The following is a 72,089-nucleotide window of genomic DNA, read 5'->3' on the forward strand; positions in this document are numbered from 1 at the left end:
AGACATCAAACTATATAAAGTCCAAGACCTGGGTGCAAAACCAAGTTTTTCTTACTGGGTTAAAGTCTACATTTCACTTGTCTGAGCTAGAGCTAGTAGGGATACACTTAGAACCATTTCCTTATTATCTTTTGATCCTATCTTTAATGCTAATATCTGCTGGTGGAGGCCTTGGCTTATATACTGGAATCAACCACTGGGGATCTTTCTAAATATGTTCACAGTCCCTTTTGTAACCTCTTAAATTGATGCTTTTTGGGTTTTTTTGATAGTACCACAACCATTACCAAAATATCTCTTCATCCCTTAGAATCCTGCCTTGTAACAAAAATGGTTAAGCAAAAACAACTGTGTTTGGCAGTATATGCAGCATTCTTATCCCGTAGCTCCTCACCTTTTCTGAGAACGTGTTTTGTCATCTGTTCTTAGGAACAGAATTGGTCCACTGTAACCTTGAGTTCTGCCTGTTAGTGTTACTTTCATTTGCCTTGTTGTAGTCATTGTGTATATTGTGCTAATGTTGCCTATTTTGTTCTGTCAGTTTGTATAAGTCTGTACTTTTTGTCTTTTACAGTGCAACAGTATTCCATTACATTCCTGTGCAATAATTTTTCCAGCTGTCCCCAATCAATGAGCACCCACTCTATTTCCATTTTTTTGCCATCACAAAAAACACAAGTTTCTTAAGTAAACTATAAACTTACACGTATAAAACCATGTTAACAAAAATTCCTTACAAAATCACATCTTGAATACTTGTTAGAGGCACAAATAAAATCACTCTTCATATTTTAAAGGGAAAATTCCATCAACAAGAATTCAAAATAATTTGTTTTAATAGGACAGATATTGATATTTGTTATTGGCTGTTGAAACTGCTATGCTATTGATCTTCAGATAAGGGATAATGTCACCAATCCAAATTTCTGTCTTGTCCATTCACTATTTTTAACACTCTAGATTTTCATCTGGAAACAGGAAATTCAATCCCGAAATAGAGCCAGTGGAGTAGGGGACATAACCTAGCAAAATTTGTGACTGAGTTAATGCCATTGGATTCACTGGCTCTCTGGATATTGCCTAAGTACTGTTACTAGACCCTCCTTCCAGATGAAGGTAACTGCAGCTTGTTTGCTCATGTGAGTGACCCAAAGGAGGGCTCAGATATCCTGTTACCCAAAATAATCATCATCAAACAGCTCTGTGCCAAGCTCTTGAGGTTCCAGTGACTTTTAAGTCATCTCATGGTACATAGACAAACTCCAAAAGGTAGACCCACGTGATTTGTTGCTGTAATTTTATTTCCCTCCAGCTAAAAGCATTATGGCAACTCAGTCCAGTTCTTTATGACCTTGTCAGTTGTTAGCGCTGCCTGTGTGGAGCCCCAGACCTGAATCTTTTCTAGCCTTTTAGAGTGGAAACGTGCAAAACAGGCCAGTCAGATCTTTTTCATCGATACTCAAACTGGTCCCAAATGTTTCTAAGTTACACATAGATTGTTTGGGGAAGGAACCTCATTATAGAGTTTGCATTGCCTAGGAGTAATTTACCTGGCTGAAGTAATCATGAGGCTATGAACTGGCCAAGCAGACTAAATGTTTTATAATCTGACTGCATTCCACATCATAATGTGAGCTTCCCTCTCAAGCTCATGGAGATCAGTGTCTTTAATTTTGATTACAGTTCTTTCCTCAAGCTGAATTTGAGCTTTTAAGTTGCTCTTGATGGTCTAAAATATAGAAAGACTATAGCCTGCATCACCTAGATAGCTGAAAACAGTAAATGGAGGGCAGTAGCTGAAAGGCCTTACAAAAAATAAGCCCTGAAAGGAAGTCTAGAGCCAAATCAAGAAGTACTTTAATTACCAAGAATTTGCATTTTATATTTGAGGCAACAAGAAGTCTCTAAGGTTTCTTGAGCAGGGAAATGAGGCCAAGTTGTGGAGGATGGATTAAAGGGAGAGGGGGACAAGACCATCCTGAGATTTTAACACTTCCTGACGTGATTACTAAAGTAGTTTGAGAACTGTGAATGGTAACTGGTAAATATGAAATTATAAATGAACTTAAGTCTTACAGACTCTCAGGCTGATCCATTACATCAGCCATCGTTTTAATTCATTTGGCTTTTGTTTATAAAAGGTAAGGAAATATTTTTTAATTTGTTAAATTTGATTTGTTCATATAAAGAATCAAGCTATTTACAGTGACCAAACCTCCTCTTCAGTAAGCACCTGGTGGCTATGATTTCAAGAGAACACAGCAATATGTTTAGTTTGTCTTAAAGAAGCTCATTTGAGAATGACTATTCATCCCCTAAACAAAAAGTGCTTTGTAGCTATGACTTCCTTTCTTCAAGCAGGTATACAGTTTTTTTCTTCTGTATTTTCCACGTCTCTGACTCCTAAAGGTATAAATACAGTTTAAAACACTATGAAAATTATCTGTCAGAGTTGGATAGCATTATAGAGTGAGAAAGTTTTCCTTAAATACTGCATCAGCTATCTCTCCAGTTTCTTAAATTCGAGTTTGTAAGTGAACTCAGCAAACTTTGAGGGCTTATTATGTGCCAGACATTGTACCAAGAACAAGCTTTGTTGTTTGTCCTTCATTAAGACCACCATGATGCCATGACATGCAAGTGCACTGGATTTAAGTGAGGGAGGGACCTGTGCCTCATTTTCCCTCCAGAGTCATCTGGGTCCGGTGGCCAGATATAGATCAGGATGTCTGGAGATGGCCCTGGACACAGCCATAGACCTTGGCCTTTTTAAGCTAAGGTCTTCAGTGGGTCTCAGTTTGACTGAAGAAACCACTCATTCAATTAAGACTGATAGATAGGAAAAAAATAAGGCAAAGTGCCCTTTTCATGAGAGAAAGCCAGTGTGTGCATGAGCTAGCCCTAACAGACCTAGTTGAGTAGATTAGACATATTCTTTGATCCCCATAACCTCTCCAAAATGGAAATTATGCACTAAGCAACTGTTTGCTTTATTTAGATCACAGAGAATTTGCCACAGCAGATAGATCAAATTTTGAGAGAGTTTAGTAATTAAGAGGTTTGGGGGAGCTTTAAATACTGAAAATTTAGGCTTTAGTTAGCAAGCTAACAGCTTACTTGGGGAAAGCAAAATACAGATAAGGAAGGAGACAGGATGTCTTTTAGCAAGGTGTTGTTATTTAGGGAAGGAGACAAGTAAGAAATTAAAATTTGGCTTTTACAAAAAGACATTTTCAGGATGGGGCTTTTATATGAGACATAAGGAGCAACAGATAAGAGGTTTTATTGTTCAACATTCCTTAGGTAGATAGAAGGTTTTAAATAGCCCTGAGCTCTGATCTATCAGTTGAACATGACTGAAACAACTGAACAAGCCACAAAAATTTTGCACCTACTACAAAAAAGGAGGAAGGAATGAAATAATATTCCAAAGAGCAATGGAGGTCAGGATGCCCCTTGGGATTACTTATTCTTCAATCTGAGCCTCACTGTACAGGACCAAAGATATTCATCTCTGGTAACAAAGAAAAATTTGAAACATTTTTAGAAAGAAAACCAGAACTGAAGAGAGTATTTGCCTTTTGAATACCCCAAATAACAGCAATGCAGGAGGTGAATAAGTGCAGCAGACAATAACAGTAACAGTAAGACACTTAAGAGACATTTCTTCTAAACAAGAGAGAAGTGAAGAAGGAAATCTGATAGAGCTAACAGTGAAAAAGTAGATAGCATTGATAGAACCTGACAACACCCTGACTAAGGTGAATACTGCTTTTGTGGAACTATATTACAACATGGAAGGATCCATAAAAGTAGGTGAATGGAAAAGCAAAAAGAATGAGTGATACACTGGAGTCAAATCTAGGGCTAGCAATAAGAGTGTGAACCTTGTGGTCTCAGAAAGAGAATAACTTAGAGAAGAATATGTGAAAAGGAATGTGGGGGGAGGCAAGGTTGAAAAGAGGAGAGGAAGGAGGCCTTACTGTGAAGGTAAGATGAGGTTCAAATGATGAATGCTTCTGTTAGTGAAGAGAGTGTGTCAATGAGAAAGATGAGGACCTCACATTAGGAGAACTGGGAGATTTGGTGCTTAAAAAGTCCTGTGTGAAATCTGAAAACAAATGACCAAAAAGTCACAGAGGTTATGCAATGGCTGTTAACTCTAAAAATACCAAAAAGTTCCCACAAGTTCCCACAACCACCATTAACTCTCAGATATAAAATAAAAACAAAATAAACATAGGGGCAGCTAGGTGGTACAGTAGATAGAGCACCAGCCCTGAAGTCCTGAGTTCAAATCTAACCTCAGATACTTAATACTTCCTAGCTGTGTGATCCTGGGCAAGTCACTTAATGCCAATTGCCTCTGCAAATAAAATAACACAATAGCTAACTGTGGTCATAAATAAAAAGTCAGTTAAAGGAGAGAATCTAGACATATATCAGGGCCTCCTCTAAGAGGATCAGTTTTAGTGAGGTCAAATCTTAACATATAGCAACGGCTCTGCAGTGAACTGTAGTCCTGCAATGAGGTCTCTCAACAATGAGGCAAGTTTGATTCATAGCAGTCGGGTGCAGGGGGTACCCAAAATATTTTGAGGTTCCATGCCATTGTGGCTGCTGTCCCAAAGAAGCTTAAAAAATTTCTAAGTCAAGAGGTAAAGTTTTATTATAATTGTAATGCTAATTAAAAAGGACCAAATTCAGAAAGGAAAATTGCAAAGAACATGGAGCAAGCAGATAAATTTATTTTTTATTAATAGCTTTTTATTTACAAGTTATCTGCATGGATAATTTTACAGCATTGACAATTGCCAAACCTTTTGTTCCAATTTTTCCCCTCCTTCCCCCCACCCCCTCTCCTAGATGGCAGGATGACCACTATATGTTAAATATATTAGAATATAAATTAAATACAAAATAAGTATACATGACCAAACCGTTATTTTGCTGTACAAAAAGAATCGGACTCTGAAATATTGTACAATTAGCCCAAGCAGGTAAATTTATAGGGATGTGGGGAGCACAGAACAAAGAACAGAGCAGGGTAAATGATATCATGGGACTGGGGTTCACATTATTGGTGAGAAGTTTGATAATGGAGGCTGACAATGACCTCCTTTCTTCTGTGAAACTAAGAAGTGCTCATTGTTTGAGTCCAGGTGCAGGACAACAACCCAGACTTTTAGAAGACATATCAGACATCCTTGAAGTATACCTTGCTGGAATAAAGCTATCAGGCTCCCTTTCTTTCACACATTCTCCAAGGTTCTACCATATCATTCCCAATAGCAAGATTCTTAAGGTGACTACATCATTCCCAAGGCTGAGTGACCTGAGATTTCTTGAAAAGTATTGGGTTCTCTACTACTATTGGGCTTTCTATGTCAGCAGGTTTCCTGACCTGAACATGGATCCTGTAAGTACGTCTGAACTTGGGGACTACCTGCTGCTGGTGCAAAATAATTCTGGGATTTTGCTGTGGCTGAATTCTTCCAGAGGATAAACACAAAGGATGTTATTAAGCTCAGGGTACCGCTCGCTTGCTGGGTCTTAGCTCTGGAAAACAGGGTAGCTCCTAATAGTTTAAAAAAAGTAAAATTAAAGGATAGTTGTGGCATGGGGAATCTGACATCTAGGAGTAGGGTTGAGATGAAAGGTTGGAAACCCTGGAGGCAACTGGTTCCTGGAGGAATGGGATGACATTTCCAGGCAAACAGAAGGGGGGAAAAAAGTCAACAAGGGAGGATATACATCGGGAATGGTCTGCATTATCAGGGACATGGCTGGAGAAGGGCTCTGTGGGCTAATGTCTGATACCTGTAATAATTGGCATCGGTTCTAGGAAGTGAAGCACAATGGAAAAGGGGAATACATGGAGCAAGCTCTCTAGTGACAGAAAATGCCTAAAAGGGAGGGCCTAGCAGGAATATATTTAAAGCTTTGACTTCATGAAGTATACAAAAAAAAGAGAGAAACCAGACCAGAATCAGAGATGGAAATCTAGAGCAAACAGAAAGCAAGATGGATAATGAAGCAAATGAGAGAAATCCTTTTTGGAAAGGGGTACAAAAAACTTAAAAATTAAAGACTAGGACTAGCTGAAAGGGAGAAAGAAAAGGAATACCAAATGACAAGAAGGGATCAGAAGAGAAGAAAGCTGAAGGAACAGGGGTACCTTTAAAAAATTAAGTAGTAAAGGATAATATACTATATAGCAAAAGAAGGAATCTGAAACCGAAAAGTTCCTGTACAGACATTAATGTAACTAGGATAAGAAGAAAAGTGGTTGAATGGGTAAAAACAATTTCAGATTTCTCTAAAAAAAGGTTTGGTATCCAATAAACAATTAAATATAGATAACTAATAGCCATTTCCCAATAGATTAATAGTCAATGGACAGTTCTCAAAAGAACTGCAAAATATTCACAGCCACATGAAAAAAAAATGCTCCACACATCACTAATAATGAGGGTTTGTGTCCCCAAATGATGAGGTCAGTGCAGGGTCCCCTCGATTCCCCTAGGATTCATCACAGGGCAGGGAACCCCTTGTGGGAACCCCTTTGGTCGGCTCAGAGCTGCTTTGTAAAGGAATTTATAAACCCAAAAAGCTAGACTGGCAAAAAAATGTTTATTATTGGCATTGGGAAGTCAGCCTTTGCTATGCATGAATAGAAAGACTGAATTCCTTGGTGACAAGGTCCCAACAGAGAGACATAAAGATTTTAGCAGAAAAATCTTATCCTAGAAAAGAAAGTGAATAAGGTCTTGTTAGGGGAATAGGAAAGAGAGATTAAAGAGGGGGTAACACTGAAAGAGAATGCCTTTCAGCAGGGAAAGAGTCCCTCACAAGTAACTATGCCAAGGGAGGTCGTTTGGCCTGGCATGATTCCTGCTTTGAGGTCCTCTGCTGCAAAGAGCATTGAGCCCAGCTGCTCCCTTTTATAACTGAAGCCTTGGCTAGAAGCTGGGAGCAGTTTGAGCTGGAATCAAAATAGAAAATCTTAGAATTGAATGAGTGTCTCTGGGCTAATCTCCAACTCAACAGAGAGAGAGAGAGAGAGTTTCAGGGCTCCCCTCATCATTAGGAATACATAAAAGAATGGAAAGATCTATATGGACTGATGCAGACAAAGTAAGCAGAGTCAAGAAAACGATATATATAATAACTACATCAATGTAAATGGAAAGAACTGCAAAAAAAAAAAAAGTAAAATGAACAAAATTATAAAGATCAAATGGGACTCAAATTAAGAGTACCAATTTACTGCTTCATGGAGGTAGGAAAATCTAAAATATTACACAATGCATATGTTTCTAACTCTTTCAATGTATTGGAGTTTTTTTTGCCTTTTCCCCTAAAAAAAAATACTATTTGTCATAAGAAATGGCTTTCAGACAGGAGTAGAGAAAGGACACATGGGATACTATCATGAAATGGTATAAGAAACAGAAAATATCAATAAAAATTTATTTTAAAAAATCAAAATACAGAAAAGGCACAAGGAGGGAAAGGACTTTGAGACCTGGCAATATTGGAGGAGGTGAATTGTCTTGGCCATGTGTTCCCTACAAGTGTCATTGGCATTGTATAGTTTGTTCCCACAATTCACAAATACTGAATGTGTTTATGGGAAAGTACATATTCTGGGTTTATAGAGGAAATGTTTTTTTATAGATATTTTAGTACCCCTTTTTGGTAAATGTCTTTACTAAGAGCTAACTATCTATTGGTTGATTGTTAAGGGGAAGAACACCTATAAGCGAAAGTAGGACCACAGCTTCACAGAGTAGCTAAAATATCAGCCATCAGTGTGAATACAAATGGGGGAAATCTGAAAATCTATTTTTCATTCTTTCCAATCTGCTTTGCCATATAACAAACTACTTCTCAATCGCTGTAAAACTACTAGCTAGATTATTACCATGTAAAACTAGAGATTAGAAGTGATTTAAAAAATAATCTGCAATAACATTTTATGAGAATTTACACATAGTTATTATTGGAGAAATGGTGCCTATATATTATTCACTATTCCCTAGATTTTTTGGGAGATAAGGAAAGAAATAAGAAATTCCAGAATTACACGAGGATCACTAAGCAAGATTATAGCAGAACTAGGATCATGGATAGCCAAGTAGAAAATACTGAAATGGAAGAGGCTTACCTTTTTTTCAAATTAAATATTTTTCAAATTGTGAAATTAACAAATCTATATATAAACATAATATACAAAGAAAGAAAACAGGATTGCATATTACACAATGAATCTTTACCATATATAGCTTATTTTTAAAATTTTTAATAAACTTTTTATTTTCAAGTTATATGCAAAGATAGTTTTCAACATTCACCCTTGAAAACCTTGTGTTCCATATTTTTCTTCCAAACTTCTCCCTATTCTCTTCTGCTAGATAGCAAGTAATCCAATATAGTTTAAACATGTAGTTCTTCTAAACATATTTCCACATTTATCATGCTACACAAGAAAAAATCAGATCAAAAAGGAAAAAAAATGAGGAAAAAAAAAAAGCAAATAACCAAAAAAAGATGAAAATACTATGTTGTGATCCACATTCAGTCCTCATAATCCTCTTTTTGGATGCTGATATAAAAACACCTCTAGCTGTTTCAGCCAACGACATTGCTAATAAAACTAAGGCAAAAGTGCTGGTAAAAATAGCCAACAGAGATGTTCCAAAGGAAGCTTTGAGGAGAAATGTCATTCTAGCAGGGATCAATCATGGGGAAGAAAATGCTTTGTGCAAGGGAGAAAAATATTACTAGACCATGGATGCTAGGTTTATCATGGGCTACAAGAAAAAAACCATGTCTGCAAACCTTCAAAGAACTTCCTGTCACCAAAGTCACCATGAAAAATGTCAGCTTGGCCTTTGTTTCAATGGTTGACTCTACCTATAGATTTTCCTTTTTTTTTGTTTTTGGACTCACATCAAAGGCCACTTATGCTCCAGATTGACCAAAGGCAAACTGGGAGGCAGAGGGAGTGGCAGGAAAAGTATCAGACTGAGCCCGGAAATTGGAAGTTTAGTCCCTGCTCCACCATTTAGCAACCCTCTAACCTTAGGCATATCACATGACTTCTGAGGAAATTACCTTATCTATAATTCTTAAAGTAGAGTGGGAAGGAGAGAAGGGGTACCCAATGAGAAATACACATAAAGCATTTTTAAAACATAAAGTACCTGTAAAATATATTTTTTGTTATTAAGACAGAGTTTGATCAGTAATGAGGTTAATGTCTGAAAAATGAGAAAATTTGTTTGAGCTGGTAAGAGATCCAGGGTTAGGACATCAGTCTCTGAAAAGACTGGGGGGTGGGAGAAGGCACACTAATACTGAAGAAAATGGGATACCAGCTTGTTGTTGGGGGTGTTTGTGTAATGGGCTGAGGCTTGAGTTGATGCACTGAGGTCCCAAGCACATGAGGCTAAATAGTAATTGGACCATACTCTATTAATATATAAGCTTGGAGAAAGAATGGCCCCTGCCCACTTTTTGTGCAAGTCCTGATGTGTTGTATAGGAAATGACGATTTTGGTGGGTGGAGGCAGGGGAGTGGAAAAGGAAGGGGAGGAGAGCTCAGGCCCCACTTTCTCTGCTAGCTGTTTGTTTCTCTTCTTCTTTCTGCTTTTTGCGAGGAGAGATGGCTCAGTGGGTAGAGCGCCAGCCTTGAAGTCAAGAGTACCTGAGTTCAAATCCAGCCTTAGACACTTAACAATTCCTGGTTGTATGACCATGGGCAAGTCACTTAACCCCGACTGTCTCAGCAAAAAGCAGAAGAAGAGAAACAAACAGCTAGCAGAGAAAGTGGGGCCTGAGCTCTCCTCCTCTTCCTTTTCCACTCCCCTGCCTCCACCCACCAAAATCGTCATTTCCTATACAACACACATCAGGACTTGCACAAAGAGTGGGCAGGGGCCATTCTTTCTCCAAGCTTATATATTAATAGAGTATGGTCCAATTACTATTTAGCCTCATGTGCTTGGGACCTCAGTGCATCAACTCAAGCCTCAGCCCATTACATGTTTGTCCTTTGTTTTGAAGGGGACTATGGCATCAGAGAAGTGATGCTATGACATGCAAATGAGTTGGATTGAAGTGAGGGAGGGCTGTGCAAAGTCATCTGTCTCACTTTCCCCTCTAGCGTCATCTGGGGCCAGTGACCAGATAGAGATCAAATGATTGGAGAGGGCCCTGGGTGCAGTAGGAAACCTTGGTCTTTTTAATCTAACATCTTCAACAGGTCTCAGTTTGACCCATTCAGTGATTAAGGCTAGGTAGGCAACTGAGGCAAAGACCTTCCTGGAATGCCCCAAGAGGAGCTGGGAAGGTGTGAAGTGGGGAAACCTGACTCACTTTCTATGCACCTTGGAGTCCACAGAACATCATTACAACTCAGTTCTTGAAGCTAGGATATGGCTACCAAGGCTGACTTGATGCTTTGTTGGTGGATTACTGGTTTGTGGCTTTTTACAAATTCCCCATAAGATTAAGGGAAATTAAGCAAGATACATTCTGGGACCAAACTCCTATGAGAAGTTACTAGGATTCTCTCTCCATAGATGACTTCTATCCATGCTTTTAAGGCTGCCAAAATTGAAAACTCCCTAAGATTAATTTGTAGCTACTGTTCCACCTTTCGGTATGGGAAGCTTCCTTTGAGAATGAAAGATAGGAAGAGAACAAGAAAAGTACAATCCTTACTTTATAGATCAAAAAGCCGGGCTTATTAAAGGCTAAATTAGTTGTCCATGGTCACATAGCTAGTAAGTATCTGATCTGGATTTCCCAGGCCTCTTGACTCCAAGACTACTAGTCTTTTCCTTACACCACGTTGTCCTTCTCCATCATAGGGTAACCAATATGTTAAAAGATGCATATATTGTTACCAGGAGATAACCCAACTCTACAGGTCAAGATAATAGTGAATTTCCTCAGAAGGTTATCATTCAAGATGCAGTTATTCTGACCTTGTCACAACAGGATCATCATTGCCCTGGAATCTTTTGCTTACTTTGTAAGACTTCAGACAATTTTCCCCACAGGCCAGTGCACAATTCTCCCCAGAGACTCAAATATAGACATATAAGGAAACGAGACTTCCCCACTGCGTTACCACAAGACCTCATTTAGCTCTCTCTTATTTTTAGAATTTTGTCTTATTATTAACTAAAAAATTATCAACAAACATAAACACTTGCATATGTAAAAAGCCAAGAAAGTTGTATTTATATGACAATACCAATCCATTACATGTAGCTTAGTTTTTAGAAACATGTATTAAATTTAACATAATAGTGTTAGTGCCCTGCTTGTCCTTGTCCCTTTTCCGAATTTCCCTCTGCTTTCTTTTGTGTATTTTAAAATTATTTCATTGATCTCTTTTAAAATTTTTTTTATTTGAATCATTATTAACCTTTCACATCTACCCTAACTCAAATAAAAGCTCTTCCTTGTAACAAATAAGAATTGTTAAGTAAAATAAATTTGAGCTAAGCATGCTTGAATATTCTGCAGGTATGTTTTGAACCTAAAACCACAAAGCCTCCATCAAGAGATGAAATTCCAATGATCTAAAGTGGAAAAAAATAACCACAGAGAATAACACAATAATAGACTAGTAGAGTACTAATGCTGTTTTCTCAGAAAAACTCTGACACGGATAAACAACAGGAAAAATAGAGAATTAAACATTATTTTGGAGAAATTAAGGTTAAATGATTTATTGTACCTTCTGAATGGGACTGATAAAGAATACACATATTTCTCATCAACATATGTCAATTTTACAAAAGCTGACTATATATGAGAGTGCAAAAAATTGCAAATAAATATGAAAAGGCAGAAATATTAAATATATTCTTTATAGACCATAAAGCAATAAAATGATAATTAGTTCTGGTGAACATAAATAAAAGACACAAACCCAAATGGAGACAGTAGTGAAATTCTAAATTAGTGGGTCAAAGAACAAGTCATAGAAATAATTCACAATTATGAAACAAAATATCTAAATTTCTAAAATGGAGTAAGATAGATCTCAGAGGAATAATAATATTCCTAGGAATATACATTAATGCATAGGGATTACAATTAATTGAATATGAATTTTAAAACAGCCAATAAACACAAAAGATGAAATCTGGAAAGTTGGAGAAGAAATGGTTAAGTTGGAAACCAAAAAGATATTGAAGCATAATCTAAATCTGGCTGTTAGAAAAATTAACAAATTCGATAAACTTTAGAAAACTTGGATTAAAAAGAGGGCAAAAGAATCAAATCAAATAAGTAAAAAATTAACTAAGATAATTATCAACTCATGTACTTAGATCTTTTATATATTGAAGCATGTTTTTTGTTTTTATATATTTATATCAATTCCCCATATATCTTTGAATATCAGACATTAGAGGAATTTGCTAGTTTTCCAGTTAATTGTTTCCCCTCTAATTATAACTGCATTGCTTTTCTTTGTGCAAAAACTTTTTGATTTTGTAGAGTAAAATTGTCCATTTAGTTACCCATTTTCTTTATCCCTGCCTTCTTTCATTCTAAGAAACAATTCCTCTACTAACAATATATTATCAACTTAAACATAAGCTCAAATATCTAAGTCTCCCTAATTTGATTCACAAAGGCTTCACTGGCAACCTCAGAATGAGAAAGAGGCAAATTAATGCCCTATCCTTCTGACTATTGACAAAAGCTGCTCCAAGCAAGTGATCTCATTTATATTGCTGTTAAAAGGAAAGTTTTACTTTTATTAATATTTTGTGGGTCTATCCTCCTAATTTAACACTTACTACAATATGAAACACTTGCTATAAAATAATGATGTTACCAAATAAAGGTATAATTATAAGAGAAATTTCCTACCACACCCCAAGAAACAGAGATGGCAGATATAAATAGCAATTTTAAAAAATGGATCAGTTTAAGGCTTCTGGAAAGCTTCTGGTAAGGACTCAGATCCGAGTTTCTGAAATTAAGTCAGTATAGTTTTATTTAAAACATATTCTTCAGATGTAAGATGATTTTAAAAGGATTTACTGATGCTTTTTCTTAACCCAAACAATTACTTCCCAATCCCTGCATCTCTCCCATCCCAACTTAAAAAAAAAAAAAAAAACACACATACACACACACACAAATAAAAGCAGGGAATGATGGGTTTATATGATTTAGTAGAAAAAATATTTGCTCTTAGTACAAATCCAGCTTCCGATATTTATTCTCTGGGTGAGTCTGAGCAACTAACTCACTGATCTTTTCTGGGCCTCAATTTCCTCACCAGTAAAAATTAGGAAATTTTATTAGATCCATGCTAACTCTGAATTCATGATCCCATGAATGAAGCAAAACAAACTAACTCTGTCCTCTGCTGGAATAACTTTTTCTCAAGTAATTTCAAATCATTTTCCAGGGCTATTGGACAAATTTTCAGTATATTCATGATATTGACTTCCCATGACACTTACTATCTTTGCTACTTTGATGGGTCTAAGGCAAAACCAGATAGATAGATAGATAGATAGTACTAGCTTAAGGTCCAATATACATTGATGAAACAATTCTAGACTTGCCACCTGAAAAAAATAATTGAAATATGAGAGTGATGAGGTGATTCTGGTCAAATATAAATATCACCGAGATCTGCCGAAGAGTAGAACTGAGATCAATAGATGGCTAATTTAAGCTTCTAGGGGCTTTTTCCAGGAATTTTTGAAACTTCAAAGTAATGTCATATAAGAAAGAGTTCAAGAAGGGTTCTTTCACCAGTATTTTTGGTTTTATGATTCCATATAGTGATCCTTAGTGGGTAGGAAATAGAACATGAAAATAGATTAAGCACATAGGTTAAAAGCTTATTCGGTTTCTAAGAAGTCCTCTATAATTAAATCTCAAAAGATTCAGCATGAAAAGTGATTCTAAATCCAAAGTATATCTGCTTTGTTCTTAGGGCTTTTTAAGTGATTTGAAAGGAAGCTAATATTTTCTCCTGCTATGAGATATTATATTGTCTTCCCTTTGGCATCATACAGTAATGATGAATAGGTTAACATCCTATTCTATGGAGGGTTTGATCAATGATATATGATTTTTTCAAATACATGTAAGGATAGTTTTCAACATTCATTTTTATAAAACCTTGCGTTGCAAATTTTTTCTCTTCCTCTCTTGCCTTCTCCCTTCCCAAGCCAAATAATCTGATATAGGTTAAATATGTGCAATTTTTTAAAAATCATTTTCCTGTATTTGTCATATTGTGCAAGAAAAATGAGATCAAAAGGGAAAAAAACATGAGAAAGAAAAAAGCAAGCAAACGACCACAAAAGTGAAAATATTATGCTTTGAAACACACCCTCCATGGTTCTCTCTGAATGAGGATAACATTTTCCATCCCAAGTCTACTGGAATTACTTTTAAATGGTTGGAAAGAGTCAAATGATGGACTTTTTTGCCCCTGTGTAAATAATAATTTTATTGTAACTTGATATGCTGAAATGCAAAAAAAAAAAAATTTTCAGCAACAAGATACAAAAAAAAATCTGAACATTAACAAAAGCTAATTTTTAAAAAGAGATTGGCTAGTTTGATGCAAGTGTTTACACATATATTATGGATTTTCTAAATCACACCCATCCAATACTGATCTTTAAATCATTATAACAATATTTATTTTCAAAACAGGACAAATTTAAGTAAAGCCTTCATTTTAAACACCAAATACAGAATTAACTGGATTGCTGTGAATGATGAAAAAATCAAATTGAAGAATGAAATCAAAATGAAGAATTCCCACAAATTCCCTTTCAAACATAAAGTCCATTTACTGCAAACAGAAAATAAGCTGTGAGAATGATTCAATTAAACACTGGTTAAAGGAGTTTATTTTGATTGTTTATGGGAAACTCTGGGGTGTGTATGTGTATTTTTCCAATACATTAATACCAGTGACCAGAATTAATTTCAAATAAATGAAGTTAAAACTCATAAATTGGTTAAGTTTCAATCTGTGCTTAAATACTGAGTTTAAACTATGAAACAACTTTGAAAGGAAATAATTGCAATCTAAAATTGCAATCTTAAAATACTTATTTTAAGACCATGGGAATGCAAATATTAATATCTGACATGTTTGAATTGGGGGGAACCCCTTTCTGTTCAAGAATATGGTATATAACTGCTTGCATCTGAATAAAGGATTTGGTAGATTGTAGGCATGTTCTTTTCAATTATAAATAAGCAAAGAAGATTTGCTTTGCTTTGATTCAATTGTAAGTTTAATGAAATGTCAAAGATAAAGAAATTAATCCAATTTTCTTATAATTTATTTTCAATCTAGTTTACATATAAATAAGTAATGAGAAAATGAGAAAACTTAAGATATTTTCATGTTTTATAACAATTTTATAATTTTAGTTCTAAAAAGACACTGTATTTTCTTAGTTCAGTATGCAGTAAATTGACCATATAAAAATGTATTTTATAGCTTCCTAATTTCCCAAACTACTTCCTAAATAAAACAAGTTAAAATGAAATATCTGAAACTAACCAATTTTCAGAAAAATCTCAGTAAAAAATATCACACACACACACACACACACATATATAAATATGTATATACATGCAACATGAACCCACCACACATACAAGATTCTCCAAAAAAGTTTCAAGGTAGTAGATGTGAATATTTAAGGAAATAATGCTGGCAAGCCAAAATATTATTATGGCAATATATTATTATAGCAAAATATTATTATTATTATATTATGGCACTTTCATACCTGTGTTCTAAACATTTGGACAGTTTTAAAAAAACAAAACACATGCATACACACATGCTGTTCTAAAATCGTAGCCTGAATAAGGGCATTTTATGATGGTTATTTTATAATGTTGAACATTTTAAATTAATCACTACTTTTCTAGGAGGACACAGAAGCAAGCTGGTGATTCAAAAGGACAAAAATGTTTTGCGCAGTTATTAGGACCCATTGAGAATGCTACATAGGTTTATATGCAACCAAAAAGCTAATAATGAATTCATGCCCTTGAGAATACAGCAATTATTTACCTTTTCCTTAAGACATGACAAAACTAAAAACATACACGATAAAAATAAACAAAATAATGCCATACAATTTTCTATCAGTGTGAGGAAGATATGCATTGAATTATCTGAAAAGTGGGTATTTTTAAAAATAAAATGTAGGTACTCTTACAGCACAGTATTTGGCATCTTTGATATAAAATGTGCTATTGGGGTTTTAAAAAAATCTTTATAATAAAATCCTTAAGTTTTCCAATAGACAATGATATATTAGGACAAACTTAAATGATTATTACACAGTAAGAAACATTACCAAACATTACCAAAATTACTTTTTTTTTTAGAGCTAGTTTTTAGCAGTGAATTTATGCATGGTGTGAGATATGTGTATATATGTACATATATCTATATCTTTGTGTGTGTGTATATATATATATATATATATACACACACATATATGTATATACATATATATACACCACATACCATCCCAATATGCATATCTTAAATTATATATGTACATATATATATATTTATACATAATACATGACAGCAAAAATTTCACTAAACTGAGGTGGAAGAAACATTCATATACCAGGTATCCAGGTGATGGACTTTTCTTAAGGCAGAAAGAAGTCAACCACCTAGGTGGCAGATGGGACTTTTTCCAGGTTGAGCTCTATAACAAATTTTACATGAGACAACAGGCTCTATCTTAAGTTATAAGTGAAAACTTTGTTAAAGACATTCATTAATTCTAGGGCCTTCCCTTTGCTGATTATCTTCAATTTATCGAGTATATAGCTTATTTGTGCATAGCTGTTTTCATGACTCTGAGTCTCCCAGATTATGAGTTTCTTGAGATCAGGCACTGTCTCTGCTAGTGCTCTAGCCTTTAGTCAAGTGTCTTGCATATAGTAAATGTTTTATAAATGTTTACTTTGACTCGAGACAGGTTTTTAATGAGGTTTCTCACTCAAGGGTATAAATAAAGTGGGAAAGACCATTGTATTTTGGGGAGTAGAGTTTCAGTTGATACATCACAATCCCTTCAAGATTGTCTTTAGTTTAAGCCCACTGACAAGCCGACTAGCTCAGCTCAGCAGGAAATCTATAAACAAATTTCTGTATGAAGTGTCATATATTTCCACCTTGCCTGTCTCCCTGATAGGCTTAGCCCATATCTCTTTAACTTCTCCAGAAACTCTTAAAAATAGGATTCTGCTTTCTTACTATTCTCTTTCCTGATTTGTTGCATGAGCTTCTTTAAACTGTCAAGTTAAACCTCACTTAATAAAGTCTTCCAAATCTTTGAGTGGAGGTTCACCCTGAGACTTCTAGAGTCTTTCAAATTAGTACCTCCTATGAAGCTGGACCCCGTGGGTCTAGGCAATTAGAAATCCTGAGTTGGGAGCCTTTTAAGTCTGAGGCTTACTTCCTCTTCCTAGGATTAAATTGTCTGGAAACCCCTTAAAGAGAACATTTTTCATGGAGGGTCTTTGAGCACAACTTGCTCTCCTGAGAGAAAGCTGCACTTCCAACCCTGACCTGGTTCTTTTTTTGAATACATAGTCTTTAAAATTTATATGGTTTACATGATTAATTTTTTTTAATTTAAATTTTATTTTATTTAATAATAACTTTGTATTGACAGAATCCATGCCAGGGTAATTTTTTTACAACATTATCCCTTGCACTCGCTTATGTTTCGTTTTTTCCCCTCCTTCCCTCCACCCCCCCCCAAGATGGCAAGCAGTCCTATATATGTTAAATATTACATGATTAATTTAACAAAAATTTACTTCTAAAACATTACAGCAGCTATGTCAATGACATTAATCCGCATGGGGTATTTAACTATTGATTTTGGACATTCATCAAGGCTGACACACTGCTAAAACAGCCTGATCTGATTCTTGTCTTGTTATCACTGCCTGTGCTCCAGTCTTCCCCCTGTGGTCACCCACTCTGCAAAATCCTGGTCTCCAGTGACTTGTGTCTGTGTCACTTCATCTGCCCTCTCTATCCCTGTGGCATTCCCAAATTCACCACTGAAGAAATTCAGGTTAAACATGAAGTGTTTAACCTGAGGACTCTCTGGGAACACAATGGCTGTCCAAATATCTTAAGGATTCTCCTGCAGAAGAGGAATTAGACTTCATGTGTTTGCTTCCAAAGGGAAAAACAATAGTTGCAAAAATGCCAATTTGATATCAGTAAAAACTAACAATCAAATGTGTACAAAAACAGAATGGACAATCTTAGGAGGAAGTAGGATCTATCTCACAGGAAATCTTTGAGCAGAGACCAGAAGACCTTTTGTCCAGTTTGGTACAGTAGGTCCCTTCTAAAATTCTATGTTCTCACTGGTCTCGACCAACTTTAACATAGATCATTCCAACCAAACTTCAGCTACACTTGAATATATAAATCCCACAACAGTTTAACTTACCTGCAGCCCCTCAGCTTGGGCAGGGAAGTCCTAAAGACTCAAGGCTAGTCAAATTCAACCTATGTTAGGGGCACTTGCTGTGTCTTCAACCACAATCTAAAGATAAGACTTAGAAGTCAGGAAACCAGAGTTTAAGATCTAGTTATCACTCAATAATCTTGTGACTTTGGGCAAATCAATCTTTTTAAGCCTCATTTTCCTCATCTATAAAATAGAGCAAAAAACATGTGAGTTTTATAAACTGCAAAACATATTGGAGAGGTAGCAACATATAATCAGTTGAATGGGTCAAATCAGGTTCTGTCACTTAGGAATTATGTGACAACAAGCAAGTCAAACTCTCTGATCTTTAGTTTCCCTATTTGGAAAATTAGAAAAATAGTACTGGTATCCTCTATACCTATAGGTATAGGGCTATAAGGAAGCACTCTTAACTATGTTAGTCATAATTGTTCTTTACGATGGATACCAACTTTATTCACATTTTAAAACATGATTTAATAAGAGTTCCCTACACAATTAGACTGCTGTTACTTTTTTGTTTGTTTGAGATGCTTCCTTCCTTTCTTCCACTGTGTTGTATTTTGTGGAGACTCCATTCTTTTTGAGTCACCATCTGTAGTCATAGGATCATACTATAGTTATCATTTCTCTGAACTTTTTGAAACATGATTTCCTAAGTCCAAGTCAATATATTTTTTAAAATTTAGTTTTTTAAATTACAATACAGTACAGTACAGTAGGTCCCTTCTAAAATTCTATGTTCTCACTGGTCTCGACCAACTTTAACATAGATCATTCCAGCCAAACTTCAGCTACACTTGAATATATAAATCCCACAACAGTTTAGCTTGACCGCAGCCCCTCAACTTGGGCAGGCAAGTCCTAAAGGCTGAAGGCTAGTCAAATTCAACCTATGTTAGGGTTTTTTTTTAATTTTTAAAAAATTAACTAATTGTTTTAATATCACTTGTTTCCTTTGCAATTCTATGTATGTAAAAACATTCTGGGAAAGTCTCACTACAAAAAATTCCATGGCATAAGAAAAGTTAACACATAATCTAAGGCATGTGTATGACAATGTGCAGCCTTCCAACAAAACTTCTTTTGAAGTTCTATAATTATAGTTATTTTTTTCCCTATATCACCAACCAGTTCTTATTTTTCTGAATTGATCCCATTTTGTTTCTCAGTCTTCTATTTACCACTTATATGTACCAGGAATTTAACAAATCCATCTTTGTGCAGACTAAGACTTCCTGTAGCTGTCTATTTAGCTGAAGACCACGCCCCCTTTCCCATAACTTGCACTCTGTAACAGCATTGTGATTTATACTGTAATAATTTCTTTATTTCTCTTGGCAAAAGTGGATAAAATAGATTACTACTAGACTACAAGTAGTAGGCTACTACTACTTAAAGATAGTTTTATAATATATTGGTTCACAGATATCACCATTTTGGAGAGCAATTTGGAACTATGCTCAAAAAGTTATCAAACTGTGCATACCTTTTGATCCAGCAGTGTTTCTACTGGGCCTATATCCTAAAGAGATCTTAAAGAGGGAAAAGGACCCTTTGGTATGTGCAAAAATGCTTGTGGCAGCCCTTTTTGTAGTGGCTAGGAACTGGAAACTGAATGGATGCCCATCAATTGGAGAATGGCTGAATAAATTGTGGTATATGAATGTTATGGAATATTATTGTTCTGTAAGAAATGACCAACAGGATGAATACAGAGAGGCTCGGAGAGACTTAGATGAACTGATGCAGAGTGAAATGAGCAGAACCAGGAGATCATTGTACATGGCAACAAGAAGACTATATGATGATCATTTCTGATAGATGTGGTTCTCTTCAACAATGACAGGATCCAAACCAATTCCAATTGTTCAATAATGAAGAGAATAAATTACACCCAGAGAGAGAACTATGGGAAATGAGTGTGGACCACAACATAGTATTTCTACTCTTTTTGTTATTGTTTGCTTGCATTTTTGTTTTCCTTCTCAGGTTATTTTACCTTCTTTCTAGATTTGAGCTTTCTTGAGCAGCAAGATAACTGTAGAAATATGTATACATATATTGTATTTAATATATACTTTAACATACTTAACATGTATTGGACTACTTGCCATCTAGGGGAGGGGATAGGGGAAAGAAAGAGTAGGGGAAAGGAGGAGAAAAGTTGGAATAGAAGGTTTCGCAAGGTCAATGTTGAAAAACTACCCATGCATATGTTTTTAAATAAAAAGCTATAATAAAAAATAATAATATATTGGTTCACAAGTCATCATGGAGGCAAAAAGGAAGAAAAAGGAATCTTTGAAGAGTAACACTTGATAAGAGATTTCCTCCCACAATATATCCCACATCTTTCCTTTCTCAAAGCTGACAAATACTGGCATCAGTCCTTGGCAATGTCTCACAAATCTTCCAGTTCCTTTAAATTCTCATTATACTACTATCTTTATTTAGGCATGTATCACCACACATTGAGACAAGTGAAATAATTTCATATTTAGTTTTCCTGATTATAATTTTTCCCTCAGTAATCTACCATAAACACCATCAGCAGTTTTATCTTCCAGAAAGATTGATTTCATTGCCTCTTCTAGTGTCTAACAAATAAAGTCCTAATTTCTGAACTTCATCTCAACCAGTCTTCTAGTTTTTAAAAGGTTCTCATGCCACCATAATACTTTGCTTCAAACTAGTCTCTTAGAGTCTTAAGAATGTCTTAATTTACTCTTGTACTCCCTAAAATGATGCTCCCCACACCCATCTAAATCTCTACTTCCTCCAACTACAACAGTGTCTATCACTTTAGCTTTTTTCCTTGGCCACAGGGGCAGTTCTTGATTCATCTTAGTATTGTTTCTCCAGCATCTAGCATAATTCTTTATCCATTATTGAGGCTCAATAAATATTTGCTGATTGTTTTATTTCTTAGCTGTCTTTTAAGTTCTTTCCAAAGATTCTGGTTCAAAAATGCTAACTCCAAATGTTGCCTTAAGGTCGTGCTTCTCTACACAAACTTGTTTTTTTAGTCATGTACCATATTTCATAGTATTATGGCTTTAGTTGGTGGAATTTTTTTTATGCCATCCTGAGACTTAACATTGGACTCAGAGGATCCTACATAACTTCGTACTTAACCTTTTCATATAGCAGTTTACTAATCCTTTAAATGAGGTGTTTGGATCAGATAATCTTTCTCCAAAATCCACACAGCTCTAAATGCTATGGGATCTGGGGAAAATTACAAGCTCCACTCCCTTAAACCGATCTTTCAGGATGACTATTTAAGATGTTTTCAATTTCCTCGGAGGAAAACATAACCTACATTTGTAAAGTTAACCACCTCCCATTGCTTGTACTGAAAATTATAGTTGAAAATTCTCCAAAGGAGATCCATCAAAACAGAATAAAGCAATGCAAATACCTCAAATCAGAATCGGATGGTTCTAGAAGCTATTGCTGACTATTTCCTTCCTCTTAGTTGGTATTTGATAGAAAATGACATTTGTTCTTAATCCAGTTCTTAGAGTCCGTATGTTACACAGCTCCTTAAAGACTAAGAATCCATACCATCCCGTTGCTTTGGTTCATATATACCCCAGAAATATGCTTATTTCAGTCACAAACAGCATTTATTAAGCTCCTATGATTTGATTGGCACTATTTTAAGTACTGGGGATAGAAAGCCCAAAAAACTAAAAAACAAAAAAACCTCCACCCCAAACATAACCACTACTCAGCTCTCAAGGAATACATTACTTTTAACTGGCCCTATGAAATTCAAGATAACGTTTCTGTAGTCTTTCCATCTAACGTGAGGTTTAAACCATTAGGTTCCTAGTGTACCCTTGGGGCGGATGACCGGAATGGGCCTCAGATTCCCTTTAAACCAAGTGGGCTTGGCTTGAACAAAGTAAATGGGGTTGGTTATTCCAGAAATCTCTCGAAGGCTCTGCTCTGCTATACCTCCATCTCAGTGCATCCTTCCTCCGACCTAGAAACAGCCTAAAGCCCGGGGCGTCACTTTCTCAACCTCTAGGTATGAGTTATCTGGAAAGCTCCCAGATCAGCGTATCCTGGATTAGGGAAACGCGTTACTCGGACATAGGATACAGCCGTAGGCGGGGAAACCCCACGCTCCAGCCCTGCCTCCCGCCAGGCCAATGGCCAGCCGAGGAGTAGCCCACTTTGGCGCATCGCGATCCAAACGGCCCCGGGCAAGCGGAAGCCCTTGCAGCCGCCGCCGTCATCGGCGTCATCCCACCCCACAAAGCTCCTCAACTCCCGCTTTGTTCTCTCTCCACTCCGCCTAGCGGACTCTCGCAGAGAACCGAGTGGCAGTTGCTGATTGGTAGCCACCAGACAGCCAATTAGAGAAAGGCACCTCAGAGAAAGCAAGGGACTTTTAAATGCTCTCGTTCCGCCCCGGGACAGAGAATGGGGGAGGAGCGTGTGCAAAACAGGAAAAGGAGGTGGGCCGAGGGGCGGGGAGAGAAAGGAAGGAAGGAAATCCCGAAGGCGGTTCTTTAAAGCAGTGGCTCTTGTGCTGATCCAGCAGATTCGTGGAATTGCGGGGTTGGCTCCTCCGAGTGGCTGAACTGGAGGGAGGAGAGAAGGTGGGCGTGAACCTTTTAAAAGAACTCCGCCACGCGCCGTTTCAACGGACGCCTGACTGGGATTGGTTGAGTTGCTGGAGCTTCCTTCCCCTCCTGGCCAATCCCCGAGGAGAACTTCCTGGAGGCTTTTTCTCTTTCTCCTCCACGCTTTTCTCACTCCTGTAGGGTAGGGGAGAGGCGGGGGCGCGCCCGAGCGCTAGGTGCCAGAACTAGAACCTGCAGGGCCAGGAAGAGAGCGAGAAGGAGGAGCAGTAGAGAGAAGTGACCGCGCCTGGGCTGGTTGGCAGCAGCTGCCCCAATGAGGCTCCGCAAACCCTGCCTACTGGTCCTTCTCTTGGGACTGGCCCAGCTGCTGGTGCTGGCGAGCGCCCATGAAACGGGAGAGGGTGAGTGTGCGGCAGGGACCCGAGGCCTGCCAACCCTGTTGCGTGGGACGGGGCCTCGTCCAAGGGGGAGGGTCAGATCCCAGGTGATCCTCGGACGGCTCCTCGGAGTCGGTTCTGAAGCGCGCCCACCTTGGTGCTGAAGGGAAAGAAGCAGTTTGTCGGGAGCTATATAGCCTCTATTCTTTTTCCACCATGGTCTCTGACCCCACCTTTCCATTTCTGTGGATCTTGGGGCCGACTGGGAAGGGGGAGGCATCCTGAGACTTTTCATACGTCTTAACTCTGGAAGGTGGAGTAACCAACTGATGTCTTAAGAGGTATAGAAGAAAGATTCGGACATTTTCCTTTTCTCCTAGTTGCCTTCTACATCAGGGGCTGGGGACATTAAAGTTGGAGGAAATTCCCGACCTTCGTTCTTTTCACCTGCTTCCTACCTGTTAATGACCCTGATCGGAACCCCAAATTCCTTCGTTCTCTGAGAAGCTGACTTAAGATTTCTTTGGCAGTGAGAGGGAGGAGAGTTCTTGGGTTAAATAGTCAGAGTTTTTAAGAGGATGAGCAGGAGAAAGCGGGACAAGAGAAACAGAAACTGCTAACTTGGGAAAGATGAGCAGGGAAAAAAATTCTAAGTGTTATAGGTGGGAATGGTTAACCCAAAGCTTTTAGTTTAAAGTGAGAATTAAAGATTTTCTCTATTCTTTTGAAAGGAAGGAAGGTAACTAGAGACCCGTTAACTGAATAAAACAGACATATAGAACTTTTCCAAATAAAGCATTGTACATATATAATAACACAAATATTGCTTGCAGTAGTTGTCAGATAAAAGCCAAGTTTTTAATCAGCATTCTTTGCAAAACCTTTTCCATCTAGACACCTAGTTTAAAAACCAGTGGACGTTGCTGTAATACATAAAAATCCAAGCATTATACTCATCGACAGCCCTATAGTGGAATTTACTCTTAACACTCTTTCACTCTCTTTCAAACCAGGTTTATCTTGATCACAGACTCAAGGTAGTAATTGTCTAAGTTGAAAATGGACTTTTGACGTTTGAAATTACATAGTACTTTTTTAAGCTTAAGAGAGATGCATCATCTTGGTCAAATTTTTACATTGCAGTTTTGAGTAGGGGAAAGGTAGCTTAGTCTTTGATGGACAATCTTATCCTCTGCCTGCAATGATATGCAAATATTGCAAATGGTTTGAGTTCATCTGACCGTCCTCTTCAGTTGGGTGAGAGAATCGAGATTATTTGTCCAATAGAAAAAAAGGTAAATTAAAATAGTTGTCCGCCAGAAACAATTCTTTGGCTTGGCAGAAATCAGGGTCATACAATTTTATACGATGTTTCTGAGAAACAGGTAAGTCCTACTTTCACCTAATTCTTAAGATCAAATTTTAGTAGAGGAAATGAATTGGAGTTAGCAATTTGTAGATAGTTCTCAAGACAAGTGTTAACTCTAAAGCAAGTTTCTTAATTTTTTGTGTCAGGGTGCCTCTGATGTCCTAGTGAATCCTATGAACCTCATCTCAGAATAAGATTTTAAAGTATATACAATAAAGTAAATAGAATAAGAAAGCCAGTTATATTGAAAGTTACTAAAAAAAAAGTTTGGGTTTTTTTTGAGTTCACAGACCTAAGAATCCCTATTCCAATGTTAGCTTGGTCTCTTACTACTTTTCTTGAATTAGAAAGTAGTCCCAGTCTTTGTTTTTTCAAATTCTCAATCTCAAGGAATTTTAAGATTTTTTTTTTAATGTCTCTCCCTCCCCCAAACCTCCTTTAACCCAATCAAGGTAGAAGAATGTTTATTTTCTCTCTTGATCTTTAATTTTAAAAGTCTGATGTCTCTCTTAAGTCCAGATATCTAAATACTCTTGAAGTTTAATCACCACATTTCTGTTTACGGCTCTAACAGTTATATATTAAATGTCTTAGATGCGAAGATAATGGTCATTTGGTACTTTTTTTCATTCTTCAAATAGTAAAGGAAAGAAAAGCAAGTTCTTGTTAGTTGGACAAACTCTGTTTTATATGGTAATTTCATTTGTTCTTAAAAGTCCATAGTTCTTGAAAGTGTCAAAAGAACATTAAATGCTATAAACAGTTTTTCTTGAAGTACTACCATTAGCAATTTAAATACATGGGTATCCAAGCACATATAACAAACACTTATTAGGCACCTATTTATTTGAAAGGAGCTGCTAGGCACTGAGGACACAGTAACAAAAGCATAACACCCTCTGACCTTAAAATAGGTGATGTTCTACCTGAAACTTAACTTTTCATGACTATGAGTAATACCTGATTTGCATGAACTGGATAATTTGAAGCTTTAGCAAGCCAGCAAGTTCTCCTTTCATGTGTTTGAATTTAAAGGAAGGACAACATTGTATTCATCTTACAAATAGAGGTATTCTGGGAAATAGATTAAAATAATTTAGAATCATTTTTGAGAATTGACTCTAGAATGATTATCTTCTCCAAAAAGATTCCTTCCCAGCCAATGAAGGCATAGTATAGGTAGAAGAACCCTGTGTCTGTAATTATAAAAACCTGGATGGGGTCCCACTTCCACAATTGTGTGCAATATGGACAGCTGGTCCCTAAACCTTTTCTGAACCTGAGTTTTTTTGCTTGTCACATGGGGATAATATACCCTCTGTCTCAGGGTTATTTGTGAAGAAAGTGTTTTTTAAAGCTTCTTCACTGTGTATATCCTTTGTTAAAATTTAAGAAATGGTTTCTCAGAGAACTTTGGGAATTTACTGTCCCTGTAGGGAGTTTGGCTTACCTGTTTCTTAGCCTATTCCCTAGCTATGCCCAATTCTATGTGCTATCTATCCCTTTCTTGCTGGAACATCTCATGAAAACAGTGTTCTGGAATATAAATGTCTAGTTTCCAATATGATTGGTAGTCTTCCAACCTGTGACCTCAGGGATTGGAAACTAAAAAGATTTATTTTACCAACCTCTCTTTTAATCCTGGAGTTGATTTGATTGTGTGTACCTGCCAATTGTTCTCACACTTGATGGAAGTAACTAATTGTTTGAGTTCCCCTGAAGTTTGAACTGTAATATTCTGCTATGATCTGAAGACCACATCTGGATCCTTGATAGCATCTCTCCGCTTTGCCTTCCTGGTCCCACTTTGGAGGTCCTATTTGTTGGGAGACGCTATTGTTAGCCATTGTGAAGGAATTGTTAGACAATCTTTAATTCAGAGGTTCTGGCTCCAGGTAAACACTTTTTGGGAGATTTTTCTTTAAATACAACAAATAAAAAGGACCTAATCCTTTTTTAACTCTTCTTGGTTTAGCTAATTCTTCTTTTTAAAATAACTATATTTTTCCAAATACATGTAAAGGTAGTTTTCAGTATTCACTTGGCAAAACTTTGTGTTATAAATTTTTCCCCTTTCCCTAGAGAGCAAGCTAGATTAAACAGGGACATATTTGTGAAACTCATTTAAAGCTCGTATGCACTATGCAAGGGTACCTTAACAGTATATCCTTGGTGTTATATTACAGTGAAAGAACAGAGCCTCTAAGAACTGGAGTAATGAGAGAAGGAAGAAAAAAATTAAGACTTGAGCTGCTAAAGAATTGACCTGGCTTGGGAAAGAAAAGATGCAGAATTTTTTTGTGATTTTTTTTTTTTGGGGGGGGGGGGGAAGCTTGGGGGAGTTTGGAAGATGAAATGAACTTTGGTATGTTTGAAAGGAAATAAGTAAATATAGATATATAGATACATATATACACAGGTGTGTTTATGTGAAGGGGTTAAGATTAATTTGATGATAAGGATTGCTAATAATATAGTGCATACTACATTCCAGGTAGTATGCTATGTACTTTACAAATAACTCATTTGATAGTCTTAACAACCTTGAGAAGTAGGTACTATTATTATTCTCATTTTACAAAACAAGAAGGTAGAGGGTAAAAGTGATTCAGAGATTTCAGGAATCTGTGAGCACATTATTCAGGTAGGGCATTGGGAAGTAGGTGAGGCAGGGGGTCAAGAACAATGTGGATAAAAAATGCTATCCACCTCCAGGGAAAGAACTGATAAGAGTCTGAATGCAGATTAAAGCATACAATTTTTCACTTTTTTTTTTAAATCTCTTTTCTTTCATAATATAACTAATATTGAAATTGGTCTTAACGTGATTCCACATGTATAACCTATATCAAATTGGTGTCTCAGGAAGGGGGAAAGGAGAGAATTTGGAACTTAGAAGCTAAAAATGTTAATGTATTTTTTTCCAATTACATGTAAAAACAATTTTTATTAAAAAACCCCAACAACAATTAGATCTGCTTTGTAAAAAGAAAGATTGAAAGATGGGAGGCCCTGACTCTAAAGGTAAATAATAGACTCAATAAGTGTGAAAGAACTAATGGGTAAAGACTGATAGGATATGTTATACTCTCAAGATCTTGGAAGTAAAATAGGGATGTATGAGATCCTTATAGCCCCGGGAGGTATAAATTCATTCTCTCTCTCTCTTTTTTTTTTAAATAATATTTTATTTTTTTTCCAGTTACATGTAAAAATAATTTTCAACATTCATTTTATATAAAATTTTGAGTTTTTTTTCTCCCTTGCTTCCATCCTCCCTTCCCCCCAAGATAGCAAGCAATCTGATACAGGTTATACATGTGCAATTCACTTAGACATTTCCGAATTAGTCATGTCATGAAAGAAGAAACAAAACAAAAGAGAAAAACCATGAAGAACCAAAAAAAATGATAATAGTATGTTGTGATCTGCATTCAAACTCCATTCTTTCTCTGTATGTTCATGGCATTTTCTATTATGAGTCTTTTGGAATCGTCTTTGGATCATTGTATGCTGAATCAGTCATAATTGATTACCAAATAGTGTTACTGTACTGTGTGCAATGTTCTACCAGTTTTGCTCACTTCACTCAGTAAGTACCATTTCATGAAAGTCTATCCAGGTTTTTCCAAAATTGGCCTGCTCATCATTGGAGCACAAAAATATTACATTATATTTATGTATGGCTTGTTTAGCCATTTCCCCAATTAATGGGCATCTTCTCAATTTTATTCTTTGTCACTACATAAAGAACTGCTATAGATTTTATACATGTAGGTCTGTTCCCTTTTTTTGGACATAGTTCCAAATTGCTCTACAGCATGGTTGTATCAGTTCACAACTCTAGCAACAGTGTATTGGTGATCCAATTTTCCTACATCTTCTCCAACATTTTATCATTTTCGTTTCCTGTCAATATTAGCTAATCTGATAAGTATAAGATGGTATCTCAGAATTGTTTTGATTTGCATTTCTCTAATCAATAGTGATTTAGAGCATTTTGTCATATGACTATACCTTTAATTTCTTCACCTGAAAACTGCTTGTTCATATCCTTTGACCATTTATCATTTGGGAAATGATCTGTATTATACATTTGACTTCATTCTCTATATATTTGAGAAATGAAGCTTTTTTTTTCAGAAACAATTGCTATAAAAAATTGTTTGCCATCTTTCTGCTCTCCTAATTTTAGTTGTGTTGATTTTGCTTGGGCAAAACACTTTTTGGTTTAATGTAATCAAAATTATTCATTTTTCATTTCATACTGTTCTCTGTCTCTTGGTCATAAATTCTTCCCTTCTCTATAGATCTGACAGGTAACTAACTTTCCTAATTTCCTCGTGGTATCATCTTTTATGTCTAAGTCATGTACTCATTTTAACCTTATCTTGACATATATGATATGAGAGGATGTTCTGTGCCTAGTTTCTATCATATTATTTTCAGTTTCCCCAGCAGTTTTTGTCAAATAGTGAGTTCTTATTCCAGAAGCTAAAATTTTTGCATTCATCTAACAGTTGATTACTATGCTGATTGACTACTGTATCTTGTGTACCTAATCTATTCCATTGATCTACCTTCTTTTAGCCAGTACCAAATAGGTTTGATAATTGCAACTTTATGATTTGGTATAGCCAGGCCATCTTTTACATTTTTTTTCATTAATTCTCTTAATATTCTTGACCTTTTGGTCTTTCAGATGAATCTTTTATAGCTGTATAAAATGATTTTTGGTAGTTTGATTTGGTGTGGTATTGAATAAGTAAATTTAACAGGTAGAATTGACCTTTTTATTGTATTAGCTCAACCTACCCATGAGCAATGGATATTTTTTCACCTGTTTAGTTCTGATTTTTATTTATATGAAGAGTTTTATAATTGTATTCATATATTTCCTGAGCTTGTCTTGGCAAATAGACTCCCAAATATTTTATATCATTTACAGTTATTGTAAGTGGAATTTTTCTCTCTGTATGTCTTGCTATTGAGCTTTATTGGTAATGTATAGAAATGCTGATTATTTATATAGATTTATTTTTTTATCCTGGGATTTTGCTAAAGTTGTTAATTATTGCAAGTTGTTTTTTAGATGTTCTCTAGGATTCTCTTCAGTATATCATCATATCTGCAAAGAGTGATAGTTTTGTTTACTCATTGCCTATTCTGATTCCTTCAAATTCTTTTTTTTTTTCTTATTGCTAAAGCCACATTAATGGGATTATTTAATGGGCACCCTTGTTTCACCCTGATCTTATTGGAGGAGTCTTAGCTTATTTCAATTACAGATAATGTATATGCTGGTGATTTTAGATAACTATTAACTTAACATTTTAAGGAAAGAAGCTTCATTTATTCCTATGCACTCTGGTATTGTGTTTTGGTTTGTGTGTGTTGTTTTTTATAGGAATGGATGTTGTATTTTGTCAAAAGCTTTTTTTGTATTAATTGTGATAATGATTTCCATTGATTTTGATAATATGGCTAATTATGCTGATTTCCTAATACCAAATCAGCTCTACATTCTTGGTATAAATTCCACCTGGTCATAGTATATTACCCTGATGATAAATTGCTGTAATTTTTTTGCTAATATTTTATTTTTAAAATTTACATTAATATTCATAGAAAAATTGATCTGGACTTTTCTTTCTCTTCTTTGGTTCTTCTTGACTTAAGTATCAGCACCATATTTGTGTTATAAAAGGAATTTTGTAGGACTTCTTCTTTGCCTATTCTTTTTTCCCAAATAGTTTCCAAAAGAAAAATGCCACATGCATTCATGTGTGTGTTTTCTTAAAGCTCTTCCCATATTCGTCATTTTTCTTTTTCTGTCACTTTTGCCAATCTATTGGGTATGAGATAGAAACTCTAGAGCTTCTTTCATTTGCATTTCTTTCATTATTAGTGATTTGGATCTTTTTTTAATATGGCTTTTGATAGCTTGGATTTTTTTCCTTTTGAAAATTGTTCATATCTTTTCACCATTTTTAAATTAGAGAATGGTTCTATCAATTTAAATTAATATGTAGGAAATGCGACCTAAGAAAGGAATTTGCTGCAAAAATTTTTTCCTCCTTAGTTAATTGTTTCCCTTGTTATTTTAGCATTAGTTTGGGTGTGAATTTATTCTTAAATGAATAGCAAACATTTAAGGTTTCTAAGTTGCTTTATATATAAAATTTCATGTTGTCTGTACTATAACCCTGAGGTAGGTGCTGCTATTCCTATTTTACAGATGAAGAAACTAATGTGAAATGAAAAAATATGGCTTCTAAGATATAGCTAATAAGTGTCTGAGATTAGATTTGAATTAGATTTAGTTTTTTCTATCTCCAAGTTTAGTGCTGTTTTTATTGTGCCATCTAGGTGCCTAAATCATAGGATATTAGAGTCATTTGGTCTAATTCTCACAGGTGGGGAAACTACAATTATGTTAATAGATATATTAGAAGGGCTTCTGATTAAAATGGCAAATGATTATACATTTTTTTCCTTTTTTGGAATTTATTACTTTAACAGAAATAAAGAATAATAGCTCATATTTCTATAGTTTTTTAAAATTTTACTTTTTAAATTTTGTTTCAAATTCTCTTCTTTCCCCATTGAAAAGACAAAAACATATGTTATACATTATTGTTGTGGTTTTTTTTTTTTTACAATTTTCTCTTATTCCTCATTACAAAATAAATCATAAAAATCAACAGCATTTCTATATTAATCAACAAGTATTAAATCCCAATACTGAGCACTCTGTTAGGTGTGGAAAAGGAGATACAAGGGCATACAGGACAAAACTTACTCTGAAGAAATTTCCATTCTAATGGATAGAAATCAAGTATACATATACTCACATAGAATATTATAAAATGCATAATTACAAATTTGCAATATTGCAAATAACTAGCTAATGCTTGAAGGACTTCCCACAGATTGTTGCCTAAGCTAAGTCTTAAAGGAAAAGAGCAACTTTGGGACTCAGGTAAGGAGAAGAATGAGGTCTAGGTATGTGGGGCAGCTAGTGCAGAGCAGCAGAGATAGGAAATAGACTGTCCTGTGTAATGAATAGAAATAAATCCATTTTGGCTACCTTTCAGAAGGCGGAGCAATGCCCATTTTGGCTGGAAAGACAAGTTGGGACCAGGTAGTGTAGGACTTCAGAAAATAAAAAGAGTTCTGTTGTATCCCTAAAAGTATTTGGAGGCCATGATTAGATCTGTACTTAAAGAACATTTCTTTGGCAGCAGCACGTAGGTTGGATTGGAGTAAGAAAAGACTTGAAGCAGGGAGATCCATTAGGAGACTATTGAAATAATAATAGATTCAAAGGATGTGTCTTCAGATTGTAGCTGTGTGAGGGAGAGAGAGTTCAGATTTGAAGAACATTGTGAAGGTGACTGAATGTATGGATATATGGGGTGAGGAAAAAGAGATTCCAGAATAATGCTAAAACAGAATCAAGGACTCAGTAATAATAAGGGTAACTGTAAAATGCATGAAATATTTGGAAGTCAACCCAACACAGTTCTTGTAATACCTTTATGAAAATAAAGAGCAATTTAAATAATTGGAGGAATATTTAGTTCTCATGTCTAGGCTCTGCCACTTAAATAAAAACAATAATACCAGTGAAATTAATTTATAGATTTGATTCTATGCTAATCAAACTGCCACGGTGATACTTTTTAGTTATACAGAATTATAACAAAATTCATTTGGAGGAAAAAAGTCTAGGATCTAAAGGGAAAGATTAAAGGTAAAAATGAAGGGAGGACATAATACTTCCAGATTTCAAATGATATTATAAAACTTGTCAAAACTATTTTGGTGCTAATTGTAAAACAAAAAAACTATTCATAGAACAGACAAGACAAGGAAGAATCCAAAATAATTGAATTTTAAAACTCCAGTTCAATAAACCTGAAAACAGATGTCATAAGAAAGTACTCCATGTCAGTAGATAAGAATATCTGGAAAAATTTAAAAACAATCTGACAGAAGTTAAGTTTAGAATCCCAGGTTCTGAACTAAGGTTGTGAGCCCAGATAGGGTCTTTTGACTGAATGTGTAGGAAGATCACAAAATTATGATTTGTTATCAGTAGATGTTTGATTTGAATACCTACATATAGTTATGTAGGTCACATCAAACTTTCTTGGCAAAAAAGGGTCATAAGTGGAAAAAGCTTAAGAAGCCCTGGTTTAGTTCAGTAGCTTATGCCATATAACAAAATTCAAAATGTACATGAGTAGAATGTTAAAACTTGAAAATAATCATATCTCGGTTAACAACCTTTCACAGCTTCTTGAGAGTGGATTTTTAACCCATCAGGAAATGGTAGTGATTTATTATGAAAGATAAAATAGATAACTGAAAAGCTTTTGCTTGAACAAGATTGATGCAGGTAAGGTAAAAAGTTATCTAGTCCCCTGGGAATCTTGTCAGAATCTTTAATAAAGATCCGATCTCCAAGATATACTGGGTATCCCAAAAATCATAGTACAGTTTCAGGCTTTTTTTTTTTTTTTGCATAGATAATTGACAGAAATATAAAATCCAAAATTCATTTCCCTGTAAGTAAAGCAGTCACTTTATGTGAAATATGTACTGTTATTATCTCCACTTTTACTAAAGAAGTAGAGTGTGAAGGATGTTAAGTGTCTTGCCCAAATTTACTCAGTGAATATGTGAATATTTTATATGTGAATAAAATTGCTTATAATTTAAAAAAAGTTTTATTCATAATTTGCTTAGAAAAAAAAGATGACTAAGTAAACTTTAACAGTATTTTTATATTCTATCTCTAGTTTATTTTTCCTCTGTGTACTCAAAAGGTTTTGCTGCTGCTGTTTTCATTTTGTTTGTGTATTCATTGACTCTTAAAAAGAAAGCCTTCCTGTGCCAGTGCAGATTGCACTTCTATACCATCTCTTCTTGAGACTTGTCTGGGACATTTGAGAGGTTGAATGATTTGCTCAGGATCATGAAATGAGTGTATGTCGTCAGTGTTGAACTTAAAACCAGATCTTCCAATTCCAATGGATTTGGACTGGAAAATGCCATCTTCATCCAGAGGGGAACTACGCAAGCTGAATGCGAATGGAAGCATACTATTTTCATTTATTTATATATGCATGCATGCTTTTTCTTCCTTGTGCTTTTTCTTTTTCCTTTTGAAATATGATAAATATGGAAATGTATTTAAAATGAGTGTACATGAATAACATATCAGATTGTTTGCTGTCTTGGGGGGAGGGAGGAGATAAATTTGGGAGAAAGGAAGAAAAAATTTGAAACATAACATTTTACAAAAATGAGTGTTAAATTATCTTTATATGTAATTGGAAAAATAAAATATTATTTAAAAAAAAGAATTTAAAAAAGAAAACTGTCTTTACATGTTATTGGAAAATTAAAATTCTTGTTGGGGGGAGAAGGGGTAAGCCAAGTCTTCCTGACCATTAAAGTCCAATTCTCTAGACAATATGACATGGTGTCTTTGTTAATTCAGTTTTCCCTATCATGTCCCAAAGGTATATCAGTTGAAGTTTGTATTGTACTCCCGAATACAGCAATAATACACTTGATTTGAAAATATGTTACTCTTTGATAGTGGAGGTGTGTCTACTCATCCCAATTTAAAAACAAAGAGATTGAACATAGTTAAGTTTCATTTATAGCAGTATAAATGTAACCGGTTTCATTTGTATATGGAGTTTGAGGTATATTTGGATGAGTAGATTCTTTTAAGAATAGTATCTAATGTTATACTTTCTCAGCCTCTTGTTTGCTCTGTATTTTTTCATTTTATCATTATAAGCACAAATAATCAATGAATTTATTTTAAATAATATTTAGGTTGAAAAACTGTTGCTTGTGACAATTATGACATATTCTGGCACGGGGATTCTGTGAGGTTCTTAGATACTTTGGATGAAACTCGCTGAAACAATCTTACCAAACATTCTTATAACAAATATTAGCAGTGATATTGCCTTTAGTGTAAATAATAGGGACAAAGACTTCTCTCTTTTCTTTAATTCTTCTAATAACTGGCTTTTTCGTGTGGCTTATAATTAACTTGGCAATGTGCTTACTTTTTCAGATTCATTGTGCTTATGTGGCTTAGCTAACAATTTAAAGGAAATCAGAATTTTTGTCTCTGCTGTTACTTTTATTGAAGCAAAAAGGGGGGATGTGCTTTCATTAATATATGGGTTTCGGCGCAAGAACTCTGGGAGATGACTATGAACCATTACATAGAATTCCCAATCCCCATATTTTTGTCCGCCTGCATTTTTGATTTCCTTCACAGGCTAATAGTACACTATTTCAAAGTCCGATTCTTTTTGTACAGCAAAATAACTGTTTGGACATGTATACTTATATTGTATTTAATTTATACTTTAACATATTTAACATATATTGGTCAACCTGTCATCTGGGGGAGGGGATGGGGGGGAAGGAGGGGAAAAATTGGAACAAAAGGTTTGGCAATTGTCAATGCTGTAAAATTACCCATGCATATAACTTGTAAATAAAAACCTATTTAAAAATGTGTGTGTGTGTGTGTGTGTGTGTGTAGGGATTTAAGCTCCTGCTGTCTGTGTGAAGCAGGGCCATTCACTTAAGCTTTTGACAACTATCAAAAAGCTTAAGTTGCCTGGAAACTATAGGGAAGTGGTGTTTCTATCCCACTCCTCCCCAACATGACTTATCTATTCCTACAGTTCTTTCCAAAGTTTAGAAAAAAAGAATAGTCTTTGCTTTCTCACAACAGTGCACAGACAAGTGGCTCCTTCCATTACTAAAAATCAGTTCGCCCCCTCCTTGTCCCTTTCCTGTAAGCAGAGGTTCTCTGCTTCAAGTCTCCCTATTAGTTTGGCTTATTATGTGGAAATGGTCGAATTAGGGCTAGACTTGTTGGCCTCCATTTTAAAGCGTCATTGATTTCACTTCAATCCTTTTATGTTCATTTTTCCTTCTCTGATTTACATTTAGATCTTGCCACACAGGCCAAGAGCTCTCATGTGATTTACTCCTATGTTCATATAGTTAATGTTTTTACTCTTATCAGTCATAATTTTCTCCCTTTCGATTACCTACTTTCTTCTTGATAACAGGTGGTAGGGACTGTCTTTTGGTATCTGCGTCTGTAACTTTAGATATCCTATTTATTGTGTCATAATAACAGTCTTCTCAATCAGGTCTAATTCTTAGCATAGGTGGTTAGGCACATAGTCTCCTGTGCAATAGCATATTAGTAGGAATGATTCTGATAGTTAATGAAAGCTCACTGGTATGTTTTTTCTTTCTTTTTCTTTCTTGCTTTTTGCACTCTTTATTTGAATTTATTGTTTATTTTTAACATTATTATTTTCTTAATTTTGAGTTTCAATTCTCTTTATCCCTTCTACCTCCTCCCACGCCTGAGAAGGCAAGCAGTGAAATAATGCAAAACATATCTATATTAGTCATATAAAAGAAAGTGAAGTAATTATACATCAGTTTGCACTTGAAGTTCATCAATTCTTTATAGATGGATAGATAGTCTTTTTCCATTATGAGTCCTTTGAAATTGTCTTAGATCATTTTATTGATCAGAGTAGCCAGGTTTTGCATAGTTGATCATCATTAATCTTTTGGTTTTTTTTTTTTTTTTTCACTTCTGCTGATGCATTTTCAAAGATTTCTTTCCTTACAGCTTGTTAAAAGGGACCCACTTGACTGGTAAAGTTTCCCAAAAGTTTTTCCCAAAGTTTTCATATAAGTACCATCTATTAATTCATTGACTATTGGTACAGACCCTTCTTTATGGTATGTTTCCTGAGACTTTGTCAGAACCTGACTTTTACATGTTAGTCCATGAATATCTGTCTGTTATAAAGGTCTCTTTTCCCACCCAACCACTCTTTTGCAGAATCAGAATTGTGTATTCCCTGGGTCTGTCAGAGATCTCCCAGGTTTTGGCAGATTTCACTCAAACATTTTATCCCAGTCACTTCTTAATATGAAAGAACCTTCTGTTTCATGGCTCCTGAATTATCAGTATACTTAAATCATTCTCAGTTTACTGAGTGAAAACTTAACTATTTCTGTATCTCGTTTGGAAATTTTAGTAGATGGTGGATTATTTATCTGAAGTTGCAACCTATCTTTGGCTGTGGTTTTGTTTTTAAAGAAAGCAAACATTTCTTTTTTCATTCTGTCTTAGGTACCCTTTCAGCTTTGTTGTTTTAGTTTTGTTCCTATTCTTTGTGGCCCCATTTGGGGTTTTCTTGGCAAAGATAGAGAATATTTTGCCACTTCTTCAGCTCATTTTTAGATGAGGAACTGAGGCAAAAAGGGTTAAGTGATCTGGCAGATTCACACAGCTAATAAATGTCTGACATCAGATTTGATCTGCAGTTTTTGGGCTGCAATTTCCTTCTGAGTGTAGATCTAAGACTCTAGGGATCTACACTGCCTTCTCAGCTCAAAAATGCTACAGTTGAATGAAGGGCATGCCCTTTTCATCTATTTCCTTTTTTTAATTATTGTGAACTTGACAGACAAGCATTTCCATATCTAAGAACAGAAAAGGAGTTTTGCATATATGATGCTGTGACTCTGTTATATATAGCTTTTTTTTTCTATATATACACCTTAAGTTTAGCACAATCGTTTCATTATTACCATGCTCATTTTTGTACTTTTTGGGCCATCCTTTTGCTCTTTATATTTTAAAAATATTTTATTGATTCCTTTTTCTTTTACTTTTTTTGGCAGACTATCATAAGCTATCCCTTGTAACAAATAAATGTAGTTGAATAAAACACTCAGTTTGTCTAAAACTGTAATCTCTTTTTAGGAAACATTCTTATAAACTTAAAGGGTGTTTCTGTCTCCCTTTGCCAGCTGTACATTCTTATTCTTTATCACAAATTCTCTTACACGTATACTTTACAGGTTGCCTCTAGGATTAATATCTATTCCCAAGTGATGTGCCTTGTTTTACGGTAGTAAAAGTTAAGATGGATGGTCCATGTAGTAATGTCCGCCCAAGGACTGCTTGAGCTGGGATCAGCTTTGTAGGTATTGTGAGATAGCATCCTGGGAATTAAAATGTATCATGCCATGTACCTTAGCTTGAGCTGAGGAGAGCTGAATAACCAGTAAAAAACTGGTTCTTAAAATAATAATAAAGTACCTATTTAGTGTTTGCAGCTTACAAAGCACTTTTAAATGTTTTCATCTGTACTTGCTAACTGCTAGGCAGGGCAAAGGAAGTTTATCCCTATTTCACAAGGGAGGAACCTGAGCTTCAGGACAAGTGACTTTTTCTCAAGGGCATGTCAAGATGCTAAGTCCGCATTATGGAAAAGCGAGGTCTTTCTGATTTCTGCTCCTGCGGATCTTCCATTCCTTATTACTCTTAGTAATTCTCTCAGCAGAAAACATTATTTGCTGTTGGAACATCAAGTAAAAATATGTGGGCATGTAATGACCACTGAGTTAATCGGCCTTATAGATTAACAATCAGGACCATAAAAATCACTGAAGTACCAAATGTAGGCATCTAAGCTGAGATGTTTTCCTTTAAAAATTTCTAAACATCATTTGACTACATTTGATGAGAAACAAAATCCATTTTCTTAATTAAAAAAAACTGGATTAAAAAGCAGAGATTAAATGATCAATGTTAACTTTTTTTTCAGATTTTCTTGATATTGAAGAGACTTAGCAAACACAATTGATTTTCTTGTTTCTCTTTAGAATCTATTAGATTAGTGGCAAGTGACTCTTTACAATTATTAATCTTGGAATTTATAATCCGTATGAGGATTTTCATAACTGATATTGAGTGGGGTTTTGTTTCTAGATTCTTTTAGTAAAGATGATGCTGTTGATGAAGAAGAGGAGGAGGAGGAAGAGGAAGATTATGATGAAGATGAAGATGATTCTGAAGTGAAAGAAGACAATGGTGTCCTAGTTCTGAATGACAACAACTTTGATGCCTTTGTGACTGGCAAAGATACTGTGCTGCTGGAATTCTATGCTCCCTGGTCAGTATACTTTGGCCCCACACAAGTAGTTATGTGCCTATTTTCATTCACTTAGTTTTGCAGGGTCAGCAGATTGGCTAAAGAGCCAATAACAACTCGAATATTATTTCTTAAGTGTCTTAGCTTGCAATCTGTGTCTATGGAAGGGTGTAGATCATTTCATTATAATCAGTATTTATTTTTATTTCTGCTGGCTATAACAATAAATTTCTTCTGTCTGTTGTCCATACTTGGTTTGAGACCTTATGGGTTTTTTGTTTGTTTGTTTGTTTTTTACCAAACTTTTGTTTTACCAAAGTACCCAGGATCTCTTGAACTTTTTTGGGGGAGAGTAAGAACATTTCTATTTAACCAACATTTAAAAATTACTATGTATAGTACATACAATATGTATAATTGCAAATCACATTTACAATTGCTAATCTTTAAATTTATAATCCATTAGGGATTTTCGGAACCTGGAAATATAAGTTGAAACCAAATTATGGAGGGCTTTGAATGCCAGGCTAAATTAGGATACACATTTTATTCAGTGGGCATTCAGAAATCACGAAAAGTTTTTTCAACAGAGTAGTTTACATTTATGAATATTAGAAATTGGTTGTGACCACCATGTAAAAGATGGATTGAAGAAGGAAGACACTAAAGACTACCTTAGATTGTGATGACAATTCAGGCATGAAGTAAGAAAGCTGTGAACCAGAGCACTGAAAATTGAAAACATGAGATTATTTCTAGAGAGAAAATGAAAAGGTCTAAAAAAGAGATAGGTATATGAGAGAAACTTGAAGCATTAATATCTACATTCTTTACATTTGTTGTCTTTTAACAGAACAGCAGTATTTCCACACTGGAATTTATTCTGCCACTTCCCAGTTCTTAGTCATGAATGTAATTTTTTCATACATATTATAGGGTCTTTTGCCCCTTTTAGTAGCCTTAAAATATTTAGACCTATCAATTAGTTGGTTGAATTGAAAGGTGCATATTACAAGATTTAAATATAACTCATTTTAGATGGTTATCAGCAATTAGCATTGTTTTCTTGGAATTGTTTTCATAGCCATTTCTACATTAGAGAATAAGTCTTGCTTGTTGGATTTCTGTCAGTTCTATATGGATACTGAATGTCAAATTTTTTTACATATAATTCTCATCTAGAACCCATCCTTATACCCCCTTCCTTTTTTTTTTTTTTTTTTTTTTAAAGAAATGTTGTTAGGGGTGACTAGATGGCACAGTGCAGAGTACCATCCCTGAAGTCAGGAAGACCTGAGTTCAAATTTGGCCTCAGCTACTTAACACCTCCTAGCTGTGTGACTCTGTGCTACTTAATCACTTAACCTCAATTGCCTCAGGAAAAAAAAAGAAAAAAAAAGAAACATTGTTTTTTGTCATGCATAATCCTATTATATTACATTCTTTACATTCTATAACATATTCTATAAACTCTCTAATAATTTTCCCTACAGATAAAAAATATTTCTCATCTGGGTGAAACCTTAGAGAGCATCTAGTACCCCACCATGACTGAACTGGAAGACTTGAGTGAAGGGACAACTTCTGAGAGTGACTCATACCTCATTTTGCATCTCCACAACTTTCACTTACTGCCCTCTAAAGCTAGGCAATAAATACATAATCCCTTTCCTACATGGCAGCTTTTTAGATACTTGGAAGACACTTACCATGTCTTCTAACCCCATTTCAGATTTTTCTATTTCAGGCTAAATTTCCTTTCCCACCCTCCTAGTTCCTTCATCTGACCTTCATAAGACATGTAACCTTCTTATCTAGTCAGCCCTCTTCTAGATTGTCATCTTTAAAGTGTGACATTCAGGATTTAATGCTGTCTTCTAGATCAGTGGTGGTAGCAAACTCAAATAGAAATGGGAACACCAAGTGAAATCCACATATTGATTTAGAAAACCACATATTAACATTATCTATTAGCACTTTTAAAATATATATATTATTATAGTAGTTTAGTGTAGTATATATTAGTATGTAACAGTATAGTATATATTAGTATCATATATTAATGCTATATATTCATATTTTTATTTGTTGGGTTAAATATTTCTCATTTTCATTTTAATTTGACTGCAGCATTTGACTCTTGCTCTGGAGGTCTTACCTGGATAGCATACAGTGAAACGGCTCTTTGCTAGTCATCGATATGATCCTTTGCTTAATGCAGCCCTAAATTGCATTAGTTTTCTTAGCTGTTATTTTACTTCAGTTCTTTGATCTCGTAGGCTACTAAAACTCTCAGATCTTTTCCCAAGAAACTGTTTCCAATTCAAAATATCTGACTTTAAAGTTGTCCTATACAGAATACCCATTTCTACTACTCTCTTTTATATTTGTGAAGTTGATTTATTTAAAAATCTGACTAAGATTTTATATATGTCCCTATTAAATTTTATCTTATTAGATTTGGCTCAAGGTTCTAACTTGTCCAGATCTTTATGGATCTTGGCAGTATGTATTTGTCTCTTTCCTACCTTTGTATCATCTATTATTTTGGCTTTTGCTAACTTTTCTTTTATCTGAGTCATTGATAAAAATGTTAGTATTATGGAGCCAAAAGATTGATTTTTAAAATGTCATGGAATTCAACTTCCCAGTTGACATTAAAAAAAAAAAATTTACCCTTTGCTTTAAAATGAAAGCAAACATCATATGCAATGGGGATGTTCTAGAGTCTTTTCCAGTAAAAGTGGATGTAAAACATGCATGCCTATTCTCCTACTGACTGTTATTTGATATAGTTCTAGAATGCTAGTAATAGCAAAAAAAATGAGAAAGGCGTTTAAGGCTTAATAAAGATAGGCAAAGAGGTAATAAAACTCCCATTTGCTGATGCTATAATGGTTTATTTAGAAAATTCTAGAAAATCCACAAAGATACTAATTGAAACTAAATAGATTCAGGAGAATTACAGGCTATATTAATGTAAATTAAGAGCATTTTTGTATAATAATAAAGTCTAAGAGAACCCAGTAATAGACAAATCTCTCCTTACCAATTCTTGGCATCTTAACTATCTAAGCCACAACTCATCTTTTTTTCACAAGACTTAACAAAAAAACTTTTGTTAAATTCTTTGCCACAATCTAGGTAAATTATATAGTCTTCTCCTAACCTGTCAGAATAGTGTAACCCTAACACAAATGGAAATGAGGTTTATTGATAAAGCTACACTAGCACTTTGTGATCACAATTGTTTTTTTTTTCCCTTCCCCTCCATTTAATGATATCTTTTAATTGAATTAGATTTTATGATGATACATTTTATTTATTTGTTTATTTATCTTTTTTTTTTTAATATTCTTGGCTCTTTTGGAAGGGGAGAGGGTTCTCATAGAACTTGGAAAGCAGTGTTATACATTGCATAGAATCCATGGGGTGACCGTTATATTGAAATTATTATTGAAATAGTTACTAAAATAATAATATTTTATTATATTTTTTCCATTCAAATTTATCTCCACAGAGTTTTGGTTAAAACTCCTGCCCCCAAACCTCTTTTCACCCCTAGACCTCCCAGAAATTTAATTTTGCTTTTTTATAACAGCCATGTAATACTGTGTGGTACAGTTAGCTATTGAGATGTTACTCCTTACCAGCTCCTAAATTCTAATCAGGTTTCTAATTTGTGGTCCATGAATTTGTTGTTTTAAAAAATATTTTGATAAATATGCTTCAATATAACTGCTTTTCTTTTTAATCCAGTGTACTTGTTTTTATGCATTTAAAAACATTATTCTGAAATGGTGTCAAGAGGCTTCACCAGAATGTCCAAGGGGCTCACAACATTGAAAATTAAAAGGTTAATAACCTTTGCTTCTCTGAGAACAGAGATTTTATTTTGTCTAAACTTTTTGTCTTATAATCCTTAGTGTGATGGTATCTCCCCAGAAGGCACTTGTTAAATATTTTTGACTGTTCATTTGATAAATAGTAAAAACTGTTGGCTAGTTTAGGAATTATCTAATCATTTTCTTCCTAATATCTTCTTACCTCCTCCTTGGGAAGCAGGCTACTATGGCTCACAAACTGTGCTCTCCCCTTTTATTTTGGTTTTTTTTTTTTCACTGCTTATATAGTTCAGTTAATTCTTTCTCAAGGTCACTTAGAAATATATCTTCTACAATCTTGAAAATCCTTCTCGCCCAGTCTTGGAATTCTTGACTTAATTGTAATTGTAGTACTAAAAATCTTTTTGTGTGTTTTTTATTTAATGAAATCTTTAAACTTTAACTATTTTTTTTCCCCTCCCTAATCTTATCTCCCAGGTGTGGTCACTGTAAACAATTTGCTCCAGTGTATGAGAAAATAGCTAAGACTCTTCAAGAAAATGATCCTCCTATCCCTGTTGCCAAAATTGATGCAACAGCAGCATCTACATTAGCAAGCCGGTATGATGTAAGCGGCTATCCCACCATTAAAATCTTAAAAAGGGGGCAAGCAGTGGATTATGATGGCCCAAGATCAGAAGATGGTGAGTGGACCTCTGGTTTGCTTAGAGCCTAAATCTGTGGCTTGCTCATAAATGAATGTTGAGATGTTTGGTAGAGGGCTTAGGATAAGCCATTTTAAAGATTTGGACCCATAGGCTTCCCCTTCCCTTTTAAGGGTCATTTACCTAGAACTATTTATCTTTAAACTCAAACATTACCCATTTATTCTGGTTCACCTTCTGGGAATTTTTCTGGGAAGAATTTGATACCTCTGCTATAAAATACATAAAAGTATTTTCCTCATAATTCTTTGAAGTAGGTAGTACAAATGTACAGTTGTCTTCATTGAATGGCTGAGCCCACTGACCTAATGAATAAGTATCACAGGTGGGACTGGAACTCAAGTGCATGTCATAGAATAATCTCTTTGAAAGGATTTTTCATTTCTGGTGTCAAAGAAAGAAAGTGAGAAATTTGATCTTTTTCATCTGGTTTCTTTCAGATATTGTTGCTAAAGTCAAAGAGGTTTCCCAACCCAGCTGGACTCCTCCACCTGAAGTGACTCTGGTGCTCACTAAAGATAACTTCGATGAAGTAGTGAATGATGCAGATATCATTTTGGTGGAGTTCTATGCTCCTTGGTAAGATGCATATCACTTTGATAAAGTGGGACAGATTTGGTGTTAAGTAATTATTGAGCACTTTCTCCTTTCCTAGCTCTGAGTTAGATGCAACAGTGATGATCCTCTGAAAGAAGAGCTCACAGGTCCATTGGGAAAAGATGATGCACAGTAATGAGAGGGGGGGAATAAGTGGGCAAAGTGTAAATATTGCTAAAAATCAGAAAAGGCAAGGGAGGGTATGTAAGTTTTTCTATTAATTCAGAATGTTTTCAACTAAATAATTACTGATATTTTTAACCACATATTAATTTTTTATAAGGCAATAATTATGTATAACAAACTTAAATATAAATTTGGAAGTTGGTGGGGTGAAGACCAGATACATGATTTTGTTGGAAGAGGAAGATCTTGATGAGGAATCTTCCTCTGACGCAGCTGGGTAAGATTAAAGTATAGTCCCTAGTGAGTCCGTTACTTGTGGATCACTCAATCAATTTCTGTCAGAGTAGAAGATTCCTATTCTTAAGTTTCAGATAAACTCAGTATCCATTATTTCCTTGGATAGTTGGGTTTTGATGCATTGATCTGAGTTGTTAGGTAAAGAAATCAGTTTTCTCTTTTGGAAAACTTCCAGGACTTCATATGTTAAAGAAATATCAATTGTCTTCATTTGCAGTGTTGATTGTTTAAATGGAGAGCCAAATTGATTTTGAGAATGGCAGTCAGAATAAATCCTAGACTGTGTAGTTGGCTGTGAATCTTTGACTTTATCTTTGTTTTTTTGTTCTGTGAATGGAAGATTCACTTAAGCTTAAGGTTTTGGTGAGGATTTCCTTCTGATATAGGGTGCCTCTGAGGTCCCTTTGGGAATTCTGATTCTGTTTGTCTTTATTGGAGTTGTTCACCTGAAAAATATTTCTCCTTTGACAGGTGTGGACACTGTAAGAAACTTGCTCCAGAATATGAGAAAGCTGCGAAAGAACTTAGTAAGCGTTCTCCACCAATTCCCTTGGCTAAAGTAGATGCCATTGAGGAAACTGATCTGGCCAAGAGGTTTGATGTCACCGGATACCCAACTCTGAAAATCTTCCGGAAGGGAAAGCTTTTGACTACAATGGCCCACGAGAGAAATACGGTATTGGCCCTTTTTGCTAAGACCACACTGGGGAGGAATAGCACCATGATTTGGGAGTTTTCAGGAAGAGAGGCATTGGTAAAAATCTGCTTCTAGGTGCACTTGAAATAGGGATTGGCCAGCACAGAGCTGAAGTTGTCAGTCTGGAAAGTAATGGTTGATCTGTTTGAACCGCGTTACCCTCCTTAGACCTGTTCTTTGGTTCTAGGTATTGTGGACTACATGATTGAACAGTCTGAACCTCCATCCAAAGAAATTTTGGCTGTGAAACAAGTCCAGGAATTCCTGAAGGAGGGAAACGATGTCATCATTATCGGCATCTTCAAAAGCGCTGATGACCAAGCTTACCAGCTCTATCAGGAAACAGGTAAGTTTCATTTCCATAAATGAGAAAGAGAATGGGGGTTGCTGCCTTAGGGCACTAGTTTTGGACTAGTAGGCTACCATTTAACTTCTTGTAAACCTTGTATATGGAAGAGCCGAGTTAATAGATAGGTTTTTAGAGATTTGGTAGAGTCCTATTAAAGTGAATTTCTCTGATTTTTCTTCCTTGGAGGTGATCTCTGTGTCAGATTATGACAGGGTTTCATTTCTGGGAAGTTCTCTGTAGAATTAAAAAATATATGAATGGAATAGAAGTCAGAACTGCTTTGAAAAAAAAACTCCCCACCATCACAAGATAGATGACTCAAAACCAGAATTGTAGACTTGATAACAGATAACAAATACAGATGTTTTTTGTAGACTTGATAACAGATAACAAATACAGATATTTATTTCATTTTGCATAACAGTTGCACATATAAATTAATCCCATTATTTTCATCAGTTTGCTTTCTCGTTTAATTTGCTTCATCTCCTTTTACCATTGATTCTTGGCAACAGCTAATACTTTTTTGTTTTAAGTTTCTCTTATGTGAGAAAGATTTTCTTATGTTTTATAAATTCCATTATTTAGGATCTATTTTGGCTAATTCTACTGATAAAATTCAGAGATTCTTACTTGCCTCCTCCTTTATTTCCCAGCGAACAACATGAGGGAAGATTACAAATTTCACCATACTTTCAACAATGAAGTTGCAAAATTCCTGAAAGTCTCTGATGGAAAGTTGGTTGTGATGCAGCCAGAAAAATTTCATTCTAAGTATGAACAAAAAATCAATGTTTTAGATATTAAGGTGAGTGGTATTTCCCAGGCATTCTGAGTGATACTGAAGATTTATTCATTGTTAAGTAAAACACTGATTGTTGGGCAGTCTTAATGGTCTGACTTTTTTCTGTTCAAAAAAGTGAGATTTCCTTCCCTGACATGTCATCAGAGCCTCATTTACTAGTCTGTGTCCCAGGAGTTAAGGCCAAAACTCCAAAAAATATCCTTGGTTTATGATCTGATTGAACTAGGAAAACACAAATATCAATTCCTTTTTATTGTTTACTGGAAGACTTAGCATTAAGTTTATAGATTTGCATTGTGTGGTGTCCAAGTATCAGTGACTGCTTCTGGCAAAATGACAAATCCCAGAGGGGATCTCAGATACTCTAAGGCAACTGGCAAGACTTTAACTTAGCCAGCCAAGATTAATAATTCTTTTTTCCTGCCTTCGACACTAAGTAATGGACAGTATTGCCTTTCACTACCTATTCTACTATGGCATTTTTTGTGTTTCTAATTAAATTGGGAAGTTTTTTTATCCTAACTTAAAAGTCAAGTATCAACCTGGACTTTGATAATGATAATTCGTATTTCTGTGGTGCTGTCCTTTACAAAGTATTTATGTCATACCCCTGTGATGTAGGTTGTTCTCTGTGCCTATCACTAGCGATAATCCCTCCACTTGGGTCACTTATAAGCCTATCATTTCCGAAGACAAAGTTTGGGGGACTCCTTCCCTGTGCCTTGGGATAGTCTTTTCACTTTGAGAGAGGCTGGTCTTCACCTGCAGGCACACAGTCCACTGAAGGACGTGAAATAACAAGAAGGAAGAAATTCTGTTCTGCTGGTGTAGTCTTTACAAACCCAGGGTCATCCCCTTGCTGTAACTAGGCATCAGAGTAGAACTTGAATGGAGATGCAGTGGTACAAGGTCAGATATAGTTATTTTATTTTGTACGCTAAGAAGCTTTTTTGTATATCAAATAACAAGTTCAGGTAAGTGAATTGTCTTCTAATTAAACTTTTTCTCACTTGATGTATTTGTTTTTGAAAAGATAAGTTCTGAATCTCTTATAAATTTATAGTATAGTGGCCTTAGGGATTGAGAACTGGACTTGGTATGAATCCTCCTGAAACTTACTAGCTGTGTAATCATGATTCCTTCTTTCAAACTTATAAGAGAACATGGTCAAGGACTTAGTTGGATGGATAGATTATGATCTGCTTTGTTGGAGATAATTTCAGAATGAGATCACAGACTCATCTAAGTATCTACCTCTTCAGTCATTTTCAGTCATGTCCAATTCTTCTTGACCCCATTTGGGTGGGGTTTTTTTGGCAGAGATACTGGAGTAGTTTGCTATTTCCTTCTCCAGCTCACAGATAAAAAAACTGAGGCAAACGGGGTGAAGTGACTTGCCTAGGATCACACATCTGGGAAGTGTCTGAGGCCAGACTTGGACTAAGGTCTCCCTGACTCCAGGACTGGTGCTTTATCTATTGTACCACTCAGCTGCCTGTAGAAAAAATTCTTAACAAACCTTAAAATTCTGTGTATATGTCAGTTGTTATCTTATTTATCCCAGTTTCCAGTGGGGTTCAAATAGACTAATCATTTTGCTATTCTCTAGATTCAGTGTTCTGCATATATTGCACAGGTGGATGAAATGATTGCTTTTGGTAGTTGTATAAACATATTAGTATATGAATTCATTCTTATAAGTTCATTTTAAAGCATCTGTATTTGATTCTAGTAGCAGATGTGATGTGACAGCAAGTTGGGTGGATTCCCCATCTTCTTCCCTTGTGACTTTGCTTGTCTAGGTATCTCTACATAGATCATAGTGACTGAAGTATTGAGGCAGTGACATCTATTTAAAAACATCATTCATATTTGAACTATCTTCTGATCTTGATTAGTTTATAAGTTCAGGCTATTGATATCATTTTCTGGTTGCTGAATACCGAGCGGCCATGAGGAGCTGGTGGATAGTTCACGCTGAGCATCTCAGACAAGGCACTTTTGCTCAACTAAGTTACATTATCTTCAGTGCCTATTCTTGTTGAAAATTTTTCTTCTATGGCAAAGACTATCTATTTCTGTTAATGATTCCTCCAGTAGCAAACCTAAACTAATAGGGACTAGACTGAGCCCAGCTCAGTCCCCACCAAAAGTGCACATTAAAACTGATGTTGTATAAGTGGTAATTGCTTTAAGCTTATTCAATTTGAATTTCAAAGTGCTAGTAAGACTTTTTTTTTTTTTAATGTATCTAATATTGGCCTTCTTGATTTTTTTTTTTTTTTTTTTGGCTAGAGAAGACCAAGGTATCTGTAAATAGCACCTCAAATGGTCTTTCTTTACTGTATGTTAAGAATTTTGTACTTATTAAGTCAAAATAACAATTTGATATCACTGGAAGAAAATCCACAGATTGAATGGAATAATCAGATAACTTGATATTCATATAATGATGTTAGAAAGGTATTTTGGTTATCTTCTTTAGTTCAGAAGCCTACTTGGCTTCATTTAGGAGAGAGAATGTATTTAAGGATATGCAGATCTAAAATGGACTTAAATCACTGAAAAAAATACCATTTAAAAAATGAACTTCTTTTTCTTCTCAATAATATTTTATTTTTCCAAATACATGTAAAGATATCTTTCAACATTCATTTTTGTAAAACTTTGTATTCTAAATTTTTTCCTCTCTTCCCCAAGATGGCAAACAATCTTAGGTAGATTACATATGTTATGCTATCCTTTTAAATATATTTCTATATTTGTCTTGTTGTACAAGAAAAATCAGATTAAAAAAACAAAACCCAAAAAATAAAAAAAGAAAAACCAAAAAGGTGAAAATACTGTACTTCAATCCACATTCAATATAGTTCCCTCTCTGGATGTGATTAGCACTTTCCATCCCAAGTCTATTGGAATTGCTTTGAATCAACTCATTGTTGCCAAAGAATCAACTCCATCACAATTGATCATTATATAATCTTGTTGCTATGTACAATGTTCTCTTGGTTCTACTCACTTCATTTAACATCAGTTCATATAAGTCTCTCCAGATCTCTCTGAAATCATCCTGCTAATTGTTTTTTATAGAATAGTAGCATTACATAATGTTCATATACCATAACTTATTCAGCCATTCTCCAGGTGAATGGGCATCCCCTCACTTTCCAGTTTTTCTTTCCATTATAAAAAGGGCTGCCACAAACATTTTTGCACATGTGGGTCCTTTTCCATCCTTTATGATTTCCTTGAGAAACAGACCCAGTAATGGTACTGCTGGAATAAAAGGATATGCACATTTTGCTAACTCTTTGGGCATAGTTCCAAATTACTCTCCAGAATAATTGAATCATTTCACAATTCCACCAGTGATGTATTAGTGTCTGAGTTTTCCCACACCCCCTCCAACATTTGTCATTATCTTCTCCTCTCAGCCAGTCTGAGAGGTGTGAAGTGTGGTACCTCAGAGTTGTCTTAATTTGCATTTCTCTAATGCAAATAGTGATTTGGAGCATAAAATATGAATTTTTTTTTAAATTGTTAGGGTGTATTTTAAATAACTTTTTTTTTTTAATGTGAACATCAAAGCTTTCATCATTCTCCATTACACTTGGGTTTTTAAAATAATTTATAGTACATGAAAAAACCAGCATGATGTGGGCTATGTCACTTCATGATCAACTGGTTCAGTAATTAGAGAATTAGAAAGCTCTTCTATAAACCCTTTGGACTTTTTGGTACACTAGAATCTGCTAAAGCCAACTTGAAAGTACTCAGGATAAACAATTATTAAATTTTCAGTGTGAACAATTTATATCTAAGAAACCAACAAGTACTACAAATCCCAGTTTAATTTGTTTTCTTAGTTGTCTAGGCTTTAAAAGGGGGTAGTGTAGATTATAACCCCCATCACACTCCCAAAGGGCTCTTAAATATTTACCAAGACATCCGTATACTGCCCTATAAACATTGCTTGAGCTCAGGAATGCAGTAGAAAGCTGAAGGAATGAATCTTCACCAGACCAAAGACCTGATGACTTGGCTAATTAATAAGTGATAATAATTGGCATGTCTACAGTGCTTTTAAGTTTGCAAAGTATATATTTATTTGCTTTATATACTTTGTCTCATTTGAGCCCTGCAACATTTTTGGATAATCTCCTATTACTCCTTAGCCAGTATATCTTTTTTGCATCTATAATTTTTTTTTTCATGTAACTAATTGTGAATGCTATGTTTAAAATCCAAAACATAATTGGCCTACAAATAAGGAGTTGGGGATTTTCTCGTTCTTTGGTAACATAGATACAAAATGCCTTCTTTTAAGAAAAGTGGAATTGGACTATCTGCATGATTAAAAAAAAAAAAACTTTGCTAGTAATTCACATACCACTGAGAAGCATTTAAGTCAATATGGATCTTTTCTGGCTCCTTTGTAGTTTTTCAGGAAAGTTGACAAGACTTTCAATCATCTCCCCAATGGTAACTTTTTTCATTGATTATGTTAAATGTTCAAGCTTTCTGTTTCTTGTTTGACCCCACTGCATAAATGACCAGAAATGTTCCATATCCTATTAAAGGGATTCTCTCTTGCCCCTGATTACTTTTCAAGCTTTATCTAATTAAGGCTTTTGATTGATATTAAATATTTGATTTTGCTTTTTGCTTTGACTTTGTATTGACTTGGTTTTTGTTTTCAATTTTGCTGATTAAAGGAATCAAAGATTTCTTATTGCACTTTTGATTTCTGGATTCTTTTTCTGCATATTTATTTTTTGTTGCCTTATATTGGACAATATGGCATTTAATTTTTCTGCTATCTGTAGTAGTTAGATAATTAATTGGCTCTTGTAATTTTTGTAATATTGTTATAATCATTTTTATGAGTATTTTTCAGTAGTTCCATATTTCTTCCTGTGTTTCTTACTGTGGCAGTAGTTTCCCCATATACTGCTATGTGCAGGACTGTAGTATTTTTGTACTTTCTGATATTGTGGGAAAATGTATCAATTCGTGGTGGTTATAGGTTTCTTGACATATTATGTCAGTACAATTGTTCTACTGCCTGGATTCATGCCACTAAACTCAAAAAGGGTTTTTTATAATTCCAATGTAAGTAATATAAATGTAAACATGTTTACTAGCAGTGAAGTCTTTCAGAGTAAGCAATTTTCTGTCACCCCTCTCTCTGTCCTTTATTTACTGAGAGTGATGGAATCTGAGTGTTCCTTTCAGGCACAGCTTTTCTGTTGTATTATATTCATATCAATTGGATGTTTGTAACAGGAATCCACTGAAAGTGCTGCCATCAGGGACCACGTGGTAAAGCATGCTGTGCCATTGGTTGGTCATCGAACAACTTCCAACGACGCCAAGAGATATGCTAAACGTCCTCTGGTGGTTGTATATTACACTGTGGACTTCAGTTTTGACTATAGAGTTGGTGAGTGGCTATTTATTCAATTAGGTTATCCACTTAATTACTTTAAATCTTTCTTCTGACATCTTTGAAAGTTAATGACCTTTGGGGAGTGACTGAAGCTCACAAAAAAACCAATTTTTGTTTTAGGTTCGTTTTCTGTTGTGATATTCTTACACCTTCAGAATCACTTTACATTATGTCATTTCTATAATACATAACTATTTTATTCTCCCTAGAAATCATCCAGCAAAGATTAGGATAAGTCATATTTCTGGAAGGCACCAGGAATTTTTTGCAAATGAGGAAATCTCACCTCTTTAAAGTGATTTGGTCAAGCACAGGGGCATTCTGCTCTAAAGCTAATGGCTGAAAGACTAGATTAGAATCTAGGTCGCCTGGTATCAAGTTCAGTAGTCCAATCTTTTAACATACATAGTTCTCACCAAACTTATTCTTACCTCCTTTTAAAAATTTCTTTTTAAAATTATATACTTAAAAGTCACCTACAAAACAAAATATTCGAATATACAAAGAATAAGATTACATATGAAACCATGAACTTTGTTATGCACAATTTATTTTTAAAGACATAGATTAAATTTAATAATTGCCTTTTATATCCACTTCTGATTTTTTTTTCTTGTATGTATTTTCAATGCTTTTTAGAGGGAGTCTCTTGTACTTCCAGAAGTATAATTAAGCTTTTTTATCTAGACATTGTATAGAAAACTCAAAATTTGTGCTTCATTAGCATATAATCTAGGTAGAACCTTAAGTATCTCAGGAAGCTTGAACTTTCAGTGCAAACTCTTTCATAAATTGTCATGTATTCTAATTGGTTTCAGCAACTCAGTATTGGAGGAACAAGATCTTGGAAGTCGCTAAGGACTTCCCTGAATATACCTTTGCCATTGCTGATGAGGACGACTACTCTTCTGAAATCAAGGACTTGGGACTGAGTGACAGTGGTGAAGAGATTAATGTAGCTATCCTAGCCGAGGGTGGCAAGAAATATGCCATGGAACCAGAGGAATTTGATTCTGATACTCTCCGAGACTTTGTGGTGGCATTCAAAAAAGGTGAATCATCAGGGATGACAAAATTATATGTCAAGAGGGTCTTCATAGGTGAAATCTTGGAGATCACCATTAATTCTTCTGTATGAAGTAGGATCTCAGAGGTCTTTGCTGCTGATTATTTTCAGTGTACTGTTAATCCCACCGTCTCTTTCTCATTTTATTTATTTATTTATTGCTAAGGCAATTGAGGTTAAGTGACTTGCCCAGGATCACACAGCTAGGCAGTGTTAAGTACCTGAGACCAGATTTGAACTTCTGATGTCAGGGCTAGTGCTTTATTCACTGTACCAACTAGCTGCCCTATATTCTCTTTTTTAAAAGAAAGCTCTTAACATAAACATAAAGCTCTTCATACCTACTCCCTTTCTTCCCTTTTCTGGTCAGAGAACTGAGGCAGCACCTTCATTTCCTTGCAAAGGAAAGGGGGTAAACTTGACCTCAGGTTCTCCTGAGTATAGAGAACAAAACTAAAGCAAAGGAAAGCAGCAACAATTAGAATAAAACCATCAAATAAAATAAAATTTTATAAATTTTATAGAATAAAACCAGTGAGTGCCAGGCACATACAGTAGGGCTTAATAAATGGTTATTGAATTATATGTGGTAGGTGCCTAAACTTTCTCTCAAGGAAAACCATAATCAAAAACTGATTCTAATCTTCATTATGTTCTTTCCTTTGGTAATGCATAAGCATTAGTTTCTTCTTAATCTTGCTTTAAAATGTAAGATTCATTATCCATTTTGCAGTTATAATTACTCATTCATAAAATGACTGTTCAGACAATCTCAGCTATCCAATAAATAGTTCAAAACAAAATAAGCCAAAAAAAGCACATCAAAAAGGTGTCATAAAGGCTAACACTAAGAACAAAACAAAAAATGTCTCTGTGCTTTCTTTTTTAAAAATAATTTTTATGTTTTGTTATTGGACCTAACAAACATAAACCAACATGAACATATGAAGAACAGATGAAAAAAAAAGATTACATATGAAACCTGAAGTTTTATCATATACAACTTTTCATGCACTTAATTTACTGGAAAGCCCTTTAGCCCCTCATCTAGTCTTTTTACTCTTTTAAGTTTGTGAGAATGATATATTAGAATAAATCTGATTATTTACCTTTAAGGAGTTAATGAGACCTTTCTAAGAGATGTTTCTGTTTTGAGGGAGAGGGTGGTTAAAGCAATGCATTATTGAGAATAGCATCCCAGCATTCCTCCCCAGATGTCCGGGTTAGCGTCAGAGCTGGAAGAGATATCAGAAGCAGTCTTACTGCAGAGTGTCAGTTGACTTGTAATAAATAGTAGTCATGCTTGCCAGATGGAGAAGCTCCTCCATTTGGGACCGTTGCACTGGAACCTATAGACTACTGATCACTTCTCTCCTTTTCCCTTTAGGAAAACTAAAGGCAATCATCAAATCCCAGCCTGTGCCCAAAAACAACAAAGGGCCTGTAACGATTGTGGTAGGTAAGACATTTGACTCTATAGTGATGGACTCAAAGTCAGACGTCCTTGTTGAATTCTATGCCCCATGGTGTGGACACTGTAAGCAGCTAGAACCTGTGTACACCGAACTGGGGAAGAAGTACAAGCATCGGAAAAACCTGGTCATAGCGAAGATGGATGCCACTGCCAACGATGTGACCAATGACCACTACAAGGTGGAAGGATTTCCTACTATCTACTTTGCTCCTCGCACTGACAAAAATAACCCTATTAAATTTGAAAATGAGAAGAGAGATTTGGAGCACTTGAGTGCATTTATAGAAGATCACACAAAACTGAGCAGGACCAAAGAAGAACTTTAAAGGCCAAGAGGAAGAAGGGAAAGGCTGTGGATACACTGTAATTTTCCAATGAAAGGTTGCTGAATGGGGAAACAAATGAGCCTTGTAGGCAAAAAGGGTTTGGGTGTTAAAGCAGTTGCAGTATCTGATTTTTTTTTTTTTTTTTTTATTTCACGGTGTGTTACAGACATGGAACTGACATAAATGTCTCATGATAGTATGGTTCAGATATTTAAGGAAAATACATCTATTTTTGTCATTATTTGGGCTTGATTATTTTCATTTTTTAACCTCTTTTTAATACTTCACCAACCCTCAAGCAGATAGTCTCTATGTGTGAATGTGTGTTGTTTTTTTAATTTAAATTTTAAAAAAGAAAAAAACTTTTGCCAAATCACTTTGATATTTTGACTTTTTATTTTTGATCATCGTCTGAAGTGTTGTAGTTTACAGCGAAGTTAATTATTGTATTTTTTTTTTATTTTTGTAGCTTTATTTCAAAAAAGCCTAACCATTTAAAAATTTGATTGGTGGGAGCAAAAGCTATAGATTAGAGTCATCACAACAATTGACTTCCTAGTCCCCCAAGGATGATAGTATTTGTCAGTTCTTTTTCTGCCTAAAACATCTTGAGGATAGGTATACAGTGAAAATTGTGAGTAAATGATGTTTAAGATTGTTGACGATTTGGAGGGACTATAATTGTAACTGCAGGAGTTTTTCTTGGAAACTGTTGGCCCAAAGATAAAGCTAACTGACCTGTCCAAAGTCACGCCAGGTAATAAATAGCAGAGCCTAGGATTTAAAACCTCTCTCCAAATCTAGGATTCTAGCCATTACACCATAATGTTTTTCTCTCAGGTTTCTCTTCTCCTTGGTGTTTCCCTTCTATCCCTCCCTCCATCCCCTCAAAAAAGACTGTGATACATTATCTATTAACACCAGCATATATTTCATAAAACACATGCAGTTGGAAACTTCATTAACAGCAGTAAAAATATATATAGATTATAGTGATAGAGCTATATGCTAGCATATATCATATGCAGCAGGAGCCAGGATTGTATTATGGAAATAGCAGCTGTTCTGGAAAACAATCTTATGCATCTGAGAGACTTGATAAAGTTGTTGTTAGGGTAGAACTCCCAGGTGACATAGAAAAACTAAATTAAGAGACCTGGGAGCTGCCATTATCTGAGGGACTTTAGGGTAAGGCACTTGACCTAAATAATGAGTTTATCCAAGATCCTACCAGTCCAAAATTATGAGAGAGGGTGGAAGTGACATTGTAATCCTCATGGTAGATTTCTGCTAAGAGAACTCCAGGTACTAAAGGAAAGTTTCTTCCAACTCTTGAGTTTCGGATACAGATGGTCTTTTCTTTCAGATAAGAAACACAAGTTCCTCACTCCTCCAGCTGCAGTTCTGAGTTGTCTTCTGGGGAGCAAGAGAACTTCTGAACACTGTAGTTTCAAATGTTTTCTACCTAACCTATATTCCCCTTCCCTCAAGAATATAAATGATTTATTTTCCTGTTTTGAACAGAAAGAGAGGGTGAAAAATTGGGGCACTTGGATACCTAATACGAACATCTCAATCAACAATCATTGGAGTACCTGTTCTATATAAAGGGCCCAAAGAGAGATCTTGAAATAGACTGCAGCCTTGCTGATTTTACCTTCTGGGCCAGTAGAAGTAGAATATAAGGTCTTTGAGGACAGGGAGTGTCTCCTTTTATAGTCTAGCATTATTGGTTGCTGAATGCTAGAAATTGTGCTTTGGGAACGCTTTTGACTTGCTAATACAAATGCATCACTTAAATGATTATTAAAGGTTTTTTTTTTCTTTTTCTTTTTTAAAAAACATGGATGTTCTTAATGATACCTTTCCAGAGCCACCATCATTGATTCAATAACAGATTTTAAGTCAGATGGTGGGTGGGTGGGTGGGTGGGTGACATATCATGTGGTTTGCTAGGTACTGGGTAGCATTGACTGGACTTTGTAAAAGTCAAAGGGCACCTGAACTCTTACTGGACTTGGAAGGTAAGGGGGAGCCCAAATTCTTCAAGCAAAATAGCTGTCACTTCGTGGCCCCAGCAAGGAAAGCAAGCAACCAATAGTGATCCTGTCTGAAACCAGTAATGTGAGTATGGGTAAGTTTAGGATTAGGGATCACTGTAGACAACTCTTTGTTAACCTTAAAACTTCAATAAGTCAAAGACTCATGATTTTACATTTATGGCATACTCCCTCCATAGATAGAGGTCCACTCTTGTTTCTTTTCTTAGCAGGTGTTCTTCATGAATTCCTGTGGTCACTCTTAGGTGATTTCTAGTTACAAAATGGACCTATGATTTTCCAAGTATGGGAAGGTTGTCTTGATGTCATCCTTACTCTGCTATCCTGTTGTAGGATGCTGTTTCCCAGCACAACCATGTCTTCCTCATTCCATCTTCCATAGTTATTCAAGCTCCCAATCTTCCTAACCTATTCAGAGTTTCCTCAGGAAAAACTTAACCAGAGTTCTTCCAATAAGATAAAATTAACCCAGAGTACCCCCAGCAGTTCCTGTTCAGGTACCATTGGGAAAAACCAATCCAGTCCTGCCCCATAGAAACCAGCAAAAAAATATTACTGATGGGAATGTAGTCAAAAAAATAGGGTGTTGAAAACTCATAAGGAAACCCTCTACCAAAGTAATTCTGGTACATGGCTCAAACACTGAGGTTAAGTGAGACTTGTTTAGGCTCACACAACTAGTATAAGACAAGACCACCTTAGATGGTCCTTTCTCCAAGGCTGCTGCTTTTTATTATAGTAAGAGTGCAGTCACTCTCATTGCCCAGACTAGTGGAAAAAGGTATGAGGCCAGATTTAAGCCCTCCAGGCCCAGCACTCTACCTTGTGGCGCTACCTAGAAGCCCACAGAATAGCTCAAGAGCAACTGTGGTTAGAAAGGGGGATAGGGAATAATAGGATTTGAAGCTTGAATCGCCTTTTCCTTGCCATTTGTTTTTGCTAGGAAGGCTCAGCATTTGTAACTTCCTACCATCTTCCTTGGGCCTTTTGACCCTTCATAGTTATTATAAAATGTTTCGCCGTTAGGAAAAAAAGATGCGCATTATTTTAAAATTTTTTTGTCTTGAAAACAGCAGTGAATCCATCAAATTTGACAGTTTCAAACAAACTCTTCAATTTGGTTGTAACCATTTTTCTCAATCCCATCATCACTTGTGTAATTTCAGTTAGAACCTTCTGGTGATTCAGTTGCCCAAATATTCATATCTAGCTGGCGCACATTTGTGAGCACAAAAAAACATTCTGTAAACCAGGGCTAGGGAATATTTTTATTTTCCTGCAAGAGCCATTTGGCTATAATAATGTTATGGAGCCATGCAAAATTAGCAACTTATATCTCATGCAGTGAAAGGTGGTTGTTCTTGGATTCTAGTTCATTGCTTGTGGTTGCCTGAGAAAATTGATTTCTCAGGCCTTATGCAGCCTGCACTCTGGATGTTCCCCATGCCTGCTGCAAACCAGCAAATCTTCAGTCTATTCACTCTCACTACCTACATACATATATACCACAGTTCAGTTCTGTTCAAGTTCCAGGATTTGATTTTGCTGCAAACCAGCAAATCTTCAGCCTATTCACCGTCACTACATACATACATATATACCACAATTCAGTTCTATACAAGTTCCAGGATTTATGATTTTGATTTATATTGAGGAGTATATTTATAATCTCTGGGGTTCTGGTATTCCCCTTACAGCAATACCTACAATTTCCTTCTGCAGAAATCAATTTTCTGGGCCTACTACACCAAGACTGACCAGCTATAGATCACTGTGGGTTCACTCCAATTTTACTAGGTCACAATCTAGTAGCCCACTAATTATCCACCTGGGATGGGTCAGAACTCGAATTTGATTATGGATGAGGAGGCTGCCAAACGTCTCTAGCAAAGCTCTTTGTTTAATGTAGGGCATTTTGTTTGAAAAGCATCTTAAAATAGGATTCCCTGTTTCAGGTGGCATCTAATTAGTTTTTGTATAACAACCTCAACCTATCTCCCATAAAAAGACCTCATCTGTTTCTGGAGCTAGACTGCTCTTTCCCTTACCCATGCTCAGCATCCCTTTTCCAGGCATCTGTAAAGTATATTCTTTCTTTTTAAAAAAGCTTTTTATTTACAAAATATATGCATGGGTAATTTTTCAACATTCACCCTTGCAAAATCTTATATTCAAGATTTTCCCCTCCTTTCCCCAACCCTTTCCCTTAGATGGCAGTTAACCTAATACAGGTTAAATATGTTAAAATATATGTTAAATCATATATATTATATATACATATATGTATATATTTAACAATTATCTTGCTGCTCAAGAAAAATTGGATTAAGAAGGAAAAAATGAGAAAAAACAATACAAGCAAACACAGGGTGAAAATGCTATGTTGTGATTCACCCTTAGCTCCTCTCACTGGGTACAAATGGCTCTTTTCATCACAAAATTATTGGAACTGGCCTGAGTCATCTCGTTGGAAAGAGCCATGTAATGTATATTCTGAGATAATTGCCTAGATCACCCACATATTCTAACATGCATGTATGGGGATGAGGAGGAAAAAAGAACACATCTGTAATGTACATTTTCAGTTGCTTAGAGCAGAGCTTCTTAAACTTTTCCCACTTGCAACCCTTTTTTGCCTGAGAAATTTTGACAAGCCCCAGGTATATAGGTATATAAATCATTTATTGATAATTCAATTTCATGACCCTTGCATTCAGTTATGTGACCCTATATGGGGTTACAGTTTAAGAAGCTGGGGCCTAGAGCACTGAGGTTGTGATATAGGGAGTGTATAAAGTGATGGAGATGGGTAGATGCATACAAGATATATACGATTTGAACAGAAAGTAATCTCAAAAAGAAGGGAGTGGATTGGGAGCAGGAAGCCTTGAAAGCTGAGGCCTAAGTGAAAAGAGAAGGGGTATTTATTCCAGGAGTCCCTGGTGGAGAACATAGCTTCCATAGCTTATCACCCCAAGTAGCTGCTTTCCTCAACGCCTTACACTACCAATGTAGAAATAAACCTGGTTCCTTCACGGACACAGCTGACTTGGTAATTTTGTGAGCTTAGGTTATACGGGCATTAAAAAGGAAGGGAAAACAGCCACAAACTCTTCTCAGATATGGGTAGAGAAAATTATGGCTGAGCCAACTGGTCAGCCAAAACCAGGACCAAAGTATGGAGTCCATGATGGGAGCTCACTCCCCTCTGACAAGAATATTTTCTTCTAGCTCATATCCCCAAATCCTTTCCCCATTGGTCAACCACAGCAGTTGCCAGACAGGATTGCAACTTAATGTAAGGAAAAACTTCTTAAAAAACAAACCCAGAATAATCTGAAAATGGAATAGTTTGGGGAAATCCTAAATTAACCATCACTGGACATCTTTGGGTAGAAGCTAGATCACTACTAGTCAGGTACATTATAGAGTAGTGGTATAAAAGTAAAAAAAAAAAAAAAAAAAAAATGAGGGCCATTATACTATCTCTAAAGATCCCTGTGGGCTATATATCAATAGTCTTAAAATGTAATATTAACTATGTTGTATTTTTACTCATTTTGTTAAATATTTCCCACTGGGGAGCACAGGAGGATGCTGTGAACATGGTCAATGTCTCTGGTGTAGAGGACATTCCAGTTCAAGTGAGGGATCAGGCTGGATGGCCTCTGAGGTTACTTAGATCTTAAAGATTCTGTGATTTTATTAATAAAACAGGTGTTTACATCTCTCAGTTGTTTTCAAAGATAAGGTATCTAAGTGACAAGGGCCCTGAATTGGGAATTAGGATTTTCCTATCATGTTCTGTGGCTATTAGCGAATCATAGCCTCTATGAATCTGGTTTCTTCAGTTACTAAAAACAAAAATTGGACTAGATGATATCCAAGATTCCATGATTTTCTTTCTTGGTCTTTGTCTTTGAAATGCTATCTTTGTTTCTGTCTCTCTGTGTCTGTGTCTCTCTCCCCTCTCCTTCCCTCTCCCTCCCCCCCCCCCCCCGCAGTGATGTGATATCACTATTTTTGTCAATCTATTGTTCATTTTCTCTTGTATGTCTCTAGCAGAAGTTTCTAAGTGGGATTCCTGCCTATAATAGTTTTCCATTCTATAAAATTCGAGCGGGGCACATGTTCCTGAAAAGGAATTTCTCTGTCCTTTGCCTATTTGCCAATTCCAACATGATGCTTTCCCTGATGGTGGTTCTTGGTTCTAAGGAAGACGCCACTTGAGCCTTGGAATTCCACATATTTAAATCTGACCAAGGTATCAAGACATACTAGAGGCAGCTGCATGGGATCAAAATGGCTCCTTGTGTTCCTACCTGGCCCCAGGTGTTCACTGTTGCAGACTTGATTCTGGCTTGGAAAACAAGCAGTGATAGGAAGGGCAATATTATCTTTAGGAACACACAATTAAAAAAAAAAAACCCAGTTAATTATATAAAGAGTTCAGGTTACTCCTGGGGTTATTATAACCTTTCAAAACTCCCCACTTTAAATATGTCTCCAGGGACAGCCCTAATGAGCTATGTATCTGCAAGTGCCCACAGCTCCAAAGTTTAATCAACAATTCTACCATTACTACTCTTGTTTTCAGCCCTTAGGATACTGAATCATAAATGTAAAATTGGAAGGCAACTTAGAGGTTACCTGGTTCAATTAGCATATTTAGCAGATGAGGAAACTGAGCCTCCAACAGTATAATGATTTACATAAGGCCATACAAATACTAAGCAGCGCTGGTGGAGCCCAGTTCTGTCAGACAGCCGCCATAATAATAATAGTAACTGCCTCTCTTTAGGAGTGTCCCTTCCCTATGATATTCCTTCCTTCTCAATGGATAGGGGAGCAGGTAAAAGGGGAAAGAATTTGGAATTAAAAATAATTTTCAAAGGATATCTAGATGGTACAGTGGACAGAGCACCAGTCCTGAAGTCAGGAGGACCTAAGTTCAAATCCAGCCTCAGACACTTAATATTTCCTAGCTGTATGACCCTGGGCAAGTCACTTAACCCCAAGTGCCTAGCAAAAAACCCCAACAACAACAAAAAATCCTACAAAAAGCCATTAAAAGAGATGGTGAAAAGACAGATTTTTGGGTTGGTTTGTTTGTTTTTTGCTAATTCGCATTTTATTTAAACTCTCCGAAATAGAGGGTTACTGGCTGGTGGATGGGCATTTCTCTTCCTGGCAGCTGACACAGCTCCCAACACGCTAGGCTACAGAAAGCAGGCAGGAAGCGTCCTCTGCTGGTAAAACGAGATGGGAAATGATAATAGGATTCTCTGGTTTCTATGGTAACTATTTAATAGCTCCTGAGCCTGCCAGGCTGCTGGGGAAGGCTTTTAATTAAGAATATGGAAATGTAGGAAAGGAGGAAGGGAAAGAAGGGGGAGGTTCAGGTTTCCAGGCAGGAAGGATGCTAGAGCCAAGGGGAGTGTGAAAATAATCAGTTGCTGTTGCTTCTCATTCTTGCCGCCATTTAACAAATAAGGATAAAAACAGGAGCCACTTTAGATCCATAAAATTTCCAGGCATTTTAGAGTCAATTGTAAAAGGACTGGATTATTTTTTAAGGTATATTTTTTATTGTTATTACCATTCTCTCTTTCCCCTATAAGGAAAAAAAAGTTTTTGGAATTGTAGAAAATGGAATATTTTTGGAAAGTGTGAAAATGAAATGCCATTTTGGATGTTAGCAATTAAAAATGACCTGGTTGGTAAGGTATATGTTTGTAAAGTACTTAACATGGCGCCTGGCACACAGGAGACCCCTAATATATGTTCTTCTTCCCCCTCCCCCAGTCTAGTCCCACAATTTTAATAGTTCCTTGCAGTTATATCCCACTTTTCATTTGTAGGGTCTTTGCTAGTAGATCCCTTTGTCACACTCCCCAGTAATATAGCCGTATCCGAGTGTCCTGATTCCCCACTCCATCATAAGCTCACTCAGTATGGAATGCTTTTTATGATTTTTTAAAATATTCTCTGTAAATCTGAAGATACTTGGTCATTTTATGTATAACTTGATTTGCTCATAAGTACTGTCATAGACCCTTGAGAAGGGCCTTAGAAACCATCTAGGTTTTTAAAAAGTATACTTACTCAGTGAGTTTATATTTTTCATTTTCATATCTTCACCTAAGTTAACAAAAATGTTAAGGAGGGCAGGGCCACATGGGGCTTTGTGGCAGACTACTGAAGACTTCTCTCCAGATTGAAACCAGGGTGTTTATCAACATTCTTTGGATACAGTGTTCAACCAATTTCAAATGTACCTAAATACCTAATAATGCAATCTATGTCTCCATCTTGTCCATAGAAATATTAGGAAAGACACTTGTTTAGTGTTTTGGTAGAATCAAGGCATAATAGTAACCTGATCACAAAGGAATATGAAGTTTCTTTGACATGATTTGTTCTTGAGATTTGTTTCCCAGGAATTGCTGTTATCCTCTCAAAATACCCCAAACTATCTTCCTATATCTAATCTGTTCTGGAACATGGCTGAGAAAGAACATGTACAGTTTCCAAAATTAGAGCAATATTCTTCAATGTTTATATTTCTTACACTTTACTTATTCGCTTTGATTTTGCAAAAATTATTGAACTCCCATTTATGAATTCATTTAGTTTTCTTGGGTACAGTTTAGAGTCAGAGACCTAAATTCAATCAGATTTTTTTTTTTTTTTTGGGACTTTGATTCCCTTAAAAAAAAAAAAAAAAAAAACTAACAAAACCAATATTTATTCTATCGTTTCTAGTTGAAAGATCATTGTCCTTGATATAAAATGGAAGTTTACTTCTTCCAGATTTTTTTAATCATTTGTTGTAATCTTCCCCAAACAGTAAGCCTATTTCTTCTGAGTTATTTTTCTTAATCTTTTTTTCCCTTGATAGTATTTTATTTTCCCAAATACATGTATAGTTTACATTCATTTTTGTAAGACTTTGTGTTCCAAATTTTCTCTCTCCCTGCCTTCTCTCTCCCTTCCCGAGAAGCAAACAATCTAAGTTAGCTTTATTTTTCTCAATCTTAACATAATTTACAATAGTATTTAATAATTTTTAAAAGGCGGTTTTTGTTTTGTTTTGTTTTTTGCTTTCCTTAGATGTTTTCTTAACCTTAGCCATTCTGATATTATTCTTATTCACCCTTGGTGACCGTTCCTCCTTCCTATTTTTGATATCATTGAAAATTCTGACCTTGCCAACCATTTTCCTGTTATTATACACTGGTCTTTTTTCCCCCGTTTGCTTTTTGGTGCTATCCCTCTTCCAAATTAGAATTATTTGTGATTGCACAGCAGTTAGGATTGGCTAGGAAGATGGTATCATGCAAAGGGAATGCTTGGGTTCCCTTGCATATCTGATTCCAGGGCTACTGTTTGAGCTGTGGGTGAGAGATAGAAGTAAGCTTTAATCTGATGAGATGGACAAATAGCAACATGCAGTATATTCTCCAGTTTCAACAGTTTTTATATCCTCAGAAGATGTATAAAAAAAAAAAAAAAAAAAACCATCCCTTCCTTCCCCCCCCCCCCAAAAAAAAAAAAAAAAACAAAAAAACAAAAAAACAGCCGTGACTGTATGGCCTTTGCGAGCCTATTCTGGCTGAATGCCTTCCACACAATGCATCCCAGGTCGGCGTGACCAGCTACTGTTTTTGCATGTCAATTTCCCAGCATGCTCTGCTTTATTATTTTTGACTCCAGTTCTAAAGAAATCTATTGAATTTCTGGCCATATAAATTTTTCAGTAAGCTGTCAACATAGGTATGTTTATTACAAACAGTTTGCTAACTAATTTATTTACAATAAAAAGAGCACTATAAGGTAAAAATGACTCTATATATCAAGCTTTAAATACCGCTAGTTATTGCTTTTGCCTTCGGCTGGTCCGAAGGTAGTGAGTTATCTCAATTGATTGTTCACAGTCAGTTACAGATCGATCTCCTTGTTCTCTCTTTCCCTCCCTTCTCACTACTGCACTCGACTAGTCTTTTACTATTATTACGCATCACTTTTTGGGGTTTTTTGTTAATCAGCTTTCGAAGATTCCAAGCGTTTTTAGCTGTTTTTAAAATATTTTGATAAATGTTCTTTTCAATATAATTGGTTTCCTTTGTGATCCTCGTGTGTGTGTGTGTGTGTGTGTGTGTGTGTGTATTTGAAGACATGATTATTGGAAAAGGGCACAGACTGCCAAAAGGGGCCATGACAGTCCCCCAAAAGGCTGAGAATTCCTGATTAACCATTATCCGTCATGAGCATGCGCTATGGGTTGGCTCTTAGGCGCTGAATAAAAAAGTAGAAGACCGTCAAGTTAATGACGGTACATGTATGTTAAAAGAGAACTAATAGCACGGCATGTGCTAAATGAGGGGATTTCAATCAGCCTTTCATTTTCAGTAACGAATTTATTTTCACATTTACAAAAGAATATGAAGGTAGCTAAAAGCAATTTGGAAACCTGGGACTTGAGGTCCCCACCATTTGGAAAAGGCAGAATCTGAGGGAGCATTTGAAAGTTTAGGGTCCAGGTGACTGTTGATATTCAGAAATGGGGTGATTGTAGAGAGAGGGAAACATGGGAAGGGGGCAGAGAGGAGCCTCGGAGCTCAAATCCTAGGAAGGGTCATTGATCAGGCCTAGGATGTCTATTAGAACAATCCCGGAAACTTAATATTGAAAGGGAGTCAGGAATCATCCAATTCAGGCAGAGACATTATTCTTTCCATTTTACAGATAATGAAACTGAGGCTTATTATCTGTAAAATGGAAATAATAATATTTACACTACCAACTCCTTGTTTTCTACAGAGCTATTTAAGTGTGAAATATTATTATTAGAAGCAATTTTTAAAATATACAGAATTAATATAGACACTGAGAAACACCAGAAAAAGGCCAAACATCTTAGTGTTTGGGCTGGTTTTATATATCTTAAGAAGCAGTTTATTATCATTATACTATAGGTATTGTCATACCTAATGAGATAATATTTGTACAAGCTTAGCACAGTGCCTGGTACATAGATAAGTGCTATAAAAATATTATTATCGTTATACCATAGATATTGTTATATCTAATGAGATATATTTTTATATCTGGCACATAGTGCTATAAAATATTATCATTATTATCATTATGCTATAGACATTATTATACCTAATGAGAGAAGGTTTGTACAAGCTTAGCACAGTGCCTGGTACATAGTTAAGTGCTATAAAAATATTATTATCGTTATACCATAGATATTGTTATATCTAATGAGATATATTTTTATATCTGGCACATAGTGCTATAAAATATTATCATTATTATCATTATGCTATAGACATTATTATACCTAATGAGAGAAGGTTTGTACAAGCTTAGCACAGTGCCTGGTACATAGTTAAGTGCTATAAAAATATTATTATCGTTATACCATAGATATTGTTATATCTAATGAGATATATTTTTATATCTGGCACATAGTGCTATAAAATATTATTATTATTATTATTATTATGCTATAGACATTATTATACCTAATGAGAGAATGTTTGTACAAGCTTAGCACAGTGCCTGGTACATAGTTAAGTGCTACAAAATATTATTATCATTATGCTATAGACATTATTATACCTAATGAGATAATATTTGTACAAGCTTAGCACAGTGCCTGGTACATAGTTAAGTGCTATAAAATATATTATTATTATTATTATTATGCTATAGACATTATTATACCTAATGAGAGAATGTTTGTACAAGCTTAGCACAGTGCCTGGTACATAGTTAAGTGCTACAAAATATTATTATCATTATGCATAGATATTATTATATCTAATGAGATATATTTTTCTATCTGGCACATAGTGCTATAAAATATTATTATTATCATTATGCATAGATATTATTATATCTAATGAGATAATATTTGTACAAGTTTAGCAGTACCTGACACGTAATGCTTAATAAACGCTAGCTATCATTATCACTGTTATTATTAACTAGTCTAGAAAGTGGGACTTGAGGCTTGAAGCTTAGAAGGAAGCTGGAGATTCTAAAAGAAGGGAAGGTGTTCCAGGACAGCTGGTGCAAAAGGCATGGAGACAAGAGACAGAATGCTCTGTAGGGGAAAGAGCTAGAGGACCGGTTTGTCTGGAATGGAGAATGTGTGGAAGGGGAGTCATGGTAGATGGGCCGGCAGCAGAATTATGAAAAGCTTTACCCGCCAAACCGAGGAGGGTCCATTTTAATCAGAGAACAATGGGAAGGGACCGGAGCTTCCGGAACAGGGGGGACTCATACACTAGTTCCAAAACTGACTTCGTATTTCTGTTCACAACTGGTGGTAATGATGGTAATAATAATAATAACTAACATTTATATAGCATTTACTATGTGCCAGGTACGTGCTAAGCACTTTATAATTACTATCTCATTAGATATAATGTCTATGATTGAACAATAATAATAATAACAATAATAGTTATATATTGTTCATTTTAAACCATACTAATGTTTATAAATATTATCATATTAGATATAATAGATGGTATAATGCATATTTGTATATGAAATAGATAACATATAATAATAGCTAATATTGATGTAATACTTCCAAGCATTGCACTAAGCACTTTACACTTATTATCTCATTAGATATAATCTCCATGGTTGCACAATAATTATACATAGTACTTATGTGCTAATTGCTGTACTAAACTTTTATAAATGTTATCTCATTGGGTGTATGGTATAATAATAATAATAATTAATATTTATGTATCACTTACTATGTGCCAGGCACTGTGCTTTATAATTATTATCTCATTAGATATAATAATATCTATGGTTGTATAATAATAAAATAACAACATTTACATAGAACTTATTATGTGAATACTGGGCTGAGCACTTTATTATCTCATTAAATATAATATCTATAGTTGTATAATCATGATAACATTTATATCAGCACTTAACTGTGTGCCGGGCATTATGTTAAAGGTTTTAGAATTATTATTCCATTAGATAAGTAATGTCTATCATTTTATAATAATAATAATAATGACATTTATATAATGCCTACTATGTCCCAGATAATGTGCTAAGTTTTTACAAATATTATCTCATTAGATATATCTATTAGATAATGATAATGCTTATAATAATAATAGCTAACATTTATACAAGGATTTATTTTGTGCCATTTGATCCTCACAAGAACCCTGGGAGGTAGACGCTATTGTTACCCCCATTTTGAAGATGGGAAAACTGAGGCAAACATATTAAATGGCTTGCCCAAGACCACACAGCTAGTATCTGAGGGGGTATTTGAACTCAGTTTTTTTCCTGACTCCAGGCCCTGGTACTCTGTATCCTATGGAATGTATATATGGTACCACCTAGCTGTCTTTTATTACTTCTCTCATTCCCTCTCTCCCCACCAGTTCCTTCCCACATTACTTATTATTTACCTTCTGCATTTTTTTGTGTTTGCCTATCCATGTGCATGTTGTTTAGAGTATAAATTCTTAAGGGCAGGGAAAGTTTTAGTTTTTTGTCTTGTGTTTCCAAGTGGCTAGCTTGGGGCATAGAAGATCCTGAGTAAAGGCTTATTGAAGAAATGAATAAATATACATATATATTTAAATTTAATTAAATTTAAAATAAATTTCATTCCAAAGATTTCAGAGCGTCATTTCACAGCCTCTAATTTCTCTTAGAAAATTCTCAGGCCACATTTTATAAGCAGCCCCACTGAGGCACAGAGACTAGACTAGTCAGTCTGAAATAGCCTTCAAGAGAGCACAGGGCCAGGCTCCGGATTCTTCTGCTTAGAAGGAAGAGAGAGAAAGTACCATCTGCATCCAGAAAGAGAACTATGGAGATTGAATGTAAATCAATATATGTTATGTTCACTTCTTTTTTCTGTTTGTTTTTTCTCTCCCATGGTTTTTCCCTTTTGTTCTGATTTTTCCTTCTCAACATGATTCATAAAGCATGTATGTTAAAATAATAACAAAAATCAAATATTGTTTTTAGAGCCAAAATAATTTTTTAGTTGTGTCCAATTCTTTGTGTCCCCATTTGGGGTCTTTCTTCAGTTCATTTTACAGATGGGAAAACTGAGGCAAACAGGGATTAAGCGACTTGCCTAGTGTCTAGGCTGAATTTGAATTCAGATACTTAATTAGATGACCCTGGGCAAATTACTAGCATCCATTTCTCTCAGTTTCTTTAGCCAACAAAAATGAAGGTGACGATAACAATAGCATCTTATCTCTCAGGGTTATTATAAGATATAAAGTAGTATTTATATGATGACATAAATCATCATCATCATTATGAGGAACATCTCCCTCCATTTTATCTAAAACCCTCCCAGTCAGACACTAATTTTATCTAAAATCCTATTTTAAACTAAAAATAAACTAGAGCTCTGTTAAAACTTAGGATGGGAGGTCATTAGCCATTCATACTTAATTGTTAATTAGGTCATTTATAGAAACTTGGAATTAGGAAGAAACTGAGAGGTCATTCAGTCCAACCTTAGGATCACATGATAGTCACCCCTCTGCACTATTCTGAGCTGGTCAGCCTGTAACCTGAGTTTCTAATGAGCAGAAAACCCAAGTTCTATTCCTTTGTTGGATAGCTCCAATGCTTAATAGAGTCCTTCTTTGAGATAATATGGCAAATCTATGTATATTTGTTTTGTAAATTTTGTAAATATTAAAATACCACATAAGTTTCCCCTATTATTATTATTATTATCAATGTTAAGCCTAAATCTTTCTTCCTATAATTTGAACCACAGATTCTAATACTATCTCCTGGGGCTGCACAGATCACAATGGCTTCCTCTTCCATATGACAGCCATTCAAATATTTGAAGAAAGCCAGACTGGTTTTGTGAGTATTTGTCCTTTGTTTTCTCACACAGATTGCTGCTGCTGGATTTAGTTCACAATTTTTTTTTACCCTTTGGGTGGGGGGTGTGTGTGTGAATATTTAAACAACTTGACCCTGTGAACAATTCTGGATAAGATTATGTGGAAAATTGGAGAGTTAAAAGAAGAGGGAAAAATCTACACAAAGAGATATTTAGGGGTATTAAGATGTAAGGAAGAGAGGGTGCAGAAGGGTTGATTGTGGGCAAATTCCAACTCCAATCACTGAAGAGTATGCATGTGATAAATGTTTGTTGGCTATAAAAGATCTCAAGAAAATATGCTCCAAATCATTAATAATAAGAAAATTATAAGTTGAAACATCTCTGAGGCCTTACAAATTATTCACAAATAATGATGCAAACGGACAAATTTGGAGGAATTGAGGAAAGGTAGGTATACTATTATGCTGGTCTTGAAGTTATTCATTTGGTTGGAGGAAATAGAAAACCATTTGGAATTTTACAAGGAAAGTGTCAAAATTGTCCATATGTTTTGAGGAAGAGATGTCACAACTAGGGCAGATAAATCCAAGGTAGGAAAAATGAAGGCAGATCCAGTTGAGGATGAGAGTGGGGTGAGAGAGAGGGAATAAGCATTTATTAAGCACTTACTAGATGCTAGGGTTTTACAAACATTATCACATGTGATCCTCACAACAAGCCTGGGATCTAATTGTTGTTACTATTCCCATTTTTACCATAATAGCACTTACCTCCCAGGGTTGTTGTAAGGATAAAATAAGATAATTGAAAAACTCTTAGCAATGTGCCAGTTATTGGACTGGCTTGGGAAGAGATGCACAATTCATCTTTTTTTGTTGTTTTTTGCTTGTCTCTTTTTTTCCTTTCTTATTTTTTTCCTTTTTGTGCATCAAAGATGAAAATACTATGTTGTGAGCCACACTTAGTCCCTATCCTCTCCAGATGCAGATGGCTCTTTCCATCACAAGTCTATTAGAATTGCTTGAATTTCCTCATTGTTGAAAAGAGTCATATCTGTCAGAATTGATCCTCATGTTGTTGTTGCTGTGTACAATGATCTCCTGATTCTGCTCATTTTACTCAGCATCAGTTCATGTAAGTCTCTCCAGGCCTTTCTGAAATCATCCTGCTGGTCATTTCTTACAGAACAATAATATTCCATAACATTCATATACCACAATTTATTCAATCATTCTCCAATTGATGGGCATCCATTCAATTTTTAGTTTCTAGTTACTACAAAGAGGGCTGCCACAAATATTCTTGCACATGTGGGGCCCTTTCCCTCCTTTAGGATCTCTTTGGGATACAGACCCAGTAGAGACACTGCTGATCAAAAGGTATGCAGTTTGATAACCTTTTGAGCATAGTTCCAAATTACTTTCCAGAATGGTTGGATCATTTCACAGTTCCACCAACAATGTATCAGTGTCTCAGTTTTCCCACATCCCCTCCGAGATTTACCATTATATTTTCTTGTTGTTTTAGCCAATCTGAGAGGCATGAAGTGATACCTCAGAGTTGTCTTAATTTACTCAAATATGAAATCTTAACAAATAATTTGACTAAATTCCTCTGAGAACTGACTGCTGTTGTGTTCTATCTTATCTAATCTGAGATATAGGATTTAAAATCTTCCTGTAGCATATGTGACAAGTTCATAAAATGAACAGAGTTACATGGACCTACTTTACTATTAGATAAAATAGGTACCTGTCATTGTTGTATGATTTCAGAGTTTCTGAAAAAGCTCCTTACCTTAAAAAAATAAAAAATAAATTATTTGCCACTCTAACTTTATACTCATTTTTCCCTACTAGAAATTAATTCATTTGGATTAAGGTTTTATCATCTTTATCATTATGCCTTAATATAAATTAATTTGTCAGATCCTTCTTTGGCACAGGTTTTGGTAGCAAGGATTGTGAAAGAGGGAAAGGGAAAGGCAGCATAAGGATCCTTAAATGGAAGAGCAGAAACAGGGAAGAGAGTTTTTATTGACTTTCTTTAATAGTAACTAAATTATTAATTTAACTATTATAATACATTATTAATAAAATGATGACAAAACTTCCCTTCTCCATAGTTTGACCCTGAAGTTTTGAAGCATGCAGCTGTTCTGAGAGCATCATGAGAGTAGCAGCAGGAGCAGCCCCAAGAAATTATCACATTTCATGGGATCTCACTGATCATACACCTGTCTTTTCTTATTGTCCAATCCTGTTCCTAAGGAGACACCCTTCTCTTCATTGTTTCTTGGGCTCCCTGGGCTCCCCCACTCATTGTCCACAGAATTACTCGCTCCCTATCATCACAACACTCCTTGCTTTGTAACATTCTTTCACCTGATGGCTCACTTTCCACACTGCACAAACTTCCTCTAATGGGGAAAAACCCTTAAGATATAGTAAAACCCATATAAAGAGCTCTTTTTT

The 72,089-nt window shown here is 35.4% G+C and overlaps 2 protein-coding genes across 2 annotated transcripts in view; both read left to right on the forward strand.

Moving 5' to 3' along the window:
* Positions 1 to 608, forward strand: part of LOC127564262 (zinc finger protein 84-like) — a 12,309-nt gene extending 11,701 nt beyond the window's left edge. The window contains exon 4 of the mRNA XM_052000684.1: positions 1 to 608. This exon is cut by the window's left edge and continues 3,921 nt beyond it. The gene's annotated coding sequence lies outside the window, so the exon portion shown is untranslated.
* Positions 609 to 23,303: 22,695 nt separating this feature from the next.
* On the forward strand, positions 23,304 to 55,036 carry PDIA4 (protein disulfide isomerase family A member 4). The gene is given in 11 exon segments (XM_052000638.1): positions 23,304 to 23,556; positions 38,763 to 38,946; positions 43,248 to 43,453; positions 43,915 to 44,053; positions 44,966 to 45,135; positions 45,138 to 45,170; positions 45,379 to 45,537; positions 46,197 to 46,348; positions 51,632 to 51,788; positions 52,613 to 52,846; positions 54,248 to 55,036. Coding segments are annotated over 11 exon segments (1,935 nt in total). The 5' UTR covers positions 23,304 to 23,468; the 3' UTR covers positions 54,661 to 55,036.
* The last annotated feature ends 17,053 nt before the right edge of the window (positions 55,037 to 72,089 follow it).

Source organism: Antechinus flavipes, chromosome 5 (assembly GCF_016432865.1).
Source record: "Antechinus flavipes isolate AdamAnt ecotype Samford, QLD, Australia chromosome 5, AdamAnt_v2, whole genome shotgun sequence".
NCBI classification, from domain to species: Eukaryota; Metazoa; Chordata; class Mammalia; order Dasyuromorphia; family Dasyuridae; genus Antechinus; species Antechinus flavipes.